We start from the raw sequence: 72,089 nt of genomic DNA, 5'->3' as shown, positions 1-72,089 counted from the left end.
CTTGTCTTTAAAAAGTTTTTCATTTTGTATTTTTCTCATTTATTTATTTTTTTTCTCATTTACAGTCTGCACTTATTTCTGGTCTCTACAATCATTCTATATGGGTGTGGCCAAAATGGGACACAAAGAACCATATAAAAACCCACAGCATTGTCTTTGTATATTTTGGAAGGGCAACAAGAGATTATGCTAAGAAACTTCCAGGAAAGACATCAGCCATCTGCTTTTGTATTAGTTATTCAAAGAGAGGTGTAAAAACTTGCTTTGCACAACATGGAAACAAATCACCATTCACAGAGAAATCTATTCCTCACACTCAATGTCATATTAAACGTTATGCCAAAATCGAGAAGATTCGTGAAGACTTAGCTTTGCAGTCACTACAGAATGGCAAGCTGATTCAAAAAGAAGAGAATGTTATACTAGACATTGATGAAGAATATATCGGTTATGAACTCTCTTTTGCTCCACTTCTTGCTACAGGTTTGACTGTAGCTAATATAACATCTATAAACAGAGAAGTTCAGCGAATAATATGCCCAAAAGTAATGAAAGATGAAACAAAAGCAGACAATGTTTTGTCTAAGATAATCTTTGAAATTTCCAAACGACGACGGCATTTTTGTATGAAAAAGAAGCCAGAAAATTGTTCCAAATTTCCCATGAGCCACAATTTCTCATCTGTTATACATATGTTTACTAAACCTTTGTCATCACTGTCTCCTGCCCTGTCTTGTAAGAAAAAAGTTGCTACAAAGTATTTAGAAAAATTTGCTGTAAAGTTAGCATCATTGAAAGAGAAACAGTTACTCGCCATACGTGAAGTTGGCTTTTGTTTTACTCCACTTCCTAAGCCACTGAATTGGGAATACCACTTTCAGCTTTGTCTTGGTGGGAGTATTTTGAATAACAGTATTCGGCATCTTCATTCATTACAACAACAGGAAGTCTTTTCCCGTATTGAATTCTTTAAGAAATTCATGTCTGAAGCTAAGTTTCGACCAAGATTAATAACTCTGGCCAGGTCTCTTCGGAGTGGCTTTACACCTCGTAAATATTTTCGTAAAATTGAGCGAGAAATTCTCAGCAGTTTTCATGTTTTTCACTCTAAACTACATGTTCACTATGACAGTAGTTTACTTGGTGGCAAGTTTGGTTGGCCTAAACGTCATTGACAAACTGTAACAGTCCGCCTTCATTAAAAAGTTTGACAGAATGACATGTAGCAGTCATGTATGAATGTATTCATGATTTAATTTTGTTTTTGTTTGGAAAATTTAGTTTAGTTTATGATTTGGGTTTTCCATAGTTAATTAATTTATCATTTGATACCACTTTTTAAAAGTTTTTTTTTGTTGCAGAAATGCTTTTAACATTTTTTTAAAAACAAATTAATTAACAGCAAACATCATTCACTAATGATTAGACAAAACATCTCAATAGTTTTCCAAATTAATAACCTCTCTTCCTTTGATCTCCCTAGCCATTACATGACGGATAAATTTACAGTTATTCACATTGTAGCCACGTCAACTGACAATGTGTGCACTGTCTTACTCTTCATTTCAAATAAGTTCACTTTGTATATAATAGTTGAATGACATTGGTTGCTGAAGTCATGGTCATGACTTGTTTTTAATTACTTATCATTGATATTATAAATTAAAATAATTTTTCTTTTCAAAAGCTTATGTAAATATATATTCTGCTTCTACATTTACCAAGGTATGGTAAATAAATCTCATTTTCCCTATCTCTTGTTTGTAAGAGCATAAATTATATTACATAAATGAACTGATATAGCAAAAAACCAGGTTAAAATTGTGTGTTACTAGGTTTCTTACCTTTTATTCCCCAATCCTTGCTAACATATTGAAATATTTATTTAATTTTTTTTTTATTATATATGTAAGTTTTGTTGAGACATTTTTTCTGTTCTATACTAAAATATTTTTAGTGTACATAAAAACTTAATTCCAACTTACTATCACAACTACTAATAATAATACTAACAACAATATTTCATCTCATATTAACAACGAAAATCCTTATATTTCCATTGTAAATATTCATTTGTTAATTTCCATATTTAATAAACCTTCAAAAATCTGTACATTTTAAAACTTTCAATGGTGTATCTTTGGCAGTTGAAGTATTGTTTCATTACTTCTTTCTTTTCTTAAATATCTGACTGGGTGTGTATATATTATATATATATAAACTTCTCATACAAGAATGTTGTTGACAGTGATTTCGAAGTTTCAGCCAGTTATGCCATCATTGGACTTAGATGGCTCAAACTTCAAAGTCACTGTCAACAACATTCTTTTATAAGAGTAATAAATTTGTACTCTACAAAAGTATAGAGTAACCCATCAGATTAATGTCAAATTGTTTTTATTATAACTGAACATAAAGCAAACATTAATATATATATATATATATATATATATATATATATATATATATATAATAATAATATTATATATATACATACATATACATACATACATACACACACACACATTCATACATGTGTTTATATATATATATAAACACTCATACACACACACATACACATAAATTTTTGTTTCAGATCAGATGGCTTAGTTACCTAATTCCACTCAACTAAGGAATTAATCTTAAGCTCTGTACAGTAAGCATTCCATTATTCCCAGAAAGGTCTTTATTTGTGATAACATTTCAATCATCCTAGTATTATTTCTTTGTTTGTTTGTTTTATTTGTTATTGTCACCTAATGTAAAGTATTTAGTTATGTATTTTTTACTATGCACAGTTTTTTTTTTTTTATCTATTTTCATTTCATGCAAATGTCAATTAAAAAACGTTATTTGTTAAACGCTATTTTCATTGAAAAAATAAAAACAAAATTATAAAAGAAAATAATTGCTAAAAATGTTTTCTTTTCTCAATTTTATACTTAAAATAATTTTTCTATCAATTTTCATAGTTTCTATGATGCTTTTTAGAACTTCCAAGCAATGTTTCAAATTTGAAAGGACAAAAGAAAAACAAAATTACTTTATTTTTATGATTAACTTATGATGAATATTTAAAAAAATTAACCATTAATTTTCTTTTATATTAATTATTATTTTACTAGAACATTGAAAAAAAAACAACAAAATTTATATTCAAATATATCTCACAATGGACATTTCTCTTATTAGCTCTAAATTGTTTAATTAAAACGACAGAACAATGTTATTTTCTTATGTTCAAAATATTGCGACAACTATTCTTTAATATTAAAAATTTCTTCAAAGTTAAATCCTTTTGATACCAACTTGCCTGAGACAGTTCTTGGTTCTATGATACAAGTAACCTGTTAAGTGGTCTGACATTAAAAAGAAAAAAAAAGTAACTTACTCTTTTACTCTTGTTTCAGTCATTTGACTGCGGCCATGCTGGAGCACCGCCTTTAGTCGAGCAAATCAACCCTAGGATTTATTTTTTGTAAGCCTAGTACTTATTCTATCGGTCTCTTTTGCCAAACCACTAAGTTATGGGGACGTAAACACACCAGCATTGGTTGTCAAGTGATGTTGGGGGGACAAACACACACATATATATATATGCATATATATACATACGTCAGGCTTCTTTCAGTTTCCGTCTACCAAATCCACTCACAAGGCTTTGGTCAGCCCGAGGCTATAGTAGAAGAAACTTGCCCAAGGTGCCACGCAGTGGGACTGAACCCGGAACCATGTAAGCAAGCTACTTACCACACAGCCACTCCTGCACCTTGTTTATATTATCATTTTATTACATATTTTATAAATACTTAGTCTTATTTTCCATATTTAACCTTTTTCTTACTATCACCATATTTCTGTTGAAATCCACTACCTTTGTTTTAATTCATTTTGAAAATATTGAAGAATTTAGTAAAGTAACTTTGTCATTATTAAGCTTGTATTTGGAATGTTAACATCAAGTTTTGATGAAAGTAAGTTCAATTTAGATTGTTTTAAAACAGTAATTTGTATGATAGAACCAAGGCTGGTCTCAGATGGTTTACTATCAAAAGGATAACATGGTTATAGTATACAAAGAAGGATAACAGGATAACACTGTTAATAGGAGAGGTTAGGAAGTTAGAGGAGGAGGATGAAACTCTTTCACACTTTTTCATTGTTTCAATTTTTTCATTTTTTCATCTTCTCTTGTCTTGTTCTTTTAACTTAACTACAATGTTTTGTTGTCCTACTCCCCCTTTAACTTTCTAACCTCTCCTACTAATGGTGTTACCCTGCTATCTTTCTTTTTGTAGTATCAAAAGGATTGAATAACTCTTTCAAAGAAATATCAGACTTTACCTGAGCATTTAGAGTTTCTTTTTTATAATGTGGATATTTGCATGTTTCTGAAGAACATATTTTTACAACAGAATTTCTGTTCTGTTATTAACCAGCCATCCAATACACCAGTTAGACATGAACATTGTTGGCTCAACTGGCATGTTGTGTGTCTTGTCCAGGGGAAAAATACATAGATGTAGTTTTGTTTTAATTTCAGACCATATGGTCATTGTCTGTTTGAAATATTGATTACAACAATATTTTAATGTTTTAATTTTCAATAGAGTGTGTATTTCTTGACCTCCATAAATAACATTCATTTTGAGCTGTTTGGCCAGAGCTGTCCACAACTACACAACAATTGTTTCATAAATGCAATACTGAATATCTTGATACAGTGATTTAATGTGGGGTGAGCTAATAGAATTCTTAGCACATTGGACAAAATGCTTAGCAGCATTTCTTCTAGCTCTTTACAGTCAAATCCCACTGAAGTCTTTGACTATTATCCTATCATTCAACTAATATGAGTCAATATAATTGACTTGTTGCCTCATTGATTTGTGCCAAAATTCTAAATATTATTCAAGAGTTAGTTTCATCCATCTTATTCTCAAGTTGAGCCTAATAGATTCATATTAACCTCAACTTTATCACTTTTCAAAAATTTTTTGTGAAGCAAATTTTGGCACTTAATTTATGAGAACCAATCCATGATGTCATTCTGTATGTTGTAGATAGATTTCAACTATCTGATAAATGACTTTTAAAACAACCACCACACTGTAATCAGCTGAATATTTCTATTATAATAAGCTTGGTTATATGTTGATAATTACATATCTTTTTTTTCATTGTGTGTTCTTTGTATTTTCCGTGTTTTATCAATGTTGTGTTTATTTAATAATAAAGAATGTGTAAAAAGAAATTGTAATGAAGTGTGCTATCATCCTTTCAACCAATTCTCATAGTTAACAATTTATTGAACATTTTCCCAGCTGGGGTGAACATGTAACTTGCAGAGAAAAGAGACCTGTTCCTGTCCCTCTGTTATACTTTAACCACTACCCTCTCTACTCACTGCAGCCACCCCCTCAGTCAAAAGGTCTTGTGAGTTACTCACTAGTGCCAGTGCCACAAAAAAAAAAGAAAAACATCCAGTACATTCAGTAAAATGGTTGGCATTAGGAAGGGTATCCAGCTGTAGAGGCCATGCTAAAGCAAATATTGGAGTTCGCAACAGTCTTCTGGTTCATCAGATCTGTTAAAGCATCCAATGCATTAATGGATTTTACATGATGATGATGATAATGATTATCAGAATATATAATAATACTAAATAAAATTGTTGATCTCTTTAAAGACAATTGTAAAATTATAATGTTAACAATTTACATTTGTTACTGTTACTTTATTCTTTTACTCATCTCAATCATTGGACTGCAGCCCTGTTCGGTCACTGTCCTTCTACATTACATTGGCCCCAGTACTTTGTCTGGTTATTATTTTATTAAATTTGAAAGGAGGAAAGATGAAGTCATCTAAGTAGGATCTTTATTTCAGAACATAATGACTTAGGAAGGGAATTAGTGTAGATGAGATGCAGTTTAGATTTGTGCCAGATAGAAGTACCACTGATGCTATCTTCCTGTTGAGGCAATTACAGAAATATTTAACCAGAAATAAACCTCTGTACTTGGCTTTTGTCAACATGGAGAAAGCTTTTGACAGGATCCCTCACTCCCTTAACTAGTGGTCAATGTGGAAGCTAGGGATAGATGAGTGGTTAGTGAGAGCTGTACAAGTCCTGTATAGGGGTACTGCCAGTAAAGTGAAGGTTGGCAACGAGTATAGCAATGAATTCAGTGTACAGGTAGGAGTTCATAAAGCAATTCTCGGCCCCTTCTTGTTATCTCAGCCCTCCAGACCTTAACAGAAGAATTCTAGACAAGCTGTGCCTGGGAGCTCCTCTACGTTGATGACTTTGTTCTTATAGTTGAATCACTACCTGACCTAGATAAGAAATTCCAGGTGTGGAAGCAAGCCTGGAATCTAAATAAAGTCTTAGTAAGTAGGAAAACAGACAAATCACAAGTCCCTTCAGAGAGGGCCCTGCTTGATATGTAAGAAGGGTGTTGGTAGAAATGCCATACATTGTACCCAATGCAAACTTTGGACACATAAGTGTAGTGGCATCACAGGAAAGTTAACAGAAAATTGTGCATGGTAAATGTGCAGGTACAATAAGCACTAAAAACGCACAGACAATAGACTTCCTCAAATGCTCAGAGAGATCATTAGAAGCAGTCGATAGCTTTAGTTACCTAAGTGACCAAGTTAGCAGTGGGGGAAGTTCTGGAAGTGCAGTTGCTAGAATAAGAACAGGCTGGGCAGAGTTCAGAGAGCTTCTGCCTTTGTTGGTAACAAAGGGCCTCTCTCTGAGAGTGAAAGGTAGATTTATGATGCCTGTGTATATACAGCTATGTTACATGGCAGTGAAACATGGGCTTTGACTACAGAAGGCTTGAAAGAAATGAAGCTAGCATGCTCTGCTGGATGGGTAGTGTCAGTGTGCATGCACGACAGTGGAAATGATTTAAGAGGAAAACTGGGTATAAGAGGCATTAGATGTATGCAAGAGAGGAGACTGCACTGGTTTGGTCATGTGATGTGTATGGATGAGAACAGCTGCATAAAGAAGTGCCAACCTCTAATTGTGGAGGGAAGGGGTAGACCCAGGAAGACATAGGATGAAGTGGTAAGAAAGGATCTTCAGATGCTGGGCTTCACTGAGGAAATGATAAGGGACTGAGAGATATGGTGACTTACTGTATTTGATATGTCAAGCTAAGTAAAATTGCTGTTGTCCATACATACAGACTTGTCTTTTACAGGTGCTGGTGTCACATAAAATGCACTCCTACTGGTGCTGCATAAATGCACCCAACACACTTTGTAAGGAAGGGCATCCAACTGTAGAAACCATGCTGCAACAGACAATTGGAGTCTGACCAGCTCCTGTTGAACTGTCCAACCTATACCAGCATGGAAATCAGATGTTTGATGATGATGATGATGGTGTAATGGGAAATAACTAAATGCCACAAGGAACTTTCTCTAATGTTCAACTGATTCTGCCATCCGTTTGCAGTTATATATACATAGGATATTAACATACATTTATAAGTACATACATACTTATATAAACGGATACATGCATGCATATATATGTATACATATGTGCATATTTATATACATAAATACATACATACATACATCACTTTACGTCCATTTTTCCAAACTTGCATGATAAAACACAGCATCCCACCACTTACTGTGTTCCTTTATTATTTCTTTTGTGAGATTCATCACCATGGAATTAAGTTTTATCATTTCCACCCCTGTCTTGCTTGGTCTTTCTTTTTCATTGGAACCTCCCACTTAGATCTCCTGTCAATTCTTTACCCATCTGTTATCCATACAGATTGCATGTCTGTACTGGCAAACTTGCTTTTTTTTACTCTCTATGACTGATTCCTCTTATACTTAATTTTCTTCTCAGTCCATCTGTACCACAATGTTTATCCAAACTAACATTGCAGGTCATGCTTGTTTCATTTCTTTCCAACCTGTGCACATCATTTGCATTCACTGCCTATGTGTCACTACCATATAATATCATAGTTCGTACACAAGCACCATACAATCTGTCCTTCACTGGAAAAGAGAATCTCCTTGTTATCAGTAGAGGTAGTAACTCTCTGAAGTTTTACCACCTTGTTCTTATTCTAGCTACCATGCTTTCAAAGCATCCTTCTCTACTACTGGTGAGGTTGCCTAGGTAACAGAAGCTAACAACCACACACCATGCACCAATCCTGCATTCATTCTGTGAACAAAGACCCAAAGAGCTTCCTCCATGACAACCTCATCTTTTAACAACATATAAAGAAAGAGCCACTGCACAGCACACCTTTAAACATGTGCAGCATTGAACTAGAGCCTTCACAATCACTCCAAATACTGGGCTTCACTATCACCAAGGATCTCACCTGGAGAAAGCACATCTTTAACATACCTAGGACAGCATTTCAAAGACTAGCCCTTATCTTTAGAATGAAAAAAATATTTCATCCCCTAATAACTGCTAACATTCTAAAAGGTTCAAGCGAAGCTCACAACAGGGTATTGCTGCTATTCACACTGATATCCTGGACTAGATCCAGAGAAGGGCCACTGCACAACACTCAGCCTCTAAACATCTGGAAGTTTATTATATTAGTTTTATTCATCACAAGCTTTTTCTTCTACTACTTTATAAATAAACCTCCAGATTTTTGCAGTAACTGGATAATAATATAATTTAAGGGCATGTATATTGAAAGATAAGGATACAAGAAAGGTAAGTGACTGGTTGTTCTGTCAGAATTACCAAGGCTGTAATTGGCACAAATCTAATATATAAACTGGGGCTCATCATTTTATATTGTTTCTTTATCACAGCATGTATTGAAGTTGCAATATTTGGATGTGTGGATCTTCTTTGGGTTTTCCAGTTTCTACATGTTATAAGACTGATTTTATTTCTGTGGATTGTTTCCACAGTGGGGCTTCTATTAATTTTTTCAAACTATTTTAAGAATTAAAGAATTTCAAAAAGAAAGATAATGTATTATTATCTTAGGTAATAGTTTCAAATGAAATAAACTGCATTCACATACAGTTTATATAAATTGACCAGATAAGAAAAACTAAAGTAGAGAACTGGTGTGTAACAAGGAAGACTTTTTATGTATTAGAAAATAATTTGTTACATTAACAGGAAAAGTATTTATGCAATACACTTAATGGAAACATTCAGATGAAACAGCATAATATGACACATGCAAAAAATCTTTGTTAGAAACTCGACAGTTGGGCTTGTTTTTACATATCAAATACATATTCAATGCTGTGGTGTGTCTTCTTGATCACTTGTACCTGTAGGCCTCACTTGTAGAAAGTTGTACTCAGACCACCAAACTATCTATGTGAACAACAGCCGTTCATTTGATAAAATCTTGAGTGTGAACATGAATCAATTGTGATTTCTATGTGGCAAAACATGGGATTGAATCCGGTGCTCTGTCAGCCCTTCTGCAGACATGTGAGGAAAACAAGGAGGTAATAAAGAAGAAAAATATTCAGGTACAATGAGAAAAAATAACATGAACAATAGGAAAATATAAATGCAAAATGTGCATTTAACAAATAAAAGACAATTGTCCATGGAAAAAAGTTCACAGCAGAGTTCATATTGGATGTTAAGTTCAACAGTTAATGTTACTGAAAATGTTTGTCTTTTCCCTGCCTGTTTTTCTCTTCTTAAAGTTAACTAAAAATAATAAGTGTGTGTATATTTTGTCAGCCAATGAACCCTTATGCCACGTCATACAATTTTGTCAGAAGTAGGTGTATTGACAAGTGTATTGGTAGTGGATGATGTGTCGTGTATGCATAAGAAGTGAGGATGTGGTAGGAAAAAAAGTAGGATGTTGTTGACAGAGATATGCATCAATAAAAGCCTGCTTCCATGAATTGATGTTAACTGCCTGATGTTTCTTGTGAATGTCCAACACCATGAACTTGGGTTTTACTTTCAATATGTGATATGGGCCAGTATACAATGTTTGCAATGGATGTTTGTGTCATTGCATATAAATACATGCATCCATATATGAATATCTGATGAAACAGAAGACTTGATTGATTGTGGTCTCATTGTCAATGGGGGTAACTCCATCATGTATCTACGCAATTGATGGACATAATCTGCTGGATCAAAATGTTGATTGGCTGAAGCTGTATCTAAAACCATTTGATAAGGCAGAGTAAGGGGCGAACTGTAAAGTAGTTCTGCTGGTGAATATCCCAGGCTGTCCTTAACAGCGAACTGTTAATAAAACAACAGGTAAAACCAACAGTCTGAATTGGAATAAGCTTGAAGAGCTGCTTTCAATTGGTGATGAAAATGCTCTATCTTTCCATTAGACATGGAGTGATAAGCCATAGTGTGGATTCGCCTGGTGCCTAGGAAGTTAGAAAAGTTGGAAAATAGGCATAGAGCTCTTTCATTTGAACACAACTATTGTGTAGTTTTCTTTTACTATTATTTTGATTCAGTTTTTGGAATTACCATTTTTTTCATCACTTAATGTCGCACTACTTCTTTCCTGGTGAATATTTTTTTAACAAAGTTTTCATCAAAAGATTCTTCTTAATGAGCACATTCTTTTAAACCTAATTAATTTATAATTTTCTTTTAAAATACAGATATTTTGATTCAAAGGAACTCTCCCATTTTTGAACTTACATATTTTGATCTAACTTTTTCTCTGATGAACCAAATTTCAATTATTTTATCTCCAAATGTAGCTTAGGACTGGACCATCGTTGCTAAAAAAATGCATTCAATTTGGTCAAGAACTGAATTAGTGATGAAGCCTAGAAATGCTTGCAAGTGATTAAAAGTTGACATTACGTATATATTCACCCAGGGTAGTGGGTGAATGATTTACACACACATATGCACACACACACATGCACACACGCACACACACACACACACACACACACACACACACACACACACACACACACACACACACATGTATATATCTTTTCCAACGTAGAAAATGGACATCATATGATGTTGAAGGGGAGAATGAAATATATATATATATATATATATATAATGATTGTATGCACTGAGGGAGAAAAATATTATCAATTGGTTGAAATTGCCCTTTATTTTCATCATTGCAATGTAAGATATAACATGGTACTTGACCTACTAGAAACAGTAGCCAAGTCTTAAAAACTTAGATCCCTTTGTTGAAATATACTGCCTTTGTTTCTATTAATTTTGAAAATAATGAATAATTTAGTAAGGTCATTATTAAGCTGGTGTTGTAACATAAATTAACATGAAATTTTGATGGAAGTTTTTAATTTAGGTCTCTTTATCCCTTTTGTTGTCATATTTTTGTTGAAATACACTGCCTTTGATTGAATTTTGAAAATAACGAAGAGTTTAATAGAATACTTTTGCCATTATGAAGCTGGTGTTTGTAACATAAACAAACAAAATTTTAAAGGAAAGTTTTAATTTAAATCACTTCTAAAACAGAAAGTTTATTATAGAACCAAGGCATTCTTTGGCTGGTTGGTATCAAAAGGGTTAAATGTATAGTGTAAAAGACATATAAAAAAGGATATAAAACTGTATTTATATAAATTTTATATTTTTCTTCTCTTTATACCCTACCATCACAGTTACATTACATAAGGGAAAACCTGTTTGAACAATAAACCATTAGATAAAAGAAAGGAATTAAAAATGAATAACCTGCTTTGTTATTTTTTACCATTATCGTTTACTTATTTCCCAATTGTTGGTCAGTGTTTTAAGAGGCTATTCAGGTCACTAATCCACAATCCTGCTTTGTGTTTTGATTGAAGTTGATATTTTTCTCACCATTGAAAGCCACAGCACTTCATTTCTGCTTCCTGCATATATATGAGTCAATGAGTGAGGTGATACATGTAAACACACACACACACACACACACACACACACATGATACAAAAAGAGATGACAGAGGAAAAACAAAGGTTATGTTATGAACTTTATTAGCTTATTGTCGTTTCTGCTATAAGTTACAGAGGACTCTTAGTTGAATGCCTGGATAAGATCCTATAGTTTCATCAGAACCTCGAATATGAAGTTCAATTTATTGGGAAAAAAAGAATTACATTTTCAGAGTATAGAGGGAAAACATTACCAATGAGAAAGTTATTGCTAATGTATATGGAAAAGTGTGTCCAAAAGGCAGTTAGATTTGCTAGAAGAAAAAGTAGAAAAAAATCAGAAAAATATATTTATACATAAGCATGCGCAAGTGCTTGAAAAAACATGTATGCAAACACAGAACCACACACACACAGAGTGCAAAGATACACAGACGTGCACACGCACACATGCACACACACACACACACACACACACACACACACACACACACACATGGAGACATGCAGAAATAAAAGATTGGTGCAAAGAGACAGGTAGATACATATGTACTGATAAACTGATGAGTGGAAGTAGCAGGAGGAGAACAAGAGAGTGTGAGGTCATAAAATTTATTTAAGAGATGAAGGAAGATTTTGGGACAATTGAACTATGTGGTGGTTAACTAGTATGTGTGTGTGTGTGTGTGTGTGTGTGTGTGCATGCACATGTCTGTGTGCACACCCCCACACACTTCCATGTGCTAATAGGAATTTCTACAACTTGAACAGATAGTGTATTGACATGTTCATACCCAATATATCGGAGGAAAAGAAAGGAAACGGAGTACATACATATATATATACATAGATCCAGGCATACACATATATATACATATGTATAGATGTGTATGTATATGCACAAAATGCACACATAAGTGCACTTGCGTGTTTACAAAACACAGGCACACTGATATACACATGAATATAACTATACATGATACGCATAGATACATACATGTAGCCACAGACCTAAACTGAGCTGCATAAAGATGCCTATCTATCAACATATATCCATTTTTATATCCCATTACCTATACTGGAAATCTCTCCTCTTTACCAGAAAGCTTCTCCCCAGTAGTCTCATCCACATTACTACATACACCAAAGTAAGACTGCATTACTTATTTAGTTAACAAACTGACTATTCTTTTCTCATTGTGGAAGATTGAAATGAGTGAGGAAAACTTGTGGAAACAGTCTTGGGGCATCCTGAGGGTCAACCTAGATAGATAAATATTCTTTTCTCTCTACTTATAATGAATTAATCAATTCACTATTTTTTTTTATTTATGTATTTATGTTTGTATCAATAGTGTATATTAAACAATGCTTGTATTGCACTCATTCAATAGAAGCAGCAATTGTACCATGAATGGATGATGGTAGATTAATGCAAGGACAACTGATATGACAAGTCAGTTGGCAAATGTTCATTAAAATCTTCTTTTCAGATATTGGACGCTGTTATCCCTCTCCATGTTCCCTCCCATATCTATTTCCACTTCCTCAGAGTTGGCACTGTTAATGTAAGCACATTGAAAGGTAGTTCTGGTGAGATTGTTGAGATGCTTGAATGGAGACACGTTGATGTGTGTTGCATTCAAGAAGTAAGGTGAAGTGAAGCTTCAGCCAGGTTCCTCACAGGCAAGAAATATAGGTATAAAATCTTCTGGGAAGGTAACTAATGGCGTAGGTGGTGTTGGCATATTTCTAACAGAGAAATGGGTGGATAAGGTGATTGAGGTAGTCAGAGTACTTAAGCTTAGGGTACTTTTTCAGTGTAGTACAACAACAATTATCTCTGCCTATGCCCCACCAAAAGCGGGTCTGCCAAATGAACAAAAGAACCATTTTTATGATATTCTTCTGCAGGTTATCTCAAAGACAAATGACAATGACCTCATCTTCATGGCTGTTGATTTCAATGGACATGTTAGGTGACTCCTGAGTATCTTCCATGGTGTACACAGGGTCCATAGAATTGGCTACTGGAGTTCTGTGGTTCAAAATAACCTAATGATCTGCAACACAAACTTCAGAAAGCCAGCCAGTCACCTGATAATCTACCAATTGGATGGCCATGCTAGTAAAATTGATTACATTCTCACCAGAAAATGAGATGCATGGTTACTCATAAATGCAAAGACTTTCTCTGGTGAAGAATATACCCCACAACATAATCCTAATAAGTTGGAAAATAAACAAATAGATCCCTTCAGGGAGATGGCCCTGCTCACTATGCAGAAAAGGTATCAGGAGAAACTCCATATGGTGTACCCAGTGCAAGCTATGGACACATAAGAGGTGTAACAGTATTACCAGAAGATTAACAGAGAAAGTAGTCTTTACATGTGGCAGATGTGCAGGGACATTAAACATTTAGAATGTACAAAAATAGATTCCCTCAAAAGTCAGCGGGGATCCTTAGAAGTACTACCTCTGCTAGTAATGAAGTGCCTCTCCCTTAGAGTGAAAGGCAAATTGTATGATGTCTGTGTATGAATAGCTATTCTACATGGCAGTGAGACATGGGCTGTGACTACCGTGGGCATGCAAAGACTTGAAAGAAATGAAGCCAATATGCTTTACTGGATATATGAGGTGGTGTCAAAAGGTTCCTGGACTTGTTATGTTTAATAAAAAATAACTTATTTACATAAGTTTTAACATCATCTCCTTCGAAATACTCACCTTGCACAGCAATACACTGGTCCCAGCCTTCCTGCCGCTTTTGGAATCCAGCCTGGAAGTTGTTTTCCATAAATGAGTCAAGGACCTTCTGCAATTCACTCTGGATCTTGACAATGGTGTTAAAAGGGCAACCTTTGAGCTGCATTTTCATCTTGGGGAAGAGATGTAAGTTTTCAGGTGCTAAATCTGGCGAATAGGTGGATGTGGAAGCAATATCATGCTGTTGGGGTGGGGGGGTGGCGTGAAGCCTTTAAAAGTGTTCATGGGAGACAACCCAAGGATCGGAGAGGATAGGAACTTCCGGTACTGGTGGAGAGGATAGGAACTTCCAGTACTGGTGGAGGGGGTGATTAATATTATTCGTTTTGTTTATAAACTTTTTGATTTTTATTCCAAGATTTGTTAGTTTAATTTTAGGATGGGATAGGTTAGGATTGGTATCATTTTGTTTAGTCGATAGTACCATGGTAGATAAAGCAATTAAGAGTATGAAGACAGGGAAAGTCCCCGGCCCGTCAGGAATCACTGCAGAGATGCTTAAAATATCTGGCAGTGTCGACTATAGCCTAGTTACCCGTATTGTTAACCAGGTGATACACGAAGGAGTCATACCCAATGACTGGTGTAGCAGCACCATAGTCAACTGCTACAGAGGTAAAGGTGACGCTTTAGATACAAATAATTACAGAGGTATCAAGTTGTTGGATCAGGTAATGAAAGTAACGGAGAGGGTCATAGCCCAACTAATTAGGGAGAGAGTCAGTTTAGATGAGATGTAGTTTGGGTTCGTGCCAGGGAAAAGCACCACTGATGCTATATTTCTGGTAAGACAGCTTCAGGAGAAATACCTAGCCAAAGATAAACTTCTGTACCTGGCTTTTGTTGACATGGAGAAAGCCTTTGACAGGGTCCCCCGATCCCTTATCTGGTGGTCAATGAGGAAACTTGGGATAGAAGAATAGTTAGTGAGAGCTCTGTGAGCCATGTACAGGGACGCTGTCAGTAAGGTGAGGGTTGGCAACAAGTACAGTGAAGAATTCCAGGTAGAGGTAGGGGTCCACCAAGGTTCAGTCCTCAGCCCCTCCTATTTGTCATAGTCCTCCAGGCAATAACACAGGAATTCAAGACAGGATGCCCCTGGGAGCTCCTCTATGCTGATGACCTTGCTTTAATTGCTGAGTCACTATTAGAACTAGAGGAGAAGTTTCAGGTGTGGAAGCAAGGACTAGAATCGAAGGACCCTAGAGTCAACCTAGCTAAAACCAAAGTCCTAATAAGTAGGAAAGTAGACAAAACACAAACCCCTTCAGGTAGATGGCCCTGCTCGATCTGTAGAAAAAGGCGTAGGTAGAAACTCTGTAAGATGTACCCAGTGTAAACTATGGACACATAAGAGGTGCAGCAATACCAAAGGAAAGCTAACTAGGAAGTTAGTTATTGTATGTGGCAGATGTTCAGGAGCAATAAACACTGAAAATGTGCAGAAAGCAACTTCTGCCACTTTCCAGGGAGAAAAACTAGAAGTAGCTGATAGCTTCTGTTATCTAGGTGACCGAATTAGTAGTGGGGGAGAGTGCACTGAATATGTAGCTGCTAGAATATGAATAGCCTGGGCAAAGTTCAGAGAGCTCTTACCTCTGCTGGTGACAAAGGGCCTCTCGCTCAGAGTAAAAGGCAGACTGTATGACGCGTGTGTACGAACAGCCATGCTACATGACAGTGAAGCATGGGCCGTGACTGCTGAGGACATGCATAAGTTTGCAAGGAATGAAGCCAGTATGCTCCGATGGATGAGTAATGTCAGTGTGCATACTCAACAGAGTGTAAGTACCTTGAGAGAAAAGTTGGACCTAAGAAGCATCAGTTGGGGTGTGCAAGAGAGACGATTGCGCTGGTATGGTCATGTGGCGAGAATGGATGAAGATAGCTGTGTGAAAAAGTGCCACACCCTAGCAGTTGAGGGAACCTGTGGAAGAGGTAGACCCAGGAAGACCTGAGATGAGGTAGTGAAGCATGACCTTCAAACATTAGGCCTCACTGAGGCAATGGCTTGTGACCGAGACCTTTGGAAATATGCTGTGCGTAAGAAGAACTGGCAAGCCAAGTGAGACCATAATCCGAGGCCCACTTATGCGTACCTTTCCTTCATTGGACACTAATCTCCGCTTGCGAAGACCTGTTGAGGCAAGTGAAATCAAAATCGAACCAAATTCGATGACTGGCACCCATGCCAACCTCTTCTTCATTGGACACTAAACTCTGCTTGTGAAGACCTGTTGGGGCAAGTGAAATCAAAATCTTGATGGCACCTGTTCCAGTGGAGCGCTAAGAGCACTCTCTGAGCATGATCATTGCCAGAGCAGCTGTCAGGCTTCCGTGCCAGTGGCACGTATATAGCACCATTTGAGCATGAACTTTACCAGCGTCGCCCTACTGGCACTTGTGCCGGTGGCACGTGAAAAACATTCAAGCAAGGTCATTGCCAGTGCCGCTGGACTGGCTCTTGTGCAGGTGGCATGTAAAATACACCATTTTGAGTGCGGCCGTTGTCAATACCGCCTGACTGGCCTTTGTGTCGGTGGCTCCTGTGTTGGTGGCATCTAAAAAAAGCACCCACTACACTCTCGGAGTGGTTGGTGTTAGGAAGGGCATCCAGCTGTAGAAACTCTGCCAAATCAGATTGGAGCCTGGTGTAGCCGTGTGGTTCGCCAGTCCTCAGTCAAATCGTCCAACCCATGCTAGCATGGAAGGCAGACATTAAACAATGATGATGATGATGATGACTATTATAAACCGCTTAACATTAACATCCCCTTTTATATATCTAACTCTAAAAATACATACTGATCTAGAAATCAAACAAACTAATCTTCTAAAACTACAACTTACTCAATCAAATAAAATATGTAATTCAACAAACAACCTTATAACATTAAAAATTTCCCATGAAATAATATAACAACAATTATTCAAAATTAAATACATAAATATAATTTAAAAAAAAAAGAAACTGACATTAACATAATACTAAAAAAATTTCTAATTTTAATTTACCCATAGTAAAATAAATTAACTTTTTCTCTAAACCCACAACCTAGTATTTTTATATAAACTAATTTTACTAAATTAAAAACTAACTCCCCTAATGTATCTAACATTCAAAATAAATATTAACAAAGGAATAATATGTAAAAACAATAATAAATTTTCATTTCTTTTATTAATCCTTAAAACCTTTATAAATCTTATCATTTGACTGTGATCAACTCTAACATAAAAAATTAGATTATATAAACCTCCCCAAAATACCATTATTACACTAAAAAACAATAAATAAATTATATATATATATATATATATATAGAAACATACAATATAATTTCCCTAATTAAATTAATAAATGGAGGAACCACTATATTACAAATATACAACAAAAATATTAATAATCTCATCATAGGATTAGAATTAATTATACCCCCACACAAAAATAATCTTCGACTATTGATTTTTTCATAAATTAAATTACCTAAACAAAACAACCCTTAAGAACATAATCCATGACAAACCATTATCAAAATAGCCCATTCTCAACCAACAATAAATCCTCTAATTATTCCTGCTAATATCACCCCTATATGACCAATAGAAGAATAAGCAATTAATTTTTTTATATCTCTCTGACCAACACAAATAATAGAAGTTAACTCCCCTCATAAACAAACAACAAGTAACATAATTATATAACTTCTACCCCAAAACTTAAATAAACCTATAAACTGTATAATTCCATAACCTCCCAACTTCAACAATACCCTAGCCAAAATTATTGATCCTGAAACAGGAACTTCCACATAAATGAAAACAATAAATAGGCAACTTCACTAAAAAAGCCAATAATAATCCAACAACTCAATATAACCTAACATTATTAACAAACAATAAGCTAATTACATTTATTCTATAAGATCCCTCTCAATACCCTCATAATAATAAACATAATAACAAAGGTAAAGAAGCTCTAACTGTATATAACATCATATATATACCAGCTTGTAACCACTCAGGTTGATACCCCCAACTTAAAATCGATAATAAAGTAGGAACTAATGAAATTTCAAAAAACAAATAAAACATAATTAAATTCTTTACTAAAAAAATACAATTACTACAAAACATAATACTGAAACACAAAAGAAAAAAATCCTTACTTTATTATCTATTCTTTTTACTGATTTATATCTAGATAATAACATTAAACTACTTGTCCAAAATCATAATAAAATCAAAACCCTTGATATTTTATCAAAAAACAAAAAACAAAAAAAAACTCTCTTATTCCCCTATAATCAATTTTTAAATATTTTAATCTTATAAATCTAAAACTCATTATATATCACAAACATAATTCTCACTTTAATCAAAAATTTGAAATAAGAATATAACAATTCCTATTAATATACCTATAATTTATAAACCCTCAATCTTAAAACGTAATCATTTCCATGTAACTGAATAAATCTAACTAATAATGACAATCCTAAAGTAGCCTCACAAACCCCAAAAACAACCACAATAATAACCAAATATAAATTTAAACTAATTATACCTAAAGAAAAAATATAGAAAAATCTCTTAATGTCAACACCTCAAAACCCAATAAAATATTCAAAATATGTTTTTCATTGAAATGATAATACAAACAACCGACATATATATATATATATATTCCTATCAACAACAATTATTTATAATCATACAAACGTCATAATAGTTTAAATAAAACATTTGTCTTGTAAACCAAAATTAAATATTAATTCTTAATAAATATATATATATATATATATATATATATATATATATATATATATATATATATATATATATATATATATATATTAATTCTTAATAAATTTTATATATATATATATATATATATATATATATATATATATATATATATATATAGTTTAAACAATAATAAAAGCTCAATAGGGTCTTTTCATCCCTTTAAACAATCTAAGCCTTTTCGCTATAAAAATTAATTTCTAATAAATAAAATAGAGAGAGTCAAATTTTCATCAAACCATTCATTCTAGCCCCAATTTATAGAGCAAATTATTATGCTACCTTAGTACAGTTATAATACCACAGCTGTTAAATATTAATCACCGAGCAGGCCCAACTCTCTATTAAAAAAACTCAAAGGGACGTGTTTTTGATAAACAGGCAAAATTAACTTTTGCCAAATTCCTTTACTTTACTTAATTTATAACATGTATATACATATATTAATAACCTTAAATTTCAATATATTAAATTATTAACCTAATAAATATACTGAACACAATAGTACTCATTTTAACATTATATTTTTCTTTAACCAATTCAAAGAAATTTATTTAATTAATTATAAAAAAATTATATTTAACACAAATATATTAAAATATCAATTAAGAAAAAATATTAATTCAACTTTCCATGAAAGTAATTAATTTCAGATGGAAAACTCAGACGAGGAGGTCATGCCTGTCTTTAGGCTTTTGAATGAAGAAGAGATCGGCCTGAATCTCCTTCCACTAGGGATTGCATGTAAGTCAGTCCTGCCGTGATGGCAGACAAGGGTCATTGCATCCTGTGTTCTTTCATGCATATATCGGGGACTTCCAGTGAATGTGGAAGGCAAGATGAAAAGTCTTCCTATGCTTGTTGGAGCAGCATCATTGTTGATGGCATCTTGGAGATGGATGTAGCTGTCAGAGCGCAATTTTTGTTGATGTGATCTGATGAAACACAATCTCTCTGATTCCATTTTTGCGCACATATCAACTGCAAATTGATAAAATAGATCTCGAGACTGGTGGAGGTGATTACAGGAGTTGTTTTGTGTCATAAATTGGTATGAGTAGAAGTTCATGCAGGATACTGGTTTGTTGAGATATTCATTACGATTTTGTGGATGTTGCTGTGGTATACCGATGTGGTAGCCACCCTCACCGTAAACAAACAGAAGTGGATACTGAAGTGTGTCGTATGATCGGTGTGTTTCTGTAATTCGTTGGAGGGTGGTGTCACGTCGCCTAAAGACAATGTCTCTGGGATTGTGCTGTTCACCGTGAAGGAGTACAGCTATTTCATTGCATGTGGGTGCATTGTAACGGCCTGCATGTTCTGTAGATGGTCTTTTCTGAGCATCTATGCTAACATTGAAATTAGAAGAAGCTTCTGTTTCCAAGGCATACTTGAAGCTGTGTATGTAGCTGTTTGTCTGGTGTAGAAGGTCTTGTGGTTGCATTATCAATTGAAATTTAGTACCATTGGAAATGGTGTTTCGTTGGGTGGCTTGTTCATGTAAATTTACATACAAAGTACTGTTGAAGGAATTGAGGATCTTTATTTTCAGCAGGTTTGAGTGATCCTATCCTATGGTAAACCTGTCCCTGCACTTTGAAAGTTGGCATAAACCCACCTTCTTGAACAACATTAGCGCTGAAAGATGTCATTTGGAATGCAGTTGTACTTGCGGATGTTATTTAGGAAATGTTTCGACTCTGTATTTGTGCCAGTGTAGAGTGACTTTAACAGCTGTGGTGGATCCTGCAGCGGAGTGGGATTAACTGTTCCATTAGCGCAACACATAGCAGGAGTTTCTCTGGACCACTTATTAGCATTACAGAAAGAGTAAGTGATGGACATATTTCCAATGTTTATATCTGGGTGACAATCATAATGAAGGTTAGGGTTGAGTTTCTGCAGCTCGTGCAGCAGCAGTTGAGGCAGCAGCAGTTGAGGCAGCATCAGTTGAGACAGCATCAGCACTTTGTCGAATTTGACGGTGGTGTTGAGTCTCTGCAGCAAGTGCAGCAGCAGTTGAGGCAGCATCAGCACTTCGTCGAACTTTACGCTGGTGTAGAGTCTCTGCAGCTCATGCAGCAGCAGCAGTTGAGGCAGCATCAGCACTTTGTCGAATTTGACGCTGGTGTAGAGTCTCTGCAGCTCGTGCAGCAACAGTTGAGGCAGCATCAGCAGTTCGTCAAAGTGTACGCTGGTGATCTGTTTGGAGTGTTCTTGAAGTGGCTGTACGTTCAGCATTTTGTGATCATCTAATGTCAGTTTCAAATGACGATTCATTTGCCCTTCTTGCTGATGATGTTGCAGCTTTCACAGTTTTGCGTCCAATTGAAGAAGTCTTTCTTCGGGGCATGATCTAAAATAAGCACGATGAAATGCAGTGAGATACACTGTGAAGTATGAAATATTAATTGAATGGTTATTATGTAAGTGTAGATAATTTGCAAACTTGCAACTGCTGCAGTAATAATGAAGTGGTATTAGAACGGTAAATGTGTCCACTAACATGATGTTAGTGTTATGACATGAAAATGGCAACAGTTGTGAAAGGCACAGCGAGAGAAATGGTAATAGGAAAGGAGAAAGTGGTAATGAAATGCGTTGGGAAAGTTATCGTTTGTGTGGACATGAATTTTGGGTGTTGTTTGTCAAGGCATGTCTGGTCTGCCATATAGATTGGATAGGGAAAGGGTTAATGAAAGAGCAATTGGATGAATTGATTAGGTTTGTTTATTTGTGCTGGTGGTGTCGAAGCTGCTGTTGATGTTGCATGTGAGTGTAGGAATGGTCATAGGCAAGTTAGTCGGTGTGCAGGTCCACATGAAGGAAGAAGGAAAAAAGTATCGTTAAATTTGTATGTGTGCAGTGGTACGCATTTCAGTAAGAAGTGAAAGAAGTGGGAGTGTTATCGCCTATTGTTAATGAAAGAAATGGAAAAGAATAGGAAATGTAAGAAATGAAGCGAATAAATGTAAAAGATTGCTCGGCGCCAGCATTAGGGAAGAAGTATGGAATTATTTGGAAAGAAATGAAAATGTGGAAAGTAGGAGTCGTGACAGGGAATAGAAAAAGGAAGGTATTATTGTAGCATAATTTGAATGTCCGTGATGGAAGACATATGAATGGGCTGGAAAAGAAAGAAAGAGAATAGTTAGGAGTTGATATGCAGGTGTAGCTTGAGACACTAATGGAATTACTTTGTGTTTGTAAGACGTCGTGCTACCACTGAACAGCTATTTGCGAGAAGCTGTTACATGGTGGCGCGCGTATCAGTAAGGAGTGGAGAAAGTGGGATTGTTTTCAGTCGTTATCAAGAACCCTGTTCCCCTATTGTAAATAAAAGAAATTGAAAAGAGATGAAAATGTAAGAAATTGAGTGAAGCAATGCAAAAGATTGCTTGGCGTCCGAATTAGGGAAGAAGTATGGAATAAGCGTGAAAAAAGTGAAAATGTAGAAATTAGGATTAGGGAGATGGAACTGAGAAGGAAAGGTATTATTTGTGCATAATTTGAATGCCCGTTATGGTAAATATATGAATCGGCTGGAAAAGAAATGAAGGAAATTGTTTTGAGTTGATATGCAGGTATACTTGTAGACAGTAACCAAATTGGTTGTTATTTGTAAGACGTTGTGCTATCACTGAACAGGTATGTGCGAGAAGCCGTTACGTGTGACGAACGCGTGCTAGAAATAGCAGTGAAATATTTCATATTTCATTAGTAAAATGAGTTTAGGAATGATTGTAGGTAAGTTATTAGGTCTGCAGGGCCGCATTATTGAAGAAGGCGGAAAGGAAGTCGGTAAAATGTAATGCGTGCACTGGCACGCGTTCAGTAAGGAGAAGTATAGAAAGTGTGAGTGTTTTCACTCGTTATCAAGTACCGTGTTCCCCTATTGTTGCGGAAAGAAATTGAAAAGAGATGAAAATGTATAAAATAGAGAACAGGTATTTACGAAAAGTCGTTACGTGGTAGCAACGCATGTTAGAAATATCAATGAAATGTGAAATATTGATGCAATTTAGAAACGAATTCAGCAGAATGAATGAATGTGCTTTAGTTGGTCAGTATTGCTTTGATATAGCAATGTTGTGAAGAGAGGATGATAGAAATTGTAAGAGGAGAGGAGACAGTGATTATGAATTTCGTTCCCAATGTTATTTGCCTGGAAATGAATTCTTTCGTATATATAAGAAAGCAGTCAGCTAGAAGGATGAAGATATCAGTGGTGCTATAGTGGTGTGGGATCATTTTAAGTCTCCGTACGCTAGGAAGGTTAGAGGTGAAGTGGATGACAATATATTTCACTTGAGAAGGTAGTATCTGGTTAATATCTGTTACCGTGTTCCATTGTCCCCTAGTGGGAAGTAAGTTTTATTTCACTGTGGTGGTAAGGAAATGAGAATGAGATGTAAGGGGGCAATATTTTTGAGATAGCGGTTAAGTGGTGCTATTGTCGTGTGGGGTTGTTAGAACGGTGGGTACGGTAGGAAGGTTACAGTTGAAGTGGATGACAATATATTTCACTTGACAAGGATGCATGTGGTTAATGTCTGTTACCATCTTCCATTGTATCATCATGACAAGTAATTTTTATTTGCTTGTCGTGGTACTTAAATGAGAATGAGATGTAAGGGGACAATGTTTTTGAGATTCCGGTTCGAATGTAAGACAGGTCTGAAAGGGTTCTCAACAGTTATTCGTAGCTGTGGTAGAGTGTTTATGAGGGGTGTGAAGTCCCCATGAAGGGGTGTTTGTAACTTCTAAGAAGATGAAATTTTAGAAATATTACTTTGTTTGTGTGTAATATGTATGGTCAAAATTTCATCAACATCAAAAATATATGAATTTTCATGGGGTTATGGCCGTTATGCATAGAATATAATTTCCAAATTTACATGTATGCATATAGATCTATATCTATATATGTATCTATACATATACGTGTGCATATACATGTATACTTATACATCTGTATATATATATATATATATATATATATATATATATATATATATATTTCAAATATTTAAAATCTACAATTAAGAGCCCTATCTACTCGCTGACATACCCACCCCTACCCATTTTCCTTTATTCAAAAATTCTTATCGCTCCTTAAAATTATGGCTTTTAAGTGTTGATTTCTCAGCCCAAGAATTACAGCGTGATGTGCTGCTTGACTGGTCCCCCCCTCTCTCTCTCTCTCTTTATATATATATATATATATATATATATATATATGATGATGATGATGATCTTTTCTCCCGCCATGCCTCTGTCTACCCCTCCATCCTCTCTCTCTCTCTCTCTCTCTCTCTCTCGTAGTTTTTCCTTAAGGTCTTCAGGTTCTGGCTATATATAAATGAGAAATCCATTCTAAATTATCTCAATCCCTTCTCTCCGCTGACATACTACGACGAAGTCTCCAAGATGCAGATAAGATAGAGATTTTTATTTATTTACGGCCTCAAACATCTCATACCTTCGCGCTTTAGTTTGCCCTCTATTATTTATCTTGTTTCTCTCCATGAAATTCAATTGAATTCAGTTGTTGTCTTAAATTCATACTTATTCATTTTCTAAGCTTCCTAAATTCATGCTACGTTATATTCTATTCACCTAGAATTCATTGCTCTTTTAAAAATTACGATTTATGCATTGTTGTCGCTCAAATATTTAAAATCTACAATTAAGAGCCCTATCTACTCGCTGACGGTAACCCGCCCTCCCACCCCCTCCACCGGAAGTTCATTCCTCTGTCATCCTGTCATCCTCGGCTGTCTCCCGGAACCCATCTAGTGGCCTTGGCCATCCTCTCCCCTACCTTTGGGTAGCGCATTAAGTTTGAGAAATGTTTGCAGGTTGTAGGTACTGTTTTGCTTTTGCTTATGAATTCTTCCAATTGCAAGTTTTCTTTTCAGCTACACGACACTGCTTTTCCCCTTCCCAGGCTACAGGCCCACACCCCCAACACCCATACTGTTAGGATTGGCACTCTCAACGTCGGCACGCTGAAAGGTAGATCTGGTGAAATTGTTGAGATGCTTGAACGGAGACTCGTAGATATGTGCTGCATCCAGGAAGTAAGATGGAGAGGAGGTTCTGCGAGGTTCCTCACAGGCAAAGAACACAGGTACAAGATTTTCTGGGCAGGGAACACTGACGGGGTCGGGGGCGTAGGAATACTTCTAGCGGAGAAATGGGTGGATAAGGTAATCGAGGTCGTTAGAGTAAGTGACAGAGTACTTAAGATCAGACTAGTGCTTCATCATAGATTAGCTACTGTCATCTCAGCCTATGCACCTCAACCGGGGCTACCAGATGGTCTGAAAGACCAATTCTATGACACCCTCTTGCAAACTACCTCGTCGACGAGTGACAGGGACCTTCTCTTTGTGGCTGGAGACTTCAACGGTCATGTCGGACGTCGTGCTGGAGGCTTCCATGGCATACATGGAGGCTATGGCTTCGGTTCCCGCAACGAGGAGGGAACCAGACTGCTGGAGTTCTGTGATGCAACCGATCTTATGGTCTGCAATACCAACTTCAGGAAACCTGCCAGTCACCTAGTCACCTACCGCTCCGGCAGACACTCTAGCCAAGTCGACTACATCCTCGCCAGAAATAGGGAAAGAGGGCGGCTTATAAATGCCAAAACCTACCCTGGCAAAGAATGTACCCCACAACATAGATTAGTAGTTAGCGACTTTGGGATCAAGGCAAAATGGGTGCCCAGAATTAGACAGGCTTGGAGGAGAAGGGTGGGGAAGCTTAAAGACCCTGCAAACGGACAGAGACTTAGAGACAAGTTACTTGAAGCATTTAACGAAATAGAAGGGGATATAGCATCATACAACGTGGAAGACAATTGGAGATTTCTGCGGGACAACCTGTTGAAAGCCACCGACCAGATTTGTGGGTGGTGTAAGGTCCCCTCCCGACCCAGAGTAACGTGGTGGTGGAACAAGGAGGTAGACAGGGCTATTAGACAAAAGAAACAGGCTTGGAAGGACTGGAAGAACGGTGGTAGCAGGGAATTGTACCAATGTGCCAGAAGGGAGGCTAGGCGACAGGTTTATTTAGCCAGAGGGGAAGCAGATAAGGAAAGATTTGCCAATGTTCTGCGCCGTGAGGACCAAAGACTCGAGGTATTTCGTGTTGCAAGACAGTGTAGGAGAGAGAATAGTGATGTTGTAGGAGAGAAATGTGTTCGCATGGATGATGGTATGCTTGCATTAAATGAGGATGCAAAGAAAGAGGTCTGGAGATGCCACTACGATAGATTGCTTAATAAAGAGAATGAATGGGAGAAAGAGAGCCTGCCGTATGTCGACCCAATAGAGGGACCAGCTATCCGAGTTGATAGTACCAGGGTAGATAAAGCAATTAAGAGTATGAAGACCGGGAAAGCCCCCGGCCCATCAGGAATCACTGCAGAGATGCTCAAAATATCTGGCAGTGTTGGCTATAGCCTAGTCACCCGTATTACGAACCAGGTGATACACGAAGGAGTCATACCCAATGACTGGTGTAGCAGCATCATAGTCAACTGCTACAAAGGTAAAGGTGACGCTTTAGATACAAATAATTACAGAGGCATCAAGCTGTTAGATCAGGTTATGAAAGTTACAGAGAGGGTCATAGCCCAACTAATTAGGGAGCGAATCAATTTAGATGAGATGCAGTTTGGGTTCGTGCCAGGTAAAAGCACTACTGATGCCTTATTTCTAGTGAGACAGTTGCAGGAGAAATACCTAGCTAAGGATAAACCTCTGTACCTGGCTTTCGTTGACATGGAGAAAGCCTTTGACAGGGTCTCCCGATCCCTTATCTGGTAGTCAATGAGGAAACTTGGGATAGAAGAATGGTTAGTGAGAGCTGTGCGAGCCATGTACAGAGATGCTGCCAGTAAGGTGAGGGTTGGAAATGAGTACAGCAATGAATTCCGGGTAGAGGTAGGGGTCCACCAAGGTTCCGTCCTCAGCCCCCTCTTATTTATCATAGTCCTCCAGGCAATCACAGAGGAGTTCAAGACAGGTTGCCCCTGGGAGCTCCTCTATGCTGATGACCTTGCCCTAATTGCGGAGTCACTATCAGAACTAGAGGAGAAGTTTCAGGTGTGGAAGCAAGGTCTAGAATTGAAGGGCCTTAGAGTCAACCTAGCTAAAACCAAAATCCTAATAAGTAGGAAGGTAGATAAAACACAAACCCCTTCAGGTAGATGGCCCTGCTCAGTATGTAGAAAAGGAGTAGGTAGTAACTCTATAAGATGTACCCGGTGCAAGCTATGGACACATAAGAGGTGCAGCAACATCAAAGGCAGGTTAACTAGCAAGTTAGTTTTTGTTTGTGGCAGATGTTCAGGTGCAATAAAGACTGTAAACAAACAGGAAACAACTTCTATCTCATTCCAGGGTGAAAAACTAGAGGTAGTCGATAGCTTCCGCTATCTGGGCGACCAAGTTAGTAGTGGGGGTGGGTGCGCTGAAAGTGTAGCTGCTAGAATAAGAATAGCCTGGGCAAAGTTTAGAGAGCTCTTACCCCTGCTGGCGACAAAGGGACTCTCACTCAGAGTAAAAGGCAGACTGTATGACGCATGCGTACGAACAACCATGCTACATGGCAGTGAAACATGGGCTGTAACTGCTGAGGACATACGTAAGCTCGCAAGGAATGAAGCCAGTATGCTCCGTTGGATGTGTAATGTCAATGTGAATACCCGTCAGAGTGTAAGTATCTTGAGAGAAAAGCTGAACATTAGAAGCATCAGTTGTGGCGTGCAAGAGAGACGATTGCGCTGGTATGGACATGTGGTGAGAATGGAGGAGGATAGCTGCGTGAAAAAGTGCCACACCCTAACAGTTGAGGGAACCCGTGGAAGAGGTAGGCCCAGGAAGACCTGGGCTGAGGTGGTGAGGCAAGACCTTCGTACATTGGGCCTCACCGAGGCGATGACTACTGACCGAGACCTTTGTGCGGGTGGCACATAAAAGACACCATTTCGAGCGTGGCCGTTTTCGTGCGGGTGACACGTAAAAGCACCCACTACACTCTCTGAGTGGTTGGCGTTAGGAAGGGCATCCAGCTGTAGAAACTCTGCCAAATCAGACTGGAGCCTGGTGTTGCCATCCGGTTTCACCAGTCCTCAGTCAAATCGTCCAACCCATGCTAGCATGGAAAGTGGACGTTAAACGATGATGATGATGATGATGATATACATCTATATATATATACATCTATATATATATACATCTATATGGGCTCCAAATACATATTATAGATAATTAATTATATTCGAATTAACGCTTTAAAATCAAATCAATAAAATAAAGCATATGCTGCATTCAAAATAAAATAAAATAAAATAAAATAAAATAAAATACAATAGCGTGTATGTATACAAGGCTATCCACAACATATATATATATATATCTACATGTAAATATCTATATATATATATATATCTATATATATAAATATCTATATATATATATATGTTGTGGATAGCCTATTGTATTTTATTTTATTTTATTTTATTTTATTTTATTTTGAATGCAGCATATGCTTTATTTTATTGATTTGATTTTAAAGCGTTAATTCGAATATAATTAATTATCTATAATATGTATTTGGAGCCTATTTTTCTATTTAAGGTTTTCTTCGATATTTTTTAATAGGGTGTATCTGTATTAAATTTATTTGGTCTGTGAATTACACATCATTGACCGTTAATTGAAACGACCAATCCATGGCCCTTATTTGAAACAACCAATCAGACGAATCCATGTGTTTTAAATTTTAAATTTTATATTACTTTCGATTGCATCGTTATCCTTCCTCCATTTCTAACAAAACTGTCCGATGAACGGGAACGTGAAACTCAGAGTAACGTTTTTTTTGTTATATTTCTGCTGCTTTTAAATAAAGTATATATATATATATATATATATATATATATATATATATATATATATATATATATATATATATATATATCTATATATATATATATCTATATATATATATATATATATATATATATATATATATATATATATATATATATATATATATATATATATATATATATGAAAGAAGGTTTGAAAATGCACTTATTTTAAAGATATTTATTTACTTAACCGGTTTCACTTTTTTATAAAAAGATTATCAAAAGTCTTTGAGAATAATAAAAAATGTTAAAAAACAGTTTGAGTATTAAAATGCATATATACATTCTTTGATGATAAAATATATTTAAAGTATAAAGCTTTGTATGAACTTTGTAGTGTTACATACTGATTATCACACATTCTCTGATAATAAGATGAAAATGTTAAAAACAGTGTATGAAAATACATATATGGAAAAATACATATACATATTCTTTGATAATCGAATAAAGTTGAGGAGGAACTGACCTGGCTTTTTTCTCTTGTGTATATTGAGGGAATGTTTTGCTGCCTTAAGAGACAGTATGACTGGCTAGCTGGGGTGGCAGGGAAGAAGAGTTAAAAAGGATTTTTTAATTTTTGGTTGGTCTGTGACTTAGTCTGTCATGGTTCACTGGTTTTTGGGACTGGTTTTGTGCACATCTCTATGTGTGTTTGTGTCCGTGTGTGTATGTGTGAGTGTGTAATTAATATTTGTTAGGGTGTTGTGTGTGCGCATGTGTGTGTATGTGTATATGTGTTTGTTCGTGTGTGTGCGTGAATGCGTTTGTGAGTGCGTGTGTATGTGTGTTTTTTGTGTCGGTAGGGATGTTAGATGTGTGTACGTGAGAGTGTGCGTATATCTATTTTTCTGAGTATGTATGTGTTGTTTTAATCGTCCTTGTGGTGTGTGTGTGAGAGAGAGAGCAACCGTATGTATGTATGAGTGTGTGTACATATGTGTGCGTCTGTGTGTGTATGTATGTGTGCATCTGTGTGTGTTCGTGGGAGTGTTTTGTGTGAGTGTGTGTGTACGTGAGTGAGTGTGTGTCTCTCTCTGTCTGAGTGAGTGTGTTGTTTTAAATACCCTTGTGGTGTGTGTGTGTGTAAGCAACCGTATGTGTGTGTGATGGTTGATATGTATGTGTATATCTGTATGTGTGCGTATGTCTATTTGTGTTGTGTGTTGGTGGGGGTGTAGTGAAACTACTTATCGTCTTTTCTACCTATCGCCGTTAGATACAAAACTGCTATCGCCATTCTTCTCATTTAAATATAAAGAAACGCGAGCGTAGCGGAGAACATCTCCTTGTCATCACGTGACTGATCAATATTCGAATCGGCAACTTCTTCGAACCGTTCCTGCCAGAACGCAAACTGACCAATCACAGCCCTTAATAAGGTCACGTGATAGTGTTTTTCTATTCCCGTCTTGGAGCCCCCTTAACGCCTTAAATAGAGCAACTCATACCCAGCAAATTCGTTTCGGTCCAGTTTCTCTTAGAGACTGTTCCGTGTACCACACGACAGCAGCAGCAACAATCAGCCAGCGACCACTTCAACAGCTTCGTCCAGCCAACGATGACCACCGCCGTCGCCACATCAGCAACACGATTCTACGATTACTACCAAGCAGCCTTTTCTCCACCAGCGTCTACACGACTTACTATGTACACCAATCCAAACCACCGCAGCACATCTCTCTCTTCGATTCTGTTAGGTGACTCAGCTTCACCACGATAAATAAACAGACAAGAATCTCAGCCAGCGACGAACATCTGTATAACAAGAATCACGTCGGGGTCACCAATTGTAAGGACGACCGTGCGAACTCATAAAAGGAGAAATGGTGACGAATGGAAAAACAGAGGACTCCTTTTATTTAAACGTGTCACACGGTCGAACACAAAATAATATATCTGAGATGATATACATGATACGTTATACTACGATAACATATGTGAATTCGTAAATACCAGTAATGAAGACTATAGAAGGCAACCGTATAAGATGAATAACAGTGATATTTATTATGGCGTTAAAGATGTATGTCTGTGTGTGAGCCTCCCCAACTTTCACATACAGACTCATACTATTGTGTACACAAGAACTGGTATAAAATGCTCTCGTGTTATTGACTCTCTTTCTATCTGCTGTAATAACTCACATACACACACGTATCACTCACATACATACTTTTCTTTGTACGACGGCCTGTCTTTGATTATGTTCTTATATGTCGCATACACACTCACACACAGACATTCATCTTTAACGCCATAATAAATATCACTGTTATTCATCTTATCTCTGTTTTTCCATTCGTCACCATTTCTCCTTTTATGAGTTCGTACGGTCGTCCTTACAGGGGTGCTGTGTGTGTGTGCGTGAGTTTGTGTGTGTCTCTAAGTATGTTTGTGTTTGAATTGTCATTGTGGTGCGTTTGTGTGTGAGGGAGCAACTGTATGTGTGTGCATGAGGGTGCATGTGTGTGTGAGCATGTATGTGTGTGTTGTATTTATTAGGTGTTCTTGTACGTTGGGTTTATCCAGGTGATGTGTATGTGTGTTCCGTGTATGTTGGTACTGGGTATGCGTTTGTATGTGTGTGTATGTGGGTATGGTTTGTGTAGTTTCCTGGTGTATATGTGTACATGTGTGTGTGCGCTGTAATTGTGAGTGATTAGTTTTGTTTGTATTGTTAGTACAGTATGTGTGTGTATACGTGTGGGTGTGTTTGTGTGAGTGCGTCTATGTGGCTTGTATTTGTCGGGGAGGTGTGTCATTGTGCGTGCATGCTTCTGTGCATGTACGCTTGTGAGTGTTTGTTGGGATTGTATTGTGTGTGTTTTTCTTTTGAGTGTGTGTGTGACATTTTTACTAGGGAACAGGCGTATGGTGTTTGTATGTGTGTGTACATATGTATGCAAATATGCGTGTGTGAATATGATTTGTGGTTGCCGGAGTGGTGTGTAGGTGTGTGCATATACCTGTTTACATATGGGTGTTGGTTGTGGTTGCTACAATTGTATTGTAAGTGTATATATGCATGTGTTTTTTCTTGAAATGTATGTGGGTTTGTGTTCTAGTGTGGAGATATTGTGATTGTGTGTATGTGTGTAAGTGTTTTCGTGTCGGAGGTTTGCATTGTATTGGTGTGTGTGTGATTTTGCGTATCTGTGTGTCTTTGTTTTGGGCGTGCACCTGGGGAGGGGGCTTTTGTAAGAGTATGTTGAGCTGTGGTATGTATTTTTGAATAAGATTATTTTCCCTATTTATTCGTGTTTGGTCAGTGGTGTTGTCTGAGCATTGGTATAATGGGAAAACTAGGAATTTGGAGGACTTGTTTTGTGCACAGAGATCTAAGTGCCCACTGAGTAGTATCTGTCTTGTGGTGGGATCCCTCAATTGTTGGCGGTGGACTGTCATCCTTTCTCTGAGAGTAAGGCTCGTTTGCCCTATGTATTCTTTGTGGCACCCTTCACACCTTATGGCATAAAGTAAATTTTTTGATGTGCAGGTGAAGTTATTTTTTATGACAAAAGTGTGTCCCGACTGGAATCTGTATGTTGTTCCTTCCATGAGGTATATATATACATAGTAATAGTTTTATATTTTGGTAGACACCTTGTAGTATGTTGCTTAAGCCTGTCCATAGTATTTAGCTACCTGATTTACTTCAGGAATTTCTTTGTGTCCGTGGAGGAATTCATGAGACTGTTTATTCAAAATCACTATGATTGTTTTGATTCATCATGCACCCATACTTTACTGGTCAGATGCTGTACAATTATTTGTCATGCATTATTTGTGCAGATGCATCCCCTCAGGTGACTTTTCAAATAAGTACCTGATTTTTTTACTTGTCATTTTGCTTATTTCTATAACAACAAATTTTTTAGTGTAGCATTCCGTCTGTCTCCATAATGAACTGAGATAGAATAAAAGAATTCTTCTCATATAAGCAATAAAACCATAAAAATATATAATAAATATACAAAGATAAAAAAAATAAGGAATCAAAGAATACACAGGGTCCTTAGGCTAAATTTGGCAGTTTACATAAAAGGAAAAGAAAACACAATATCCCATCCAAACTTAAAAGTATTTTCAAAAAATACCAGCTAGATTATGGCTGGGAGATATCAGTTTACTCAGAGTAGCACCCTTAGCTTCCAACACAGTCTCAAAAGAGCCTTAGAACCCATCAAATGCATTCTTCACTGTGTCTCTGGTAAGATCTTTGACAATTTTCTTGATCTTGGTTACCAGCTTGGCTTTGGTGTTACATGCAGTACAGTTGGTGCTTTTCTCAACCATGCTTCTCACATAGTAATCCATGGGACTACAACCAGAGCAATTACAAGGCCCAAAATTGGGGCTGGTGAAGTCATGTAAATTCTCTGACACCCACTTCTAATCCTTTCTGGAGTTATAACAAGGAGCTGAATATTGCTGCTACACATGGCCTTCCAGCAGCAATCCTATCCAGCAAGTGTTTGACCACCGTCCTCAGCAGCTTCATATAGCCATCTGAATTGAATATCAAGTCTGTTCAAAGATATGAGGCAGCACGACATAATCCTCACTGGAAACACACCCAAAGGCCATCACAGTTTGGAGGAACTTAGTTTTCATGATATTTGGGACACCACATGGATTGTGACATCACATGGATTGTAAGCCACCCGTTGTTTTGGGTGTTGTGCAAATGGTCCTGGTAGAAGAACCAAACCATCTCTGGCTCAACAGGATGTCTTAGCTTGTTCAGTAGCTTCATTGCCAGCATCAAGTGGTTCTCTTTGGCCTTGGTTGTCAGTATTTGTCTCTTGCATCTCTTGTACAAGTGGTAGCAAAGGTTTTCATTCAGGACCAGATTCAATGTGGTGAAACTAACATCCTTCTCTGTGGACTTTTTACAAGGAATAATGTGTGGATAATCTTGCAGTCAGCCTTTCAATGGCATTCATTATAGTAGCTGGTACTTTGACAAGGTATAGTGATTTTATCACTCATGAGTGAGGCACAGAGTCAAAAGGTTTCTTGTAGTGTAACCACATCATTAAGAGATTGTGGCAATGTTGCTTGGCTTCCTTAAGGACAGCTTTGCTGAGGAGAAGCTGTCCAGCATAGCCCCAGACTCCTTTCTTTCCTCCTGCCTGTTCATCAGTTATTACATCATTTGTTTGGCAATGGTCTTGGAGAAACATATTCAGACAGCCTGTGTACAGTTTGTACTTGACATTCAGACATGCAATAGGCCGATAGCTTTTGGCCACACGAGTCTCTTTGTTCTTGGGGATAAGAGTAATCTGTGCAACTGTCAACCAATCTGGTATATCTAACTCACCGTCCATTTCCCTGTAGAACATAAGCTTTTTTATACCAGTAGCTTACTATGAGGTCTCTCCCAAAAGATTTTCCATTTGGCAGTTTCATAATAATTGTCAGGAGTGTTTCACTGGTGATGTTATATGTTTTGGGAGAGGTGTTTACACAGTACTCACTTTGTGGGTCATTTAACCATGTTGCATTATGGTTGTGTTCTTTGTTTACATTCCAGATTCCCTATCAGAATGACTGTAGGTCTTCCTGGAGAGGTGTATTTACTATCCTGATAGTGTGCGTATGTGTGTGTGTGTGTGGGGGGGGGGTGTGCATGTATGCATGTATGTGTGTATGTCGTTATACCATTTTATTTTGAATTTTTAAATATTTCACTTTAGAACATTCAGTATGATGCATAGAAGACAACATAATGCTTTTCAGTCATCTGAAGCCCAATGCTTCAGAAGTCAAAGGGCTTGAGAAACACAAGAAGCAAGTGAGGACAGGCTCCATCTCAGAGACAACAAAATATTGTGGAGTCACAAGAGCAATAAGAAGTAAGACTTCAGTTTGAAACAACCAAGTAAGCCCACTTGAGGTAACAAGAGACACCAGAGCAGAAATGATGGAAATTGGAGTCTCAAGCCAATAGACAAGCCAACTTGAGGAAACTCAAGACACCAGAGCAGAAACAACAGAAGTTGGAGTCTCAAGCCTATAGAAAAGCCCACTTAAGAAACCAGGTCTTAACAGAACAACTTCAAAGTAACGCAGCCAAAAATTCTTGCTCCAAAGAACAGGAAACATCAGAGCAATGACAAATCAGGTTGTTATGCAAAGTGGTGACTAGCAGACTTTAACTACAATCTGACACATGGCCATTACAATAGATGTCTTCTGAATACATTTGCATACAGTATAGACTGGGTTGAAGGCTGGGTGACAACTAGTATGTATATATTTACAAGAAAAGGGCTGACAGTAATTCTTAAATTTCAGCTAATCAGCTGTCATCATGCTAAATTAATTTAGTTTTGAGAAAGGTTTTTTATGGTTGGGGGTAGAGGAAAGTGTGGTGAGGATATTTCTGAGGTATGATACACAGAGGAGTATTAAAAATGATTTCAGTAGCTTCATTGCCAGCATCAAATGGTTCTCTTTGGCCTTGGTTGTCAGAATTTGTCTCTTGCACCTCTTGTACAAGTAGTAGCAAAGGTTTTCATTCAGGACCAGATTCAATGTGGTGACACTAACATCCTTCTCTGTGGACTTTTTACAAGGAATAATGTGTGGATAATGTTGCAGTCAACAATGATTTGATGCTCTCTGGTAGATTAATTATATTTGGTGTGAGAAATTTTTCTTATTGTTTAGGGTCTTTAGAACATATAATGGGGAGTGGGACAGAATAATGTTGTAACAACACTTAACCACTAGTAAAGCAATAGCATAAATACTTGAATTAAGTAGCTATGGAGAAATATATCTGAGTATGTTATTGTTCAGGTTCACTGGAGTGTATATTTAAAATTGGGTCTAGAAGATAGTAAACAGAGCACATATAGGTCATTCAGTCAAAATTTCTTTTAGGTTAGTTATGCTGCTACAGTTTTGGTTGCTATTGAATAGTACATAAAAGATCTATAAAAAAAGTAGGTTAAATTCAGAGGCTTTTGTTTAAGAGTTGACTCTAAGAAATACTTGAACTGACTTTGAAGAAAGGAGTGATTACTCTTACTTGGTGACAGCTATGTTTCTTTCAGAGGGGGAAAATACTTCTAATCTCTTAACTCTTTAGCATTCAGATTATTCTGTCAAGTGTAATGCTTATGTATTCACATTGTTTTGAATTATCCATGCATTATCTCATAGCTTTGAGATTTTAATGATATAATTGCTTATTTTTAGAATGACATTGTAGTAAAGGTGTAAGAGGTCAGATTTGGCTGGTTTGAACAATAAACAGGTAGAATATTTGGGTCAGATATGGCCAGTTTAAATGCTAAAGGATTAAGGGATTGAATTTTATAACATTTAAATACAGAGAAACAGGGAAGAAGAAAGATAAGAAAGGAGAAGAAAGAAAAGTGTGTGTCTGTGTGGGGGGGATAAAGCAGTGGAAGATGGAGGGAGGGGACACGCACCCCACAAAACAAATGGTGTGCTCAGCCACACTCCATAGTAATGACTGTGATGATGTTGGCATGGAGAATGGTCAGCAACACTTGCTGCAGCAGCCACTTCATCTTGTTGGACTTGTCTCTGGGTTTGCAGCTGATTCTGCAAGGTCATATGTCATCCTTTTAAGGTCAATAAAATAGGTACTAGTTGAGCACTGGGGTTGATCTAATTTACATAGCCCCTTCCCTTAAATTTCTGACCTTGTGCCAAAATTTGAAACTAATATTTATATCATCATCATCATCATCATCATCATCATCATCATCATCATCATTTAGTGTCTGCTTTTCATGCTGGCATGGGTTAGACAGTTTGACTGGAAATGGTAATCTAGAGAGCTGCACCAGGCTCCATTCTGATTTGGCATGGTTTCTATGGCTGGATGCTCTTCCTAACACCAACCACTTCAAGATTGTAATAGCTACTTTTTACATGCAGCATGGGTGCCAGTTCCTATAGCCCCAGGATGACTGAAGTCTTGTGAGTAGATTTTATGGATGGAAACTGAAAGAAGCCCATTGTCATCATCATCATCGTCGTCATCATTGTTTAATGTTCACTTTTCCATGCTCATATGAACAACTATGTTTTCACTTGGCTTGATGAGTCTTCTCAAGCATGACATACCACCAAAGACCTTGGTCATTTATCATTGCCTCCATGAGGTCCCACATTCAAAGAGTGTGTTTTAATTGCCACCGGCATGGGTGCCTGTTATGTGTCACCAGCATTGGCTACAACTATGATTTCACTTGACTACTTCCTCTTGTTCTTCTTGTTCTTGTTCTTGTTCTTCTTCTTCTTCTTCTTCTTCTTCTTCATCATCATCATCATCATCATCATCATTTAATGTTGTGTTTTCCATGCTGGTATGGATAGGACAGTTTGACAGGAGCTGGCATGTCAGAAGACTACACCAAGCTCTGTTGTCTGTTTTGGCATGTTTTCTTTGACTGGATGCCTTCATAATGCTAACAACTTTACAGAGTGAACTGGCTGCTTTTTACAACACCAGCAGCAGTGAGGTTACCAAGTAACTTGCAGGATAAGACCTTTCAATTGGTGGGGAGTAATATTGAGGGACAGAAAAGGTCATCTTGCATTAGAAGAGACACATGGCTACCTCAGAAGGAGATAGATAGATAGATAGATAGATAGATAGATAGATAGATAGATAGAGAGAGAGAGAGAGAGAGAGAGAGAGAGAGAGAAAGAGAAAGGTAGTGAAGATGTGACAGAGAGGAGGGGGAAGAGGCCATACACTCAAGTTACAGAAATTGAAGAGGGTGGCTAGGTGTGTTAGTTCACAAGGTTTCAAAAGGAAAGTGGGAGCTAAAAGTAAGGGAGAAGGGAAGGGATTTAACAGGGGTATATTGTGTGCAGGTAAGTATGTGGGGAAAGTAGAGAAGAATGGAGAGGAGGGAGAAACAGTGGTGGTAAGCATGGGTGAGTTGTGGGAGAGGGAGGGGTCGTGGACATGGATTTTAACTTTGTTGGATGGATCTTCTCAAGCACAGCATTTCACCAGCTGTCTCAGTTCTTAATCATCTCCTCTGTGAGGCTCAACATACAAACACACAGGTATATTTATAAGTGAAGGTGGCTGGACATTTATACATCACACACACACACACACACACACATACACGTAAAAATAAATACAAACATATATACATTCCCATATACAAAAAATACACCCATCCCCTAATCGTTATCAGAGTATCTGTGTAAGTGGAGTCTAGGTCAGCTAGTTTGTGGGCATTGAGTTCTATAAATTGTGATAATGAAGTCAAAATATTTTGGAATGTCTTAACAGAGGAAGGTTTGTGTAATGGATGCATTTCCTATTATGCAAACCTGAAACATACATATTAGATGATTTAAAAATACCACTATTTGATTTGACTTCATTATTACAATATCTACATCATATACATTTACATATACATGTGTGTATGTGTGTGTATATATATATATATATATTGTCAGCAAATCATAAATCCAAAAGAGAAGCACACTAATTTTTAGAGCAGTAAAGTAATTAGATGAAGATAGTTATGGCCAGTCTATGGGGTTACCCAGGGTTTCATGTCCATAAAGCGGAGAGAAAAGACCTCATAGCTAGTTAGCTAGTTGTTGAAAACATGGACATAAGAGACGGGTTAAGTGAAAGGGATTGTCTCCCTTAGACCACTATCTGTAATCGACACGGTCAGCTTGTAGGTTCCAGGACTTTGATAGGAATCTCCTGAAGTGTAAGCAGGGTCTGAAGACTTCTGTCCTGGAATTTAAAATGTCCCCTGTATCAAGGGAGTTCTTTAATATTCTCGCCCATTCAGCTATGCACAGCTTGCAATGCTAGCTGATGTAGGAGCCTGGTTTTACTAGGATCTTCCATTAGATTATGTGTGAAGTCCCTTCATTCTTCAGCCACCAGGGTCTGAAGAAATGCTATAAAGCTAAGCACTTTATGGACGTGAAACCCAGGGTAACTCCATAGACTGGCCAATACTATCTTTATCTAACACACACAAATATATAAAAGGTAAAACATTCACCACTTAAAAGTGGATGTTGTATTAGAACATACATATACTGCAATATTTTCCAAGAGAGAAAACTCTCATATGGTTATTTGGTGCATAAAAAAACATTATAGCTATCGCCAGTGGTAGACAATCACTGCTATTTCCGCCACACACATTGTGCATCTCTTTCATAATATACTTGATGAGAATTAAAGACGTATTTACCATTACTGCTAATAATATAAATAGATCAATAGAAAGACCCTACAAAGTATCTTTAAAAGGAATTGAAAGTTATTTACTATCAATACACATTAACTATATAGATCGATTGATAGAAAATCCCTTCATAATATTTCTGGCTGAAATTGAAGGTTATTTACCATTAGTATTTGTAATATAGATAGATCAATTGATAGAGAGACACACTTAATTTTTCTGATAGAAATTTAAGGTTATTTACCATTTGTACCTATAAGATAGATAGATAGGTGATATTATTATCACTAAAAGCTTTTCAATTCTGATGGTAAAATTGGCTATGTGGCTGTGAGGGAATGGATGAAATGTAAAGTAGTGTGTGAGTGGGGTGTATTTGTGTGTGCGCAATCAGTATTTATGTACAAACAACATATTGATTTCAAATTTTGACAGAAGGCCAGCAATTTCTGGAGAGAGGGTAAATTGATTATATTGACCCCAGTACTCAACTGGTACTTATTTTATCGATCCCAGATGGATGAAAGGCAAAGTCAACCTCAATGGAATTTGAACTCAGAATGCGAAGATGGGCAGAATGCTGCTAAGGACTTTGCCAGGTGTGCTTATGATTTTGCCAGCTTGCTGCCTTAACAGACAGTAAATATTAGAAAATATAAGATTAATTTAATGCAGTTAACCAATAGTTTATAAGAACCTACATGATGAAAAGTAAACAGATGTAAATAAATTTTGTTATTCTTTTCATACACAAAATAACAAGGAGATTATCCTAACAAATTGGAATTTGGAATTTTCAAAATATTGCAATTCCTGGAATAAAGCATTAGTTGAATGAAGTATTTAGTATAGGATTTGGAAATGAAACAGAATATTAAAAACAAGATTATGAAAGACTGGAAAATTGGAATTAAGAATTAATGTTCCCCAGCTGGCAGTACTGAGCAGTATGAGCAGTACTGAGCATGAAACAAACTTGTCTCTTGTAGAGGGTCAGCAGCTGAAGTATTTTCTGAGCCTAATAAAAAGGCCCAACTTTTTGAAATGTATTTTGTCTATTCTATATTTGTGAAGGTGTGTGGCTTAGTGGTTAGGGTATTCAGCTCACGACCATAAGGGCAAAACACTTTATTTCACGTTGCTCCAGTCCACTCAGCTGGCAAAAATGTGTTGTACCTGTAATTCAAAGGGCCAGCCTCGTCACATTCTGTGTCATGCTGAATCTCCCTGAGAACTATGTTAAAAGTACATATGTCTGTGGAGTGCTCAACTACTTGCACATTAATTTCATGAACAGGCTGTTCTAGTGATCGGATCAACTGGAACCCTCATTGCCCTAACCAATGGAGTGTCAGTTTATTCTATATTTTTGAGATGAATATTTTATATTGGGACATATAGAGCTTGGAAAGATTTCAATGATTTTAGTTAAGAGTTACCTTTTAAGTCTGAAGGTGTTTGGCCCAAACTTTAGGGTGTTGCACTAATGATCATAAGTTTATAGTTTTGATTCCTGGACCAGGTGGTTCATTGTGTTCTTGAGCAAAATATCTCATTTCACATTACGCCAGTCCATTCAACTGTAAATGAATTCCAACAACAGCTGGAAAGTTAACCCTGATACAGACCAGCATCCCATTCGGGTGGAGTGTTGTCATCTCAGCCACTTATATGCCATTGAAACTCTGGTTTATGTTCCCTTGATATGTGTTGTAACTGTGCAGAAATAAGGAGAGTTAAGTGTTAAGAGAAAATAAATTGAAAGATTAAGCAGACTCAATGTTGGACATTTTGTTAAAATTATAACATATTTCAAACAAAATAGTCTTATATAGTTGCAAAATAAAAAAAAATACATTGTTCTTTACTTTCTTACTTTTTCAGTATTATCATTCTGGATTAATGCTCAGAATGCAGGGATTATAAGAAATGATGGAAACACATTGGTATGTCTTTATTAATCTTGTCTGTATTGAAAACTATGTTGTAGTGTATAACCAAATAGAGAGGCAAGTTGATACAAATAGTAGGATACCAGATTAAATGCCTTAGTTTTTGTCATTTGTCAGTCTGCATTTTCAGTTCATATCTCTATGAGATCATTTGTCTTCTATTAGAAATTAAACAAATACCTACAATATATGATAACTCAATTCACAATACTCTTCGACAAAAATTGACCTAATGCTTTCTCAATAGAACTGTATATAACCCCATAATAATTGTGGAAATAATTTTTAAAGTGTTATCCAAACCATCTAGATGTTTTAATGACATTTTTTAACCTTTAGTCTTCACTTAGGCATTGCTGTATTGACTTTCCCATTGTTGATGCCATTCCCTTTTTTAGGTGCAAATGTAATCATTTCCCAAATAAATTGCACTTCATATTCACGGCTCCAATGAAGCAATAAGGTGTTATTCAGGCACTCTGCTATGAGTCCACTGCATCTTATTGCAGAACAGCTATAAGCTAATGTAGTTCATAAGATAATCTTTTAGTCTTCCATAGACTTAATGTTGCCATAACTAATGTCATTTATCAGGAAATAGACTGGTATATAAATGAGAGATGACTGGGATACTATGAACATGTAATATATATATATATATATATATATATATATATATATATATATATATATATATATATATATATATAAGTTACGTAGCAATCTTCTCTACCTACAGTTATCACATTCGGTTAAAATGCCTTACGGTTAAGCTGGTTCCTATGTATTTCCCTGAAGAGACGATTACATCTTTATTAACATCACTTATTCCTTTGGAAGGAACCATTTGTAATCTTCGAAACATATGTTGGAAATAAAAGAATTCATTTAACATATGCGTATTACTCCATTTATTAAATTTTTATATTTACTCAATTACCCAAAATAACAGGGAGTTTCTACCTCATAAACAGGAGTTACACCACAGTCATTTTGTGATCTTTGCTACCTTGGTATCTATTAACTAATTTATTTTGTCGGAGTTAATTATTAACTAAGAGAAAATAAATACTTATAATAATATATGTATGTATATATGTGTGTATATATATATCAGTATACTTAGTATTTAGTTTAAAAAAAAACGTAACTGACAAGAGCAAGCTAGTAAAATATTTCTTGTTTCTCCCTTCCTATTTGCTTCCATGGCTTTAAAGAAAGCGTTCAAGTTATTTGTACATGACTGGATTTGGTAAGTGCTGATGTTTAAGATATAAAAGTTATGTTTTTAAAGAAAAAACAAATTTCTAGATTTATTGACACACTTATCATTTATGCAGAACTGGATAGATATTTAAGATCTTGGCTCCCACAACAAATTTCTGTATTTTTACTCTTGACTTTTGATATATATAAATATATTTAACCTGATAGATTATGTCAATGTACTGTATGCTCTCTCTCTCTCTCTATATATATATATATTAGCTGAGGCCAGTATTCCCTGGCTGGCCCCTGTGCTGGTGGCATGTTAGAAGCACTATCCAAACATGATCGATGCCAGGCCTGTCTGACTGGCTCCTGTGCTGGTGGCATGTAAAAAAAGCACCCACTACACTCTCGGAGTGGTTGGTGTTAGGAAGGGCATCCAGCTGTAGAAACATTGCCAGATCAGATTGGATCCTGGTTCAGCCGCTGGCTCTCCAGACCTCAGTCAAACCGTCCAACCCATGCCAGCATGGAAAACAGACTTTAAACGATGATGATGATGATGATATATGGTGAAGTCTCACATAAATAAATTAAGTGAATGAAAAGTTTTGATCATCTGAGATCAATCAAGCAATTAGAATGAATAACAAAAATGTAGTCTAATTTTTCAGCTCAATGTCTTAGGTATGTGAGATTTTACAATATATGTGTCTAGTATGCAAACATTTTTCTGAGATGTTTGCTCTCATTTATATTGTTTGTGATTATAATTAAACCCACTATACTCATTACTATTTCTGTGTATATCAAACACTCTTACATAAATTACTTGTGTCAGCAATGTTAATTTTTCATACTATAGAATATATTCATAGGTTTTTATAAATCAATTACATTTACTAGATTAACAAGACAACTGTAAATGTCTGTTCTGTTTGACATATAACCTTAATGACCTAAAAGATGGCTGAAAGTCGGAGTGGAATAACCAGCTTAAGGGTAGTAAATGGAAAGAAGATTAAGTGTAAAGGCATTAGTACGATGGAGATGGTGATACAGAGAATGCCAATGAATGACAAGGTTGTGGATGGTTTTAAAGACCAGATGTACTTTTATCTTCTATATTGACTATTTTATTCAAATTATTTGATAAACTCATCTTATTGCAGTTATCTCCCTCCTTTGTTATTTTTAGATTTTAAATGCTTCTAGAAGAAGTTTTTTTGTCTAGTAATTGTTTGAATAATTTCAGTTGATCAAAGTTTTTTAGTTCACTGAATTCTAGCTTATTCATATGAGGATGGAAAAGTGAACATTAAACAATGATGACGATGATGATGATGATGACAATGGGCTTCTTTCAGTTTCCATCCATAAAATCCACTCACGAAACTTCAATCACTCTGGGGCTGTAGTAGAAAGCATTTGCTCAAAGTGTCATGTAGAGACACTCAAAACCATGTGATTGGGAATCAGATTTCTTAACCATTCAGTCACACCTCCATCCTAGTATTAGCTGTGAAATATTGATTTCAAATTTTGGCACATGGCCATCAAGTCCAAGCAAGGAAGTAAGTCAATTACACCGACCTCAGTGTTTAACTGCTACATATTTTATCAACCCTGAAAAGCAAAGTCAACCTCGGCAAAATTTGAACTTAGAACATAAAGACAGACGAAATACTGCCAAGCATTTTGCCCAGTATGTTAACAATTCTGCCCAGTATGTTAACAATTCTGCCAGCTCACCGCCTTATTAGGTGTGAAGTATTGTTTAGAGTTTAGTCAAGTGTTGACGAAATCCTATATAAACCTTAACTTGCAACACAATCTTTAAGTTCATGTTTTCTGTATCATTTATATTGTATTGATATTTTCCAGGTTTATTTCAGTAGCAAAGGAGACTTTGAAACCACTTCTATATTTCCTGGTCAGTGGATTACTAGGAGCCTCAGGAGAAAAACTTTTAAATTGGTTTGTATTACTTTTTATGTGTTTTATTTCCATTATGGATAGATTCAAAGTGTTGCCAGTATTGTTGAATGTGTGTGTGTGTGTGTGTGTATTCATGTGTATGTGTGTGTGTTGTTTTATCCTCCTCCTGGTCGCCGCTGCCACCACCACCACCATCATCACCATCATCATCACCATCATCATCACTTAAAGTTCATTTTCCATTCTAGCATGGGTTGGATGGTTTGACATCTGATGGGTTCTGTCTGAAGAATCTGAGGGTGTAGAATATGGGAGGAAGAAAGGAGGGAGAGATAATCAGGTTCTTGTGGGAGAAAAACATTATTACTCACTTTTTTGAGAGAGAGTGAGAATGAACAGTAGGAGCTACAAGCCCAAAAGTCTCCTCAAGGTAAATCTATCTTCCCTTGGAATTGTAAAACAAATTTATAAAACTTGACATGTTCTAATCAAAAAGCTAGAAGTATTATCTCATTATAGAGAAATTGATTGTAAATATTTGTAAATATTAATTGCATGCGTGATTCCTGATAGTGCAGCACTATGTCGTAGAATAGTCTATTAACTAGAAGGATTAATGGAGAATCTTGCATCTCACAATATAGAAATATTTCTCATGGCACCAGCAGACAAAATGGAAAAGGCATTGTGAAGGAGATGCACTGGAACAGTCACTCTGACTCACAGAGCTTGCACTTGCAGACAACAATCTCCACCCCTGACACTGGTGGGCAGGGATATAGTCTAGGGCCAAGCATGCTGGAGGTTTCAGCTGTCACAGGCTTGACCATAAACCTGTCAGAGAGCGACTGCTACCTTGTCAGTTTACTTTTTTTATGGCATGGGTTAGATGATTTGACTGAAACTGGTAAGCTGGAGAGCTGCACCAGGTTCCAATCTGATTTGGCATGGTTTCTATGGCTGGATGCCCTTCCTAATGCCGACCACTCCAAGAGTGTGATAGGTGCTTTTTATGTGCCACTGGTACAGGTGCCAGTTATGTGAAACCAGCATTGGCCACAATGATGACGATGCTTTCACTTGGCTTGATGAATCTTCTCAAGCAAGGTACATCACCAAAGGTCTCGGTTACTTATCATTGCCTATATGAGGCCCCACATTCAAAAGGTGCTTTTTATGGATACCTACTATGTGACACTGGCATTGAACATGATTACAGTTCCATTTGGCTTGATAAGTCTTCTCAAGTATGGCATATCACCAAAGTTCTTGGTCATTTGTCTTTGCTTTCATGAGGCCCAACATTTGAAGATCATGCTTCACTACCTTGTCCCATATCGTCCTGTCTACCTCTCCCACAGGTTCCCTCCACAGTTAGACAGTTACTTTCTTACACAGCTGTTCTTGTTTATATGCATCACATGACCATACCAGTGCAGTCATCTCTCTTGCACACCACATCTGATACCTCTTATGCCCAGCTTTTCTCTCAAGATGCTTACACTCTGTTGTGCATGCACACTGACATTGCACATCCAGTGAAGCATACAAACCTCAATACTTTGCAATGACAGGATACTGAGCTAGTATCTGCTTCTTCCTCCTTCTTATCTATTTAATTAAAGACATACCAGCAAAAACAACGAGTTTCCCATTGTTATTATATCCATTTTCTTCTCCTATATATATATAGACAGTCTGTTAAAGTCTGTCATACAGGCCATGACGAAGGGAAATAGCCCTGAAACTCGAGTCGCCTTTATATATATATATTTTTATTTATATTTATATATTTATATATTTGATCCTTTATATTGAACACTCAATATTTCATCTACATTCAATACTTTCTTTCATGGTGCCATCCATTTTTATTTTATTTTATTTTATATTGTATATTGTATATCATATTATATTCCATATTCTATACCCCACATTAGTTCTGCAGGAATATAAATAAAACATAAAAAACAGACAGTGTTGGAACTCTTTTAAGTAAAATAATATATTCCTCTATACACAATCATACAAAAAAACCCCACCTTTTTTGTATTTATTTTTACTCGCATATATATATATATATATATATATATATACTAGCAGTATAACCCGACCTTGTCTGGGTGTGACTTATTACGCCATCTACGATAAGTCTTGCTAGGTGAAAATCAACTAAAAAAGAAAGCCTTACAACGAAAAAACCCTTATGATGTAAATATGTTCATAATTCAAAAGACAATGAAATTAATAGGGAAAGTCTGAAGGCTGTTTTGCATAATATTATTAAGCGTACGTAAATTTCATCCGTCTAATTGGCTATAGAAATGCTTGTGCAAAACAACTTTTTGCGCTGCCCTGATTATACATAGCAGGGTAATCCCTTTTAGCAGGAGCTAGGACGGCAATTTGTGATCAAGCAACTGCTGGAGATCTGTTGCTATACAGTTTTGCCAGAATTCTATCAGATTAGGCAGAAGATGTTGATGCACCATTTTGCATTATGTTCAAAGTAGCTTCTGGAATGTGGTGAATTGCTGCAGTCTGTTGCTGTCATTTTAAACTGGTTGCTTTCTTTCCCCAGCAAACTCTCTTCTTTGGAGGCATAAGCTATGTATATATTAAACAGAACAACAAAAGTTATAGATGGCAGGGTCGGTAATTTTCACATTTCTGTAATTTTTCAGATTAACACCCGCACGATTACCCAACCCTAACCCTAAAACCCTAAACCTAACCCTAACACTAACCCTAACACTAACCCTAAACCCTAACCCTAACCCTAACCCTAAAAGCATAACTGTAACACTAACCCTAATCCTAACCCTAAACCCTAACCCTAACCGTAACCCTAAAACCCTAACCTTGACCCTAAAACCCTAACCCTAACACCCTAGTGAAAATCGTAGTATATTTACCAAACATTGACTAACATGAGCCATATTGTAGACAATGATTGTGTGTACAGGTAGAAGGGAAGAAATATAAAAGTTGCTAGAAACAACAGCCAAATCTCCCTTAAATCACACAAAGTAAACGGAATTTTAAAATTTTTACATCAATGGAATTTTTTCGATGTGAACTTTCCAGTGCAGTAATTACGCGCTCAACATATAATATAGAGAGTAAGAGTAAAAGAGGGAGAGGGAGAGAGAAAGAGAGAGGGAGAGAGAGGGGGAGAGAGAGAGAGAGAGAGAGAGAAAGTGATACATAAACCCTAACACTGACACCCTAGTGAAAATCGTGGTATATTTACCAAACATTGACGAACATGAGTTATATTGTAGTGAATGTTTTGCGAGAGAGAAGAGGGAGAGAGAGGGGGAGAAAGGAATAGAGATGGTAGCAATGAAGAGAGAGAAAGAGAGAATGGAAGACAGTTATAAAATAGCAATGCGTGCACGTGTTTATATAAGAAACACAGAAACTAAATCTTATATCTATAATGTTGATGTGTGTATGTGTTTATGTGTATGTTGTTGTCACAGATCACGTATGTGTGGTTGTGTGTGTTTTTACGTATCTATGTTATGAAAAATAGGTAAAGAATACTGAGAGGAAAAGTTTAATCTATGACTTTGTATGTATCACTTTCTCTCTCTCTCTCTCTCTCTCTCTCTCTCCCTCTTTTACTCTTACTCTCTATATTATATGTTGAGCGCGTGTGTAAGAACGCTGTTCCAGGGAGAAGGGAAGAAATATAAAAGTTGCTAGAAACAACAGCCAAATCTCCCTTAAATCACACAAAGTAAACGGAATTTAAAAAATCTAATTACTGCACTGGAAAGTTCACATCGAGAAAATTCCATTGATGTAAAAATTTTTACGAAAAAGTGGAAAATGTGGATTTCTATGAACTTTTAAAAAGGCTTCACACAGACACACAACTTCAGCTTTATATATTAAGATGTGTGTGCGTGTGTATATATATATATATATATATATATATATATATATACATATATATATGTGTGTGTGTGTGTGTGTGTGTGTGTGTGTGTGTGTGTGTGTGTGTGTGTGAGTGTGTGTGTGCGTATATATATATATATATATATATATACATTCATACATATATACAGAGTGTAGTGAATAAACTGTCATTTAAATTATACAAAAATGAAAATAACACTACCATCTCATTTTTAACAGGTATATTTACCAAAATTACATAAAAATATCTTGAAATACTAAAGAGTAAATTTATTCAATAAAATCCCATTGGCTTCAACCATGGCCCCCAGACGACTTCTGAATCTCCTGCAACTTTTCAGGATGGTCCCCTTATTTACGTTGGTGAATGCTGCTATAATTCTTGCCTTCAGTTCATCTTTGGCATTACAAGGAACTTGGTTGGTCTCTCGCTCAACTGCATTCCATACATAATAATCAAGTGGGTTGACACCCAAACACTCTGCAATGTTCGTACTGGAGCTTCTGGCATGAATGCCAAGCAGTACATCATGTCATTTCCAAATTTCTGGCAGAGTGGATTGCATCATGGTGCTGTTTTTCTCATAGATGGTGCCCATCTGACCCTACCATACTGTGTTGTTGACAAAATCAAAAACAAACAATGTACATTCACGAAATTAAAAATATAATATGGCAACAATTTACCCATCGCAAGCTGGATATGTATGTGTGTGTGTGTACACACATATACATACATATATATATATATATATATATATATATATATATATATATATATATATATATATATATATATATTTATTGGCTAAACTGGCAATATGACCATCCCCAAGTACAACAACATATATATATATATATACATACATATATATACATATACATATATATATATATCTCGAACCTACAAACTCTTCACATTCCACACAGTTTCACCTGCACCTCCTCCAACCTAATTTACTGCATCCAATGCACCCTATGCAACCAACTCTACATGGGGCAGACGGGCCGCCAGCTGGCTGACCGTTTCACCGAACACCTAAGGGACGTTCGGCTAGGTTCGAACTCCCCCGTCGCCCGTCACTTCCACTTGGCCAACCACTCTCTCTCTAACATCTCCGTTTTTGGCCTCGCCCTGCACCATGGGTCCACTCCCTCGCGACTCCACTTGGAGGAACGCTATATTTTTAACCTTAATTCTTCTTTCCCCTTCGGACTCAACACAGCCCCCTTCTCCTTATGACTCTCCCCTTTACGTCCATGCAACACTTTTCTTTATTTTTTATTTTTTATTTTTTATTTTTATTTTTTTACCTCCCCCCCTCGTCACCTTTACATTATATCCATTATTCTCTTGTTATTACACTCACTACATTTTTCCACATTTTATCTCACCACTTCCTACACGCACACATACCCACACACAAAAAATACACGCACCCATACACACACATGTAAGCACACCTACCCCCCAACACACCACACACACACAACACATATGCATGCACTCACACGCTCAGACTCGCCCACACACTTATACAAACGCACATACACACGCACACTTGCGCATACACACACACGCTAACAATCACGCAAACATACACACACACACACACACCCAAGCATACACACCCTTGCACACATAACCCACAAATACCTCCCACACACCTGACAACCCATACATACCCCCATTCACACATACCTCACATACCTCCCATACACCTACACACACACCTCCCACACACCTTACATATATACCGCTCACATACATGACAAACATGACACACAGACACACAGACACACACAGACACACAGACACACACAGACACACAGACACATACACACACACACACTCATCATAAGAGGTGTACTTTTATAGAAAGTGAGAGAGAATGTGGTAAATATACATAGAGAAGGGAAAAGTTTAACATGAGAAAAGTGAAAAATGAAAAACATTGACAAATAGAGAGATCTTTTCTGTTGCTGTCACAGATTTTGAAATTTTAAAATTAAGTGAAAATATTCAAATTTGGTATATTGATGTACTTTTTCATGTCAAATCCAAGTTTGTGATTCATTTATTCCAGAAAAATTTCAGGAAAATATAATTGAGAGTTAAGGTTTGATAATTTTCATTCAATCAGAAAACAGGATTTGTACATGACAGATATGATAACATTGAAAGTAAATATTAGAAGACAAGGTTTTATACAAAATGAAAGCAATGCGTGAGAGATAGACAGAGAGGGAGAGAGAGAGAGAGAGAGAGAGAGAGAGAGAGAGAGAGAGAGAGAGAGAGAGAGAGAGAGAGAGAGAGAGAGAGGGAGAGAGAAAGTAATAAAGAATGTGGTAAATAATAGAGAGATAGATTGATTGTAACAGATAGAAAATAGGAGACTTGTAGATGTAAAAGTTGAGTTATTTCTATTAGCAAAGTATATTTTTTTATTATTATTTATGGAGAACATTCTCTTTGGAAATCAAATTTGATTTTCTCAAAGACACATCATTTCAGAGTCTTTTGGGGTTAAACACATACTTGCATTTATTATAGCATGTGTGTGCATATATATATATATATATATATATATATATAGTTTTAGGGAAAATAACCAAGTTTCAAGAACTCATCGATGAAAATCCACTATCACATATAGAAAAATTAATAACTAAAATTTCAATTAATTTCAATTGATTTTAATCGATTTAAATTTCCTTTCTATTTGAAAATTGGTTATGAAACACGTGTAGTCATTTTATTATCTTTATCTTATGATATTTACTTTGTTTTATATTATACTCATTTATTGTGCTTTTAATTATTAATTTTTCTATATGTGATAGTGGATTTTCATCGATGAGTTCTTGAAACTTGGTTATTTTCCCTAAAACTATATATTTTATATATATATATCTTAATATATAAATCTGAAATTGTGTGTTTGTGTGAAGCCTTTTTGAATGTTTATAGAAATCCACATTTTCCACTTTTTCGTAAAAATTTTTACATCAATGGAATTTTCTCGATCTGAACTTTCCAGCGCATTAATTAGATTTTTAAAATTCCGTTTACTTTGTGTGATTTAAGGGAGATTTGGCTGTTGTTTCTAGCAACTTTTATATTTCTTCCCTGCTACCTGGAACGCCATTCTTACACACGCGCTCAACATAAAAATATAGAGAGTAAGAGTAAAAGAGGGAGAGGAAGAGAGAGAGAAAGTGATACATACAACGTCATAGATTAAACTTTCATCTCAGTATTCTTTACCTATTTTTCATAACATAGATACGTAAAAACACACACAACCACACATACATGACCTGTGACAACAACATACACATTGCTCTCAATCTCTATTCATTTCTCCCCCTCTTCCCCTCTCGCTCTCTCAAACGTATACACGTGCAAGTAAACAATCATTCACATCGTGGTATATTTACAAAACATTGATGGCATAACTACAGAGTTGTATCCCCCAACTTTGGAAGGTCATAACTTTCATAAAAATGAATATTTTTTAATGAAATTTTCTATGCATATATTATTTATTATGTAGATTCCAAATATACAAAAATTTTCGGTGAAAGTGTTTTGGAAGGGGGTGGGGTACAATATTCGGAAATTCCACTTAAATTCCTCTTAACTTCCAGGAAAATGAATATTTTTTTCATGAAATTTTGTACAAATGTACCTTGATGTATGTACATTTCAAGCATGTAGAAATTTTGAAGGAAACAACTGCAGGTTATTTTTGAGAAGTGTTCCCCACTCGGTGGTGTTTCGGAGCAAGTCGTCCATATTTGTTTAATTTTTCTCTATTATGTGCTTATGTGCATCCTTAGATTTCTAATGAAGTAATAGGCAGTGAAGAGAAGCAGTCATAAGAAAACTTTTAACTACCCCTATTCCTTTCTCTCCCCCTCTCTACCTCTTCCTTTCTCGCTCTCTCAAAAGCATACACGTGCAAGTACACAATCATTCAGTAAAATATAACTCATGTTCGTCAATGTTTTGTAAATTTACCAAGATTTTCACTAGGGTGTTAGGGTTAGGGTTTAGGATTAATGTTACGGTTACGGTTTTTAGGGTTAGGGTTAGGGTTAGGGTTAGGGTTTAGGGTTAGTGTTAGGGTTAGTGTTAGGATTAGGGTTGGGTAATTCTGCGGGTGTTAATCTGAAAAATTACAGATATGTGAAAATTACCGACACTGCCATCTATTATAACTTTTGTTGTTCTGTTTAATATATACATAGATTATGCCTCCAAAGAAGAGAGTTTGCTGGGGAAAGACAGCAACCAGTTTAAAATGACAGCAACAGACTGCAGTAATGCACCACATTCCAGAAGCTATTTTGAACATAATGCAAAATGGTGCATCAACATCTTCTGCCCAATCTGATAGAATTCTGGCAAAACTGTGTAGCAACAGATCGCCAGCAATTGCTTCATCAGAAATTGCCGTCCTAGCTCCTGCTAAAAGGGATTACCCTGCTATGTATAATCAGGGCAGCGCAAAAAGTTGTTTTGCACAAGCATTTCTATAGCCAATTAGACGGATGAAATTTACGTATGCTTAATAATATTATGCAAAACAGCCTTCAGACTTTCCCTATTAATTTCATTGTCTTTTGAATTATGAACATATTTACATCATAAGGGTTTTTTCGTTGTAAGGCTTTCTTTTTTAGTTGATTTTCAGCTAGCAAGACTTATCGTAGATGGCATAATAAGTCACACCCGGACAAGGTCGGGTTATACTGCTAGTTATCTATAAAGCTCAATTTAATTTTAATTTTTTATAAATTGATTTTAATTGAGTTTTTACCTGTAATTTTGTCCCTAATATATATATATATATATATATATATATGTGTGTGTGTGTGTGTATGTATGTATGTATGTATGTATGTATGTATGTATATAACGCCAACAGGGCTCTGCTTCACTTCTGTACTAGAAGACTTGCATACTCCTGTCTCTCCAACTCACCTACCTCTTTCTGTCTATACATAATGGACTAACCAATAGCAGCACGAGGTAAGGTGGAGAGGAACTTCAGCCAGGTTCCTCATGGGCAAGACACATAAGTATAACATCTTCTGGGAAGGTAACAGTGACAGGGTAGGTGACGTGGGCATACTTCTTGCAGAGAAATGGGTGGATAAGGTCATAGAGGTAGTCAGAGTGGGTGATAGAGTGCTTAAGCTTAGGCTAGTCTTACAGAACAGTATAGTGACAATTATCTCTGCCTATGTCCCTCAAGCAGGCCTACCAAATGAACAGAAGGAGCACTTTTATGATATTCTTCTGCTGGCTACCTCAAAGACAAGTGACAATGATCCCCTGCGAGTTCTTCTATGCTGATGACCTTACTCTTATAGCTGAATCACTATCTGAACTAGAGAAGAAGTTCCAGATATGGAAGCAAGGTCTAGAATCAAAGGATCTTAGAGTTAACCTAGCAAAACCCAAAGTCTTAATTTGTAGAAAAGGTGTAAGTAGAGACTCCATAAGCTGCACCCAGTGTAAGCTATGGTTACATAAAAAATGCAGCAACAACAGAGGAAGGTTAAGAGGAAAAGTAACCTTTGTATGTGAAAGTTACACAGATACAATAAATGCCGAAAATGCACAGAAAATAGACTCCATCAACTGCCAGGGAGGCAAGCTAGAGGTAGTAGATAGCTTCCATTATCTAGGTGACCAAGTGAGTAGTGGGTGTGGATGCTCTGAGAGCATAGCTGTGAGAATAAGATTAGGCTGGGTAAAGTTCAGATAACTCCTTCTCCTGCTGGCAACAAAGGCCACTCTCTCAGAGTGAATGGCAGATTGTTTGATGCCTCTGTGTGAACAGCTATGCTGCATGGCAGTGAAACATGGGCTGTGACAGCTGAGGACATGCGTAGGCTTGAAAGAAATGAAGCCAGTATGTTTCACTGGGTGTGCAATATCAGTGTGCATATTCGACAGAGTGTAAGCATCTTGAGAGAAAATTTAGGCATAAGAGGCATCAGATGTGGTGTGCAAGAGAGACGACTGTGCTGGTATGGTCATGTGATGCATATGGACGAGGACAGCTGTATAAAGAAGTGCCAATCTCTAAATGTGGAGGGAACTTGTGGTAGAGGTAGGTAGACCCAGGAAAATATGGGATGAGGTGGTGAAGCATGATCTTCAAACTTTGAGCCTCACAGAGGCAATTACAAGTGACCGAGACCTTTGGTGATATACTGTGCTTGAGAGGACCTGTCAAGCCAAGTGCACCCATGCTGGTGGCACGTAAATAACACCTTTCAAGTGTTAGGCCTCATGAAGGCAAAGTGGCTGAGTTCCTTTCGAGTGTTGGGCCTCATGGAGGCAATGACCGAGACCTTTGACATTATATTGTGCTTGAGAAGAAGACCCATCAAACTGAGCAAAATCGCAGTCAAGGAGATACCAGTGTCATGCAAATTGACACCTGTGCCGATGGCATGTAAAAGCACCCCAGTGTCATGCAAATGGCACCTGTGCTGGTGGCACATAAAAGCACTTAATAACACTATTGGAATGGCTGGCATTAGGGAGGGCATCCAGCCATAGAAAACCATGCCAAATCAGACTGGAGTCTGGTTCAGCCTTCCAACGTGCCAGTTTGGTCAAACCATCCAACCCATGCCAGCATGGACAACAGATGTTAAATGATGATGTTAATTATATTTGTATGTATGTCTATATATTGTATTACGATATATATATATATAAGTATGTATGTAAGAAAAAATGAGTTCAAAAAGAACAATTCAAACTTTTAGGGGGATTCAGAAAGAGAGAAAAAAATGATTTCTAATAAAGATTCATCATATTCATAAAAATCAGCCAGAGCAAGTAATAAGAATATGAAAATAATATTTGAAGAGTTTTGTTATAGGTATAAAAATATACCATAAAACAAGTATAAAAAAATGGACAAAAATGTAGAATCAGAAATAGATTTATTGCAAAACTGGATTCAATGCATATGTACGTTTCGAAAAACAATGCAAATGTATAAGAAAAAAATAAAAATTTAATTATAGTAATTATAATTAAATTTATGCATTGTCATTCTCATCAGTGTGGAGAATCTCTTGAAGAATGTCAAGAAAGTTTAATATGATGAAATAGAATAAAATAGAATAAAAATAAATATAAGATAAGATACAATAACAGAACACAGATGGGGCAGTAAGGGAAAATCGGATAATTTACAAACCAAGTTATGAAAGGGAAAAAATAATGATAACAACAATAATAATAATAATAATGAGAGAGACGAAAAAGAAAAAGAAAGACATATCATTGTGTACACAAGTCTATATGTGCAGTAAAACTATAACATAAGAATATAACGGATATGTTTCAAAAAATGGTAACAGGTCAAGACGAAATACAATGGAAACAAGGGCCACGTGTGCCTAGTAGAGTACAGCATAAAAATATCAAAAGCAGAAAAAAGCCATAGAGAGTTATACGTATACATGATAATATTGAAAAAGTAAAAAATAATATGCATTTATATATATATATATATATTACCAGAAGCTGAGAAGCATGACTATGTTTGAGAGTGATTCAATATATAAGTAGAAAATGTGCATGCAGGCAGAGACAAAAACAAAAAGGTAAATTCGTTTCGAACAGATAGTGAAGGATAAGATGTAGATCCAGGATGGCTTTCTACATGACTGAGAAATTCTCTTTTGATGGGGTTGAATGTGGCCAAAAGTTTTAACAGCCTGATGAAATTACCAAGATTTAACTCATCTTTTAATTGAAGTGACTCTCTGTGTCCTCACAATGCGAGGTTGTGTGTTGCAAGAAATTTGATACAATGAAGAACACTTGTCAAGATACTATGCCATCTCTGTCTTTCACCTTCCATTACTGATTGTAGCTTAGCATCGATTAGTCCATTCTAAACTAAATTTCTCTCAAAATCTTTCCATTGAGTGAAACAAACATGATTTGGCGAATTCTCATGGAGAGGTATTCTTTCTGGTTTCTTCCATTGGTAGAATCCACATTCTTTTTCTAATGAGGACTGCAGATTGGACTGCAGATTGGACTGTATAAAAAGCAGACAGCAGATGCAAAGTGTTGTCTTCTTAGAGGAAGCCATGAGCATATATTTCCTCACTGTTGCCATTTCCTACTTTTCTCCTAAACCTTGTTCTTGTTCATTGCTTGGTTGTTTGTTAGTAAGAAAACACTGTCCAAATTCAGAAAGAACTTCCAACCTTTCTGCAATATTTGCATTCTCAATGCATCAAAAACAATTGCCCTTCCTTTATCTTTATTGAACTTCAGAAGTCCAGTGTCATATTTTTCAATTATCATCATCATCATCATCATCATCATCATTATCGTTTAACGTCCACTTTCCATGCTGGTATGGGTTGGATGGTTTGACTGAGGGCTGGCAAGCTAGAAGGCTGCACCAGGCCCCAATCTGATCTTGCAAAGTTTCTACAGCTGGATTCCCTCCCTAACATCAACCACTCTGAGAGTGTAGTGGGTGCTTTTACATGCCACTGGCATGAGGGCCAGTCAGGCGGTACTGGCATTGACCATGCTCAAATGGTGCTTTTTATGTGCCACCAGCACAGGATCCAGTCAGACTGCACTGGCAACGGCCATGCTTGAATGGTGTATTTATATACCACCAGCACGGGAACCAGTCAGGCAGCCCTGGCAATGATCATGCTCGAATGGTGCTTTTAACATTCCACTGGCACAGGTGCCAATCAGGCGGTACTGTCATCGGCCATGACAACGATTTCAAAAGTGCAGTTTATTGCCTAATGATTGAAGGGTACTCTTAAATGGGCTGGTTATGCAGCACTGGCACTGACATAGGCCACAGTTATGGTCTCATTTGGCTTGCCAGGTCTTCTCAAGCACAGCATATCTCCAAAGGTCTTGGTCACTTATTATTCATTGCCTTGGTGAGGCCCAATGTTTGAAGGTTGTGCTTCACCACCTCATCCCAGGTCTTCCTGGGCCTACCTCTTCCACAGGTTCCCTCAACCGCTAGGCTGTGACACTTTTTCACACAACTTTCCTCATCCATTCACAACACATGACCATACCAGTGCAGTAGTCTCTCTTGCACACCACATCTGATACTTCTTAAGTCCAACTTCTTTCTCAGTGAGCTTATACTCTTTCGTGTATGCACACTGACATTACACATCCAGTGGAGTATACTGGCTTCATTCCTTGCAAGCTTATGCACGTCCTCAGCAGTCACGGCCCATGTTTCACTGCCATGTAGCATGGCTGTTCGTACACATGCGTCATACAGTCTGCCTTTTACTCTGAGTGAGAGGCCCTTTGTCACCAGCAGAGGTAAGAGCTCTCTGAACTTTGCCCAGGCTATTCTTATTCTAGCAGCTACACTTTCAGAGCATCCACCCTTGCTACTGACTTGGTCGCCTGGGTAATGAAAGCTATCAACTACGTCTAGTTTTTCCACCTGGAATGTGGCAGAAGTTGTTCTCTGCACATTTTCAGTGTTTATTGCTCCTGAGCATTTGTCACACACAAAAACTATCTTCCCAGTTGGCCTTCCTTTGATATTACTGCACCTCTTATGTGTCCATAGCTTACACTAGGTACATCTTATGGAGTTTCTACCTATGCCTTTTCTACAGATTGAGCAGGGCCATCTACCTGAATGGATTTGTGGTTTGTCTCCTTCCTACTTATTAAGACTTTGGTTTTTGCTCGGTTGACTCTAAGGCCCTTCGATTCTAATCCTTGCTTCCACACCTGAAACTTCTCTAGTTCTCATAGTGACTCAGCTATTAGAGCAAGGTCATCAGCATAGAGAAGCTCCTAGGGGCATCCTGTCTTGAATTCCTGTGTTATTGCCTGGAGTGGGGTGAGGATTGATCCTTGGTGGACCCTTACTCCTACCCAGAATTTTTCACTGTACTCATTGGCAACCCTCACCTTACTGACATGGCTTGTACAGCTTTCACTAACCATTCATCTATCCTTAGTTTCCTCATTGACCACCAGATAAGGGAGTGGGGGACCCTGTCAAAGGCTTTTTCCATGTCAACGAACGCCAGGTACAGAGGTTTATCTTTGGCTATGTATTTCTTGCAGCTGTCTTACCAGAAATATAGCATCAGTGGTACTTTTCCCTGGCACAAAACCAAACTGCATCTCATCGAGACTGACTCTCTCTCTAGTTAGTTGGGCTATGACCCTCTCTGTTATTTTCATCACCTGATCCAACAACTTGATACCACTGTAATTATTTGTATCTAATGCATCACCTTTACCTTTGTAGCAGTTGACTATGGTGCTGCTACACCAGTCATTGAGTATGACTCCTTCATGTATCACCTGGTTGACTATACGGGTGACTAGACTATAGCTGACACTGCCAGATATTTTGAGCCTTTTTGTGGCAATTCCTGATCTGTCTTCATACCCTTAATTGCTTTATCTACCAAGGTACTGTCAATTTGGATAGCTGGTCCCTCTGTTGGGTCGACATTTGGCACACTCTCTTTCTCCCATTCATTCTCTTCATTTAACAACCTTTCATACAGGCATCTCCAAGTCTCTCTCCTTGCAGCCTCATTATATGCAAGTGAGACGTCATACATGCAGACACATTTCTCTCCTATGACATCACGAGTCTCTCTCACACACTGTCTTGCAACACGAAACACTTCAAGTCTTTGGTCCTCATGATGCAGAACATTGGCAAATTTCTTCTTATCTGCTTCCCCTCTGGCTAAATAAACCTGCCTCCTAGCTTCCCTTCTGGCAGTTTGATACAATTCCCTGCTACCATCGTTCTTCCAGTTCTTCCATGCCTGTTTCTTTTCCCTAATGACCCTGTCAACTACATTGTTCCACCACCACATTACCTTGGGTTGAGAAGGGATTTTGCACCATCCACAGATCTGGTCAGTGGCCCTCAACAGGTTGTCTCATAGAAACTTCCAGCTGTATTCCACATCATGTGATGCTATATCCCCCTCTATTTCGTCAAAAACTTCAAGTAATGTCTCTAAATCTCTGTCCATTCACACGATCCTTGAGTTTCCAGACCCTTCTCCTCCATGCTGGTCGTCTTCTGGGTATCCATTTAGTCCTGATCCTGAAGTTGTTAACTACTAATCTATGTTGTAGGGTGCAATCTTCACCTGGGAAGTTTTTGGCATTTATAAGTAGCCATCTTTCCCGTTTCCTGGTGAGGATATAATCAATTTGTCTAGTGTGTCCCCCATATCAGTAGGTGAGTAGGTAGCTGGCAGGTTTCCTGAAGTTAGTATTACAAACCATAAGATCATTTGCATTGCAGAACTCCAGTAGCCTGGTTCCTTTCTCATTGTGGGAACCAAAACCATAACCTCTATGTACGCCATGGAAGCCCCGCACATGTTGTCCAATTGAAGTCACCAGCCACAGAGAGAAGGTCCCTGTCATTCGTCGATGATGTAGTCTGCAAGAGAGTGTCATAAAATTGGTCTTTCTGTTCATCAGGTAGCCCCGGCTGAGGGGCATAGGCCGAGATAATGGTTGCTAACCCATGTTGCAGCACTAATCTTATCTTAAGTATTCTATCGCAGACTCTGACTACCTCGATTACCTTATCAACTCATTTCTCCACAAGAAGTATACCCACGCCCCCGACCCCATTAGTGTTCCCTGCCCAGAAAATCTTATACTTACGTTCTTTGCTTGTGAGGGTCCTAGCAGAACCTCCTCTCCACCTTATTTTTTGGATGCAACACAAATCTACACATCTCCTTTCAAGCATCTCAACAATTTCACCAGACCTACCTTTCAGTGTGCCAACATTGAGTGTGCCAACATTGAGTGTGCCAACCCTGAGGGTGTGGGAGGTGTGGGCCTGTGAAACCCTGGGATGAGGGACAGCAACATCATGTACCTGTAAAGAAAGCTCGCATTTGGCAGAACTCGTGTACATACAATAGCTTTCAACCTGCATACACTACAACATTATTTTTATGCACTACATAATCACTACCTTACATAGGAGATAAACCCTAAGTAGGGATGGGGGAGCATTAAGCCTTTAGAAGTGTTCACGGGAGACATCCAATAGAGGTCAGAGGATAGAGACTTCCGGTACAGGTGGTGGGATGGGAACGACAGGCACACTGGGAAACAGCGAAAACTCAGGCTGCCAGTGTCAGAGAATATTATGATAATAATGAGATAGAATTGGGCATTTGAAATTCTTAACTAGTGCTATAACCAAGAGTTTTTAATCAGCCAAACTGTGACAAAATTAGATAAATTAGTGAATAAGTGACGATAATAAATGAGTGTGAACGAGAGGGAGAAAGAGAGAGAATTGGATTGAGTGAAGAGATCTTAAGTCTTTTTGTTTTTTTAAACATACAGCATGGAAGACGAAACTATGTTTACACAGATAATGAAATAGATAGAATAATGAAATGAACTAATAAGGTAATTATGACCTGCACTGAAAAGAGAGGTTTAGATGTACTAGGTTGAAAAACAAGATTGCTTCTCCCCAGGATTGCATATCTTCAGGATTGCTTATCTTCAAGATTGCTTATTTTCAAGATTGCTTATCTTCAGGAATTCCAGTTAGCACATTTTCTTTTGTAAATGTGTTTTCCACTACCTTCACGTTGTCATCATCATCGCCATCATCACCACAAACATCAGAACTGCCTTCATATAATGTTTCTACTTCACTTTTTTTGTTAACTGCGACATTTGTCCCACTTTCTTTGGATTTAAGGAAACATGACTTGGACTTGTTTTCTAATGAAATTGCATATGCTTCAGTTTCAGTGGCAAGAAAATTTTCACAAACTTAAAATGTCTGTGAACTTGTCGAATGATTTGATTCTTTTTAGCCAAAATAATGAATAAGGGTCTTGCTTGATTTCAAAGCCTCTTCACTCTCTCATTTCTGCCTTTTCCTTCCTTTAGCTCCACTTTCATTTTTAGGGAAGGCACGCATCATGTTCTTGTGACAAACAAGTAAAAGTTGTAAACATTGTACAGAGAAAAGAGTAAACCTTAATATAGTCATAATTATCAGGTCATCCCATAAGTTCTGCCAATTTTACCTTTTTTAAAATTGAATGAAATTCAATAGTATTTTAGAATGTCTAATGGAATTAAAAATTATTTTTATGCATTTTCTGTACACTTAAACTAATTAAATATTATTTTACAGAATAATAGAATTAAAATTTTTTGATTAAAATCCTTTCTAACATGGAAGTATCCAAAGAGCATTTAAGGCACATAATGCTTTATGAGTACAAAAAAAGAAACTCTGCAGCTGAAGTGACTCGAAACATACACTCAGTTTATGGGAAAGAATGCTTGAATGAAAGAACTTGCAGAAGAAGGTTTGCAAAATTCAGAAGTGGAGATTTCAGCCTTGAAGATGAAGATCGAACAGGACGTCCAGTTGAGTTTGATGATAAGCTCCTTGAGGCATTACTTGAAGAAAATCCTGCATGAACAGTTGAAGAATTGGCAATAAAGCTTAGTTCAAACCATACAACTGTTCATTGTCATCTTCAACAACTTGGAAAGTTTCCTAAACTTGGAAAATGGGCGCCTCATAAATTGTCCGAAAGCAACTGCAAATCACAAGTTGACATCTGCTCTTCTCTCCATTCTTGTGAACTCATTTCGTCTTTTTGGATAGACTTGTGACTGGTGATGAAAAATGGATCTTCTATTGAAATGTTAAACATCGTAAACAGTGGCTTAGTAAAAGGGAAAAAGCTCAACCATAACCGAGAAGGGAACTTCATGGGAAAAAGGTTCTTCTCTCTATCTGGTGGGATTGCAAAGGAGTAATTCACTTTGAATTGTTACCACCTAATGCAACAATCAATGTTCAAATCTACTGTCAGCAATTAGAGTGTTTGAACCAAGCTTTGAAGAAAAAAAGACCCAATTTAGTGAATCGAAAAGGAGTGATGTTTTATCAGGACAATGCATGACCCCACACTGCAAAGATCACATCACAGAAGATCGAAGAGCTTGGTTGGGAAAAAATTCCTCATCCACCTTATTCTCCTGACCTTGCTCCTTCAGACTACCATTTGTTTCGTAGTTTACAGAATCATTTGGGGGACATAACTTTTGCGAGCCAGGAGGAGGTTGAAACTGACATTTCAGAGTTCTTCGCTTTGAAACCAAAAGAGTTTTACATTGATGGGATTAAAAAGCTTATAAATAGATGGAAGGAAGTCATAGATAATCAGGGAAAGTACATTGATGATTAAATTTCAATTAAATATAACATTTGATCACTTGTTTTCTTTATTCAAAATTCGGACAGAACTTATGGGATGACCTGATAGAAGTAGAAAATGAATTACTCTGCTTTAAAGCTTATAGAAGAGATCATATTGTAGAACCCAGTTGAACTGCTCTACTGTTTGTAGTATTGTTTTCTTGAAGTATCTCAAATATCCAAGGATAGAAATGGGACAACCACTTTTGAATGATCTTATTAGCAGTCACATGTCTGCTTGGGGTAGGAAGTCGAAGTCTTAATTGATAACATAACAAACCATTTACAGTATGTACACTGGAAGTTGCAAGCTATGCAGAAATGAAAAATCGATTTACACTGATAAAATAAGAATGAACTATTTTTAGAACCACAAAAATGATTAACGATTAAATGAATAAACGACAGTTAAGTAAATTTAACAGTGTTTATCACCACAATTAATTTTACACCCTTAGTTGTGCAGTATGTGTAGTAGGCAAGGCAAAAATATATGGGTTTCACTCAATTGAGCCTCAAGCCTTTTTTGATGCCCTTTGTAAAAATGTCCTGCCATGAACGTAGACAACCATCATATTGCATTTACCTTCAATAACAGTATAAAACGATAAGCTGGAGATCCACCTTAACAATTGCACTTTTATAAATGACGTTCAAGCTTATTGTATTATAGTCAATTCTGCACCCCACTTCAATTAGTGGCCAGGGATGTGCTCCCCACCCATCCTCTGTTATGCTATTGCAGTACGGTACTGTTTCTACTTTTCTGGTTTTCACCTATCACAGAGGGTTATGGAACATAACACCCATGATAGTCAAGGATTACTGTATATACATATATTTATATATATATGTCACTTGTTGACCAAAGAAGGAAGATGTACTAGATAATTCATTAAAACTGTTTCATGAAAATATGAACAAATTTTTTTTGTTGGCATTTTAAGACATTGTTTTCTTAAATTTTCTCATTAACAGTTAGCACTGGATTCAACCTACTTCAACCGTTTTGTATGGGTGTGTCCAAACTGGGATGTGAAGAGCAATAACCAGAAATTCAAGAACGCATTTGCATATTTTGGGACGACAAATGAAAAACATGGTAATAAACCCGCAGCCAATTGCTTTTGTATGAGTCGTTCTAAGAGCAGAATAAGAACTTGCTATCTAGAATCAAGAGAAACTGAAACTATCCCTGATAAAATGTGTAATGTAAAAAAACAAATATATTTTGAGAAAATTCAAGAAGACCTAGCTTTGAAGTTACTAAAACAGGGCAGGCTGTTTAGAAAACAAGAGAATGTTGTACTAGATGTTGATGAAGAATATATTGGTTATGAATTCCCTTTTGCTCCACTTCTTGCTACAGGTTTGACCATAGCTGATATAATGTCTATAAATGGAGACATACAGTAAATAATATGCCCAAAAGTAATGAGAAATGAAAGAAAAGCAGACAATGTTTTGTCTAAGATAATCTTTGAAATTTCTAAACAAAGACAACATTTTTGTATGAAAAAGAAGCCAGAAAATTGTTCCAAATTTCCCATGAGCCACAATTTCGTATCTGCTATACATATGTTTACTAAACCTTTGTCATCACTGTCTCCTGCCCTGTCTTGTAAGAAAAAAGTTGCTACAAAGTATTTAGAAAAATTTGCTTTAAAGTTAGCATCAATGAAAGAGAAACAGTTACTTGCTATACGTGAAGTTGGCTTTTGTTTTATTTCACTTCTTAAGACACTTTATTGGGAAAATAGCTTTCAGCTTTGTCTTGGTGGAAGTGTTTTAAATAACAGTATTCACCATCTTCATTCTCTGCAACAGCAAGAAGTCTTTTCCCGCATTAAATTCTTTCAGAAATTCATGTCTGAAGTTAAGTTCCGACCAAGATTTATAACTCTGACAAGGTCTCTCCGAAATGGTTTTACACTTCGTAATTACTTTCATAAAATTGAGCAGGAAATTCTCTCCAGTTTTCAGGCTTTTCACTCTAGACTACTTGTTAATTATGACAGTGATTTACTTGGTGGCAAGATTGGTTGGCCTAAACGTCATTCACAGAATGCTAGTCCAACTTTATCCCACAAAAATTAAACTGGATACTTATATGAGCAATGCATAAATGTATTTCTATTTGTTGAGAAAATTTTGCTTAGTTTGTGATTCAATTTCATTTTTCATTGATTTGGCTAAATATTGGTACACTTTTTAAACAAATTACTGGACAGCTTACATTTTTTGTTAAGGTTTAGACAAAACATCATGGTTTTTCATGATTCATCATCTCCCAACCTTTGTTCACTTCAAATATTATATGACTGATTAGTTTAAAAGTCACACTCGATGCAAACTTTTAAGCTAGCTCCTGTGGAGAACTAATTGGGCCTGTGATCCAAAACTAAAAAGAGCAATAATAATAAAGCATTTATTGGTACCTTACCAATACGGTATTACCCTACCAATATGGTATTATTTTAAATTCAGTTTAAATAAAAAAAACTTCTACGTTCACAAATTTTTGGAGTTCTTTAAAATTTGAATTTTCAACTGTTAGCTTATAACAAACCCTCATCCAGACTTGATCCCAATGCTGGATGTTCAAGAACCAAATGAAGGACAGATTTTTCAATCCAGGTATCATCCTGATTCTGAAAAGGTATAATATGTCTATGAAGAGCAAATGTAGACTGAGATACAGGGGTCCTGGACAGATGGGCAGATAGAATTTCATGTTTGTTATTATAGATAAACAGCAAATATTCATAATGAAGTAACTTTTACTAATAATTATGCTTGTCGTACTCACTTTCATTCAAAGCTACTTAAAAATTTATTGTCCCTGGTGTTTTGAAATAAACTTATATCTTTCATTTATATTTATGTGTTAATTTGTTAATTTTATTGACTTGGAGAGAATCAGGTTAGGGTTAAAAGGAATAAAAAGGAAGAACTGAATCCAGGTTAAAGTCATGGCTAGCTAGGTGTTTAGCGTTTTACTTCTCAGTGCTTGCTATTACATTAAATTAGTAATTTAATTATTATTGTTCAAGTAATTTTTGCTAAGATATTAGTTTATTGTAGTTTCCATCATTGTCAGTGGCAGTGGTGATAGTAGTGGTGGTGATGGTAGCAGCATTGGTGTTGATGGTAGCGGTGGTGTTGGTGGTAGTGGCATCATTGTCAGCATTTTAACATCCACTTTTCTATACTTGCATGGGTTGGATGAAGTTTATTGAGGCAGATTTTCTACAGCCTGAAGTCTGTCATGTCACTAACTCTCACCTGTTTCCAAGCAAGGTAATATTTCCCCTTGTTCAGACAAGTTTTCGCAGAAGACTGAAAATGAATAACATTGTTCATTTTAGAACTATCATGCAATGTTGAGACAAGGAGAAACAAATATGCACACACTTGCACGCATGCACACATAAACACACATGCAGAGACAGACAGATGGACAGATGCACGGACACACAGATGCACGGATGGACGGACCCACAGACGGACAGACAGACAGATAAACAGATAGATAGATAGATAGATAGATAGATAGATAGATAGATAGACAGACAGATAGATAACTTCCTTTATTAGCCACACAGGGCCGAACACAGAGGGGACAAATACAACGAAGAGTTTTTCTTTTCGAGGGGGGGGGCAAAAACAAAGCAAAAAATTTAAATAGGGACAATGATCAAAAGGGATCAAAATCGTTTGAGATATACAAAAGTTGAAATAGTACAAAAACAAAAAAATGTAGTTTCCAAAAGTGGGGAGGTTTATCCGTGGGATGAAAGACCAACGAAAAAACCACGGTAAACTTGGGCAATAATGTCATGCAAAAGACACATTTACAGTTAGTAACTCTCTTTTTCCTTTGTTTTTCTGATTCTTACACTCAAGGTAGCTCTGTCATTTACACGTGCCATTCTTGCTACATTCACCCATCTTTTATTGAAGCATTCACTAAACAAAACTTCCCTCTCTACTCTCACCTTGCTTTTCAAGTGATACTTGAAGAAGTTGAGAGATTGACCAGAGAGGAAAGTGTTTGTGTCTAGGCCTTTCAGACACATCCACCAGACACATTCTTTTGATATAGCCACAACTACGATGAAAATGGCTCTTCCTTCCTGTTTGAAGGAAAGAGGTGCGACAATATTGATGATAGACTGAGCTGATAAACCAACTCATCCCACACACGAGAGCAATTGTTCGACATAAGCCCACAGGTTGGAAATGGTTGGACACTGCATGAGTGCATGCAGAATGGTTTCATCGCTCTGACCACATCTTGGGCAGGTCAGCCTGGTGTTTCTCAAGCCATGCATGCTTGTAGAGCTTCTCCAGACCAGGTAGTGCTTCTCGATAGCACTGCCAGGAAGTTGTCCATAGTTCCAAGCCCGAAAGTCATCTTGAACAGGCAGGTCAGGTATTCCTCATCAACACCGAGGTTCACCCTGAGATCATTGTTGTACCTCCCCTCCACTAATCCCCTATAGAATGCTTTGGTTGTGATGCAGTCGCTCAAGGTCGATGGCATAATAGCTTATTTGCCTTCCTCGGCGTCTTCTTGATCCACAACTGCAGTTCAGTCATGGAGATGAACTGCAGGAAAGCATGCCTCACAAATGGTGACCATACCTGTCCACTGTCATCTACGTAAAGCTGGAGATGTCTGCACATCATTAAACACAGCATGCCCAGTGATGTTGGAGGTGTTGGCAGCACACGAATTGCTTGACCATCGGAACACTTCCTTTCCACAACAAGCGGAAGAGGATGCGTTCCAGTTTGGTGATGGTAGGGTCGGGACAAGGCATGACGGTCAGGTGGTAGTAGATGACAGACGCGATATACGCGTTCGCCACCTCCGCCTGACCTTTTAGGAGCAGCTTCCTCTCAGCCCATTGTGGAAGAGAGTGGCCACCCTACTCGTTACCTTGTCCCAGTTCTTCTCCATTAGGCGGTCTGGACCAAACCAGACCCTGAGCAACTCGACCAGACTGTCCCAAGAAGGAGGCGCTGCTGGATGGCATGGGCTTGCTTCTCCAGGTGCCAACCCACAAGCCCACTGACATTTCCTGGTTGATTTTTGCTCCTGTTACCACTTCATAGTCTTTTAGTCTCACCAACCAGACGCTATGACAATGATGTTGTCCACGTATGCGGACACATTCTTCCTGCATCCCAATTCTCGCAGGGTGCCCCTCAGTGTTGCCAGCTTCCACAGTAGAGGCCCGAGAGTCAATACGTACAGAAACAACAGGAGGGGGCATCCCTGATGGACCAAATGTGCAATGTCGAAAGGTCTCGATAGATGTCCATTCACGCGAATTACCGAATGGATGCCTCTGTACGAGGCAGCTATCCAGCTGCGGAGACTGGGACCGAAGACAGGACCAAAACCAGCTGCTATGAGAACAGTTCCAAGTATCAGTGGTCTACCCTATCAAAAGCTTTCGATTGATCCAAATTGATCAGGTCCCCACCCATGCCAGGTTCCTTAACTACCCTGTCTATGATGTAGTGCATCAAATGGAGGTTGTCATGGATGCTCTGGCCCGGCATGGCGCACGTTTGCACCTTGTCGACCAGTTTCTTGATGACAAGTGCCAACCTCTTGGCTAATACCTTGGACAAAATTTTCAAAACTGCATTGAGCAGAGTGATGGGCCTAAAGTTATCTATTATGTCCCGCTTGTTTGGATCTTTCTTCAGCAGTGTTATGGCTCCTTGGCTCACAAAACCAGGGATGCTCCTGTTTTGCTGCCAGTTGCAATACACTGCTGCCAAGACATCTCCAAACAAGTCTGGCATACAACTGTAAAGCTCGTAGGGTAGACTGTCCAAACTCGGAGATTTGTCCCTCGAGCATTCTGCCATCGTGTCCCGCACTTCCACCGCTGTGATGGCACCTTCGCAGTGCTCTGTCTCTGTTGTTGAGAGTTGTGGCAGGCTGTGCAGGTAGGCACTGAAGTCCACCCTGCGTTCTCGCTAACCACTCATCCCGAACAGTCGGGAAAAATGCTGTTGAAAGGCCTCACACATTTTAATTGGCTCGAGTAATTCATGCCTCTGTTCATCTACCAGAGACCAAATGGTGGGTTTGTTACCCTGGTGCGCCCCCGTCATCCGGGCCTCTCGCATGACTCCAACACCTTCGTTCCTTAGAGCACGCATCCTAGCCCTGACAACACACCCTTCGTGTTTGGTGTTGAAGTGTTTGTTGATGGTCAACCTTGCTGCCAAAACATCGGCTGTGATGCCACTTCTAATCGCCTCTTTTAGCTTCTTAACTAGGTCACCCTCTACTCTGTTTCTATCTACGGTTAGTGCTTTGCTATACCTAATTGCTTCTGTTTTTATTGCTCTCTTGAGGGCAAACCACCATTTGTTGTTGATGATGGCTCCCGTCAAAGTCCTCTTTACTAGCGTGCTAATCCGGTCTCTGAAAACCTGTCTCGAAAGGAATAACACATTTAGTTTCCAGTAACCGGGACCCTGCCTATGTGTCTTATCTAAGTCTAGTGTACACGTCACAAGTTTGTGATCCATATAGCTGACCATGTAGAATTGTGGACACCCTACGCTATCTCTATCTACTGTCCTACACAGCATCCTATCTAGATATGATCTCGACGACCCAATGCGGTTGCTCCATGTCCACATTGGCACATTCAGGTGGTCGAGTCAGTACCTGTCAGACAGTTGAAAGCATCTGAGCAGGTCTCTGAGGCATTTGCATCCCCGTCTATTCCTATCTCTACCCATGTAGTCTAGATACATGTTCAAGGTAGCATTCCAATCCCCCACTAAAAGTAAAGGATGAGACGTTTCTAGGAATACTTTTAGACGTCGAAAGAAATCCGGTCGACCTCTTAAAGCAGTGCATAGACTGATACGAGTCGAAAAGCGCACCCATTGCTGCCGTTGACATCCAGGACAACCAGTCTACCCTCCAAGTCTATGAATATTGTCTTTACTTTGAGATCCAGACTCTTCCGAAAAAGTACCACCGTGCCACTACCACCCATTCTCGGCAGACAGGGAAAAAAATAAATGTTAAACTGTCCGCCAAACATGGACTTTAGGGCCCATGGATTATGGAGCCTGGTCTCTCTTATGGCTATGATTTCTAATTCATGTGACTTTATGTCATTTAAGAGGTACCCTTGTTTCCAAGGGGACCCCAAGCCACGCACATTCACACAGCCAACCTTGATCATAATCTTAATGATGTGTGTGTGTGTGAACACTAACAATAGGAACAGAGAGTCACTTACCGTTCGGAAGATTTTTGTGTCTCCACCTTTGGTTTTTCCTTGAGGAGATTACTATAAAGTTTTTTGGAAGAGTACTTCTGGCATCTTCCAATTGCATCGGGGTAAATGGATTTTAGTGTGTGGTGCATTTTTCATGTTGATGGCAGTGAGTATTGTGTGTGTGTTTGTTTTTGAGGTGTTTGTGCTGGTGTTGTGTGTGCTAGTGTTGGTGTTCAAAAAGTTTTCAGGGGTTGTGTATCTCCCTGCTTTGTTTGCGTTTGCATTTGGTTTGTTTCTTTTCTTGTTCCTCTTCCTCCTTCCTTTTCTGGCTATTTGCCATTCCTCACTGCTTTTGTCTTCCAACGAAATTTCTGAGGAATCGGAAGCGGGTAGGGACATGTTGTAAGCTTCTATGTGCATTTGTGTAAGTGGTTGTGTTGTTGTTTTCATTGATGTTGGTTGTTGACTGCTTGTGTGTGGTGTATGTGCTGTAGGGGAAGGGGAATCAATTTTTGTATTGTCTTTTGGTTAGATAGATAGATGGATGGAATTCTTTCAGATTCTGTCAACCAAATCCTTTCAAAAGGCTTTAGTTTGCCCTGATTGGCCAGGAGCTATAGTATAAAACACTTGTCCAGGGTGCCACACAGTGGAACTGAATTCAAAACCATGTGGTAGGGAAGCAAATTTCTTAACCATATAGCCATATCTGCACAGGCATAGTTTATTATGTTTTTGTGCTGAAATATTTTTTTTGTGTTTATAAAACTTAATAAATGATCATACAGTCATTACCTACTTGAAATATTGTTTACAATAGTGTTTTAATTTTCAATGGGGTATGCATTTCTTGACCATCATAAATAACATCCAGTTAGATTTGTTTAGTCTGGGGCTGGTCCATGGCTACACAATCCATTTTTTTCATAAGTGCAATTCAGCGATTTAGAGTATGTTTCACTGACTGGCTATTCATTGCCATGATAAAACTTTCCTACATATTATTTATTGCATAAGATAATTAATTCCCAGACATAGTAATCAAGGATTGGAAAAAAAGAAAACATCTGCTTACTGATAGACATTGCCCTCCCTTCTGACCAAAATATTATCTAAAAAGAAGTGGAGAAATTGTCAAAGTACAAAAACTCAAAATTGAAATATTCAAGATGTGGGGCATGATGGTGAAAATAATACCAGTAATAATTAGACCATTGGGCATGATAAAAAGACATATGAACAAAAACGTAAAAGTGATACCTGGATCCTCAATACTACACACTATCCCTTCTAGGAACAGTCCACATCCTATACAATACACTATTAATTTAATGATACAACTTAAACAAAACAATCCACAAACACAAGATACACTGTATACAAACAAATATCCAATGAAATAAACTACCACCAGCAAGCCGCATACTCAATATATTACAAACACAACACATAATACAACCACTAATACAATAAAAGACTGTGCCACACCTCAAAAAAAAAAACCCAGAAAAGAAAAGAAACTGACACAATCACAATACCAGGAAGAGTTTGCACACTCCAAACAACAACAACAAAAAAACACATTGCTGCACACACCCCAGCAACACAGAGGTGTACCAGGTGATGTAGTAGAAATTTACCTAAAACTACCAAATGTTGAACAATGATAATAATGATGATAGTGATGATTATGATGATAGATGCTTCCATTGATTTAAATGTATGAGTGTTTGAAGGAGAAGATTAACAAAAAAGTGGAGAGAGAGAGAGAGAGAGAAAGCAGCTTTAAAAAAAAAAAGAACAAAAGAAGCTACATCTACTTGCAA

At 37.3% G+C, this 72,089-nt stretch overlaps 2 protein-coding genes and 1 pseudogene across 2 annotated transcripts in view; 2 read left to right on the top strand and 1 right to left on the bottom strand.

Annotated features, from left to right (window-relative positions):
* LOC106873836 (uncharacterized) overlaps nt 1-2,123 on the top strand; it is a 29,061-nt gene extending 26,938 nt beyond the window's left edge. Inside the window, exon 4 of the mRNA XM_089355086.1 lies at nt 66-2,123. Coding sequence (XP_089211212.1) covers nt 66-1,175 — 1,110 coding nt within the window. The 3' untranslated portion in view covers nt 1,176-2,123. The remainder of the gene's footprint in view (nt 1-65) is intronic.
* A 17,999-nt stretch (nt 2,124-20,122) lies between these two features.
* Nucleotides 20,123-21,155, bottom strand: LOC149134633 (uncharacterized; annotated as a pseudogene).
* A 12,380-nt stretch (nt 21,156-33,535) lies between these two features.
* On the top strand, nt 33,536-65,816 carry LOC128248350 (uncharacterized). The gene is given in 5 exon segments (XM_089355445.1): nt 33,536-33,798; nt 34,968-34,986; nt 41,496-41,606; nt 44,706-44,798; nt 63,974-65,816. Coding segments are annotated over 5 exon segments (1,605 nt in total). The 3' UTR covers nt 65,093-65,816.
* Nucleotides 65,817-72,089: the final 6,273 nt, after the last annotated feature.

The sequence above is a fragment of the Octopus bimaculoides genome, chromosome 7 (genome assembly GCF_046866305.1).
Source record: "Octopus bimaculoides isolate indiv1 chromosome 7, ASM4686630v1, whole genome shotgun sequence".
NCBI lineage: Eukaryota > Metazoa > Mollusca > Cephalopoda > Octopoda > Octopodidae > Octopus > Octopus bimaculoides.
The sequence above is the reverse complement of the archived record's forward strand: the minus strand, read 5'-3'. Positions and strand labels throughout refer to the sequence as shown.